The sequence below is a fragment of the Ictidomys tridecemlineatus genome, unplaced genomic scaffold, assembly GCF_052094955.1.
Source record: "Ictidomys tridecemlineatus isolate mIctTri1 unplaced genomic scaffold, mIctTri1.hap1 Scaffold_3496, whole genome shotgun sequence".
NCBI classification, from domain to species: Eukaryota; Metazoa; Chordata; class Mammalia; order Rodentia; family Sciuridae; genus Ictidomys; species Ictidomys tridecemlineatus.
This window is the reverse complement of record NW_027522415.1, coordinates 1-72,089: the sequence shown is the minus strand read 5'-3', so window position 1 is coordinate 72,089 and position 72,089 is coordinate 1. Positions and strand designations below refer to the sequence as shown.

The 72,089-nt window shown below is 38.9% G+C and overlaps 1 protein-coding gene across 1 annotated transcript; it reads left to right on the top strand.

Annotated features, from left to right (window-relative positions):
* Positions 1-53,548: 53,548 nt before the first annotated feature.
* LOC144373290 (cerebellin-4-like) lies at positions 53,549-58,703 on the top strand. Its single transcript, XM_078036383.1, has 3 exons — positions 53,549-53,868; positions 56,846-56,962; positions 58,506-58,703. The coding sequence occupies exons 1-3, from the start codon at positions 53,578-53,580 to the stop codon at positions 58,701-58,703; spliced, it is 606 nt and encodes a 201-aa protein (XP_077892509.1). The 5' UTR covers positions 53,549-53,577.
* Positions 58,704-72,089: the final 13,386 nt, after the last annotated feature.

Sequence of the window (72,089 nt, the reverse complement as noted above, 5' to 3'; positions counted from 1 at the left end):
GTTGTATTAATACAAAAATGACTATGGAGCTATATTCCTTATAATAGTCAAGTTGCATAAGGCATAAATCAAGTAATACCTGTTGACCTCCACAGGCTGCAAAGCTAATTGAGGAGGAGGTTTCATGACTGCATTCTGAATTTAACTGTTGTTTCCTTTATGTGTCATTATTAAGCCAGTATTGAAATCTTCCTCTGGTAAAGAATGACCATGAAATATTAAAAATTACCAAAATTCCAGTAGTAAAGAATATATACATCATAAAATAATCCCCAACTCAAAACAAAATTGATTCTAAGTAATGAGTAGTAATGTTGAGTTTAGTATATACTTTATCTCAAGTCCAGCCATTCTGAAAAAAATGAAAATGTTTCTTGAAGTGCAAATTGCCACTTTTGGGATCATTAGTTCCTTACACATTCAACATATTCCTTTAATGGAAAAGGAAGAAAAATGGAGGAACAGAGAAAAAGAATTCCTTGATGTAAATTTATCAGCAATTTGGAAATTTACTTAGGACATATATTAACAACTTTATAAAATGCACATATTTACTTGTCTGAGCATAGAATCTGCTAGACAATTTTAGTTTCCAGAGTGTTTTTTTCCCTGTAATGACTCTTATTTTATATCATTAGTTGTAAGAAGCTGTGACAGGAAGCACTAAAATTAGTGAAAAAGCTGACAGAAGTTCAAGTCTATGAATTAGAAACCTGCTAAGAAAATGTATTTTTTTTCGTCACACACAACAGAGAGTATTTATGTGATAAACTCTTGAAATTTAATTGAAAATGAACTTGTATAGATATATACTAATAATACAGAGTACTGGCTGCATAATTGCTCTGATATTGCTTCTAAGTGCCCCATAAAACTTCAATTATTCTTCTGTTAATCTATATGGGCTGGGACAAAAAAGTAATTGTAGAGTGAGAAGGAGAGTGTGAATAATATTTAAAAACCAGGGTTGAGATGAGAAACTGGCAGTGAGCAGTGCAAATATTACTGCTGTTAAAGGAGGGAATTTGTTTGGATTCCAATTGACTGTATTTGGTCACCTACCCACGTAAGAAATAAGCAAATGTTGTAAAAAAAAAATGAATTCTACGATCAGTTTTGTCCTGAGAAGTAGCTAAATTGTGTCACTGTATATGTTTGTGTCCCCTGTCCTATAGAAGTAGTTATAATATATAGAATCAAAACCAGAAAATATATGTATGACAATTTAGCTAGGCTGTATGAGTCATGATTTCTGTTTTACAACCTTTGTTGTACTTTTGGGGGCATGGTGGCCAGTTTCTTATCTTCCACTGAGAAGAAGAAAGTAACAACCAAGAAGTTGGGGGAGAAATATTTGAGGGCTTTTAATTTCAAAGGATCATTGTTACAGAAAGAGTCCAACATTTAATATTACTTTGGTCTAAGTTTGAGAATTGCAACTTAGTAACATTCACTATTCCACTATAATCCCTACCACTTCCCATAATGAGCACAGTTTCATGATATTGAAGTATTCCTCTAGGATTATTTAAATAATCTGAAGACCTCCCAGTTAAATTTTAAGATAAAGGGGATTGTTTGCCCAGTCAAATGAACAGGGAATGATCATTATAAATAGTTCCTAGACAGTTGCTTGCCATAGGATTGGTACACATGTCATCTTCTTCAGAAGAATCCAACATAAAAAGAAAAGAAAAAAAAAAGAAGAGGAAGATTTAAGGACAGTGATATTGGGTGAACTGAAAAGTATCTTTGATATTTAGCAGAAGGATTAGATCCTTCTATAGTACTAAATAGTTCTTGTTTTGACTTTTGGAATTTGTGCCTTAGAGTAAAATCCAATAATTACTTAATAGATATTTTAAATGAATGGATGAAAGGATACTGTTGGGATCAGAGTAAACTTGGCGAATGGGGAGTTTATCTACATGTGCTAGGGTACACCCCAAAAAGGAGCAGTCAGGACAAAATATAGACAGGACTTCAATGTTCTTCTCAAACTGCACAGAAACTTTTAACATGGGGTGATAGCACAACTGGCATGACAGCTTGAATATAACTCATGCTCAATGTTAACTGAACAATAAGATACCTACCCTGATCCAGAGAAACCAGGCTTAAATATATTAGCATAGTCATCCCTGATGATCTGTAAGATCGTGATTCCCATAGCAGAGTCCTTTCACAAGAGATCACAGGTAATCCTCCAGCTAGTAGTCTTTGACTGAAAGCATAGTAAAAATTATAAGCTCATTCAACTGTGAACTTGAAGTCATGGACCTCCACAATCATATAGGGTAAACATCTAACTGGCTAAGAGGGCATACATATAAACCGTAACCAATCATGGGCTTATGCGACCTAAAGAGGTCCTCCCAGAGAATGAGTTTATTGAACTCATTCAATTAATACACTTATGCAAAATTGAGACAAAGACAATACTCATCAATATAGATTATGTAAATGAGCACAATATTTCATTTGTAAAAATATAAATAAAACCCCTTATAAAATATTTTCAGTCATATTTCAGCTGTCCAAAACAATGGTTTTCCAATGAGGTGAACAGGATTTATTACAGGAATTCAAAGTTGGTTTACCATTGCAAAATCAATTAATGTAGTTCTAGGAGGGGAAATTATAGAAGAAAAGAAAAAATTAAAAAAATTGACTCTGAAAAGGAAGAAATGAAAAAAAAATTATACTAATAAATAACATGACCTTATACATAGAAAATCATAAATAACCTAAGGAAAAAATATTAGAACAACATATGCATTTAGCAAGTTTACAGGCTACAATATCTATACATGTCAGTTTCAAATATCAACTTCATTTATATATATTAACATCGAACTAGGAACCACACAAAAATAAAATTAAGGAAACAATTCCCTTTAAAATAGCATACATTTAGAAACAAATTAAATGAAAATTGTCAAATTTTTGTACAGGACATTTTCGAAATAAATTAAACATTTTTTTCTAATTAAAAAGAAATAAGTCCATATTTAGGTGTCTTAATATTATTAGTCTATCAATACCCAATACTCCAAAAATTAATTTATATATTCAATCTAATTATATATCTATATAGAAACATATGCATAAGTAATTAGAGCAGGATTATTCATAACAACCAAAGTGTGAAAGTGAGTATATTATGATCGTATATTGGAATATTAAAAAGCTGTAAAAAGAAATGAAGTACTGATACATGTCACAGCTTGAGTGAATCTTGAAAATATTAAATGAAAGAAGTCATTTACAAAATTATATATCATATTATTTTAAATGTTTAAGATGATCATAAAAGGTAATTTTCTAATCATGAAAATGTTGCATTGGGCTAACTGTTCAGATTGGGGAAAAACAAGAAGTGACAGCTAATTGGTAGAAATATCCTTTGGAAAACTATTGAAAATATATAAAATTAGATTGTGCTGATGATTATAATGCTCTAAAATATACAATTAGTCATTTTAAGTAGATGAATTGTATGGTCTATGTACTATATTTAAATAAAGATGATTAATAAATACATAGCTAGCTAAGTAAAGAAAAAGGTCAATATAAATATTTGTTCACAATCTCCCTGGCTTCATATCACCTGGTATGGTGACTTTAGAAATATCAGTACAAAGCTATGCATGCAAACATTCTCATTTCTTGTTCTGATGTGTGTCAAAATTTGATATACTTTTTTTTCCTGATGTGTACTAAGTTTAGGAATCATTTACCTAGGAAAATGTTAGGAAAATATAAAAGGAATACAAAAAAAATATTTTGAGTAATATTAACCTTAAAACACAAGTCTTTTCCTCTTTAGTTTGGTCTAGTTAGAATACTGATACTATTTTTGCTTGCTATTAGGCTGTACATAGGACATATCTCCCAAAAGCTCACTTATTATACAATGTAAAAAACTTTAAAGATGAAATAATTGAGTTATGAGAGTGTTAGCCTAATCAGTGCATTAACCCACTTAAATGGATTAACTGGATAGTAATCCAGTAGGCAGGTAGGGTGTGGCTGGAGTAGATAGGTCATTGGGGTCATGACTTTGGGGTTTATATTTTGCCCAAGAACTCTCTCCCTTTTCTTAGTCACCATGTTCTGAGCTGCTTTCCTCTGCTGTGATGTTCTACCCACCTCAGGACTGATGGAGCTGACCATCTATAGACTGGGAACTCTGAAACCATGAGCATTAAATACATTTTTCCTTTTTTATGTTGCTTTTGTTAGGTCTTTCAATTATAGTGGTGAAAAAAACTGGCTTGCTTATCAAAAGTCTTGAAATATTTTGCATAGAGAAATATAAAAAATAAGGAGTAAATCCTTTCCTCTATGTAATGAAATTATACTATTACCATCACTCAGACATGAAGTAGCAAATGTGCATATTGATTATTTTAATACTATTAAAATAACTTGATTATTTTGTTTTTGTAAAATTTCTTCTTAATCATACTACAAAGTTTCAGACATTCAATAATATTCACTGTATAGGATCCATTAAGCCTGTTCAAAATTAGACAGTTTAGCATTTCAACATTTACTTTTGTTTTTGCAATTTCAATGCTACTTACTACCATTATCACTTTAATTCCAAAAAAAAGATGTATTAGAAATTTTGGATTTAAAATTGCTTGCCAGACTTTCGGTTTTAAAAAGCTACCACTGTCCATAGATGCACTTGCTTTATTTCCATAAAAAATTATCCCATTTGAAACATTCACCATTAGTATCAACTTATCACCAGCCTATAATAAATTTCATTCCTGTCCCATTTACTTAATGCACTAAAATTATATTTACAAGCAATTTATGCAAAATGACTTGTACAGGTGGTATCTAACCAAAAATATGACTTCCATTATGTAAGTTGGAATGCCTAATTAAGATCAAAGGTCAAAATATCCATAATGATGTAGCCAGAAGAAATGTGTTCCAGGACACCTTGGGAAATCTAGCAATGCTGTTATGCACTAATGCCTAATAAATGAAAATGAATTTTACTGTCCACATTAGATCTTGGAAGTTGTTCCTCTTTGCTTACATCTGATTGCCATAAAATTATATGACTTTAATAGTATTTACAAAGTATAAAGCAATAGTTGTATTTTATCAATTAACTACAATTAACTGAGATATAAATCATTAGATTACAAGAGTAGATGACCAAAGTTCTTAAATGCATACTGCTTTAAGACTTGAAAATTATAAAATATGATAATTGATGACATAAAACATTTAAAAGCATAGTTTTTAAGTTTAGTGCATTACTTGACAAAAATTCTTAAATCTCTGATTTTTGGATTAATATGTTAAAGTGGAAAGATTCATGCAAGTGTGATAACAATGATTTAGTGAACAGAACAAATGACTATATCTACATTCAATGTGAATTCTTTTTCAAATCTACCATCTTTCATTAACTGTAATGAATTAAAACATTTAGAGTGGTTATTTAGAACTTCAATTGATATTTATGAAGTTCCTTCTGACCACTGTAATTTATATGATCTGTCAATGTAAAAATGAATTATATTGATTTACAAAAAACAGAAAATATTATGTAATGCTTTATACCTCGGGGTCAGTATTTAGATAAACACAATGTTACTGAGTAAAACTAATGTTAAATGAGGAAGATCAGTTGCTTTGTTATGCTGATCTGAAATGCTAGATCAATTTACTCTAAAATTTTCCCTAAAAACTTAAAAAATAATATCTTTTATTAACTTCCAAATATTTTTAGAAAAGAAATGAAATGATCAACTAACAAAGTATCTCAGATAGTTTGAATTTATTACTCAATTATTCATTTGAACTATTTAAATAAAGATTAACCTGGGTAAAACTCTTGTCAAAAGATTAATTCACTAATTATTTAACTGGTCTATCTCTCACTCCACTAGTCACTCGTTCTTTAAGTGCAGGCCATGGATCTAATTCATTTTTCATTCTTAAAAGGAATCTAAAGTAGACTGTTAAATATGTGTTTAAAAATGAATGAGTGAATGAATGGATGGCACTGAAGAACATTACTATACACTTAATAATTTAGCTAATTTAAATTTCATCACAAGTTCACAAAATATTAGCTCTCTTTCTTATCATTATTAAAAGCACCAAGACAATTAAATTAATGCTATTATTTCTCCAATACATTGAACTTAGCAACTTGAGATTATTGCATATTATCTTACATTCAAAGAATACTTTATAAGATGGCAATTATAACAAGGATCTCCCAATGATACATAACAAGATATGTTAGACCTTTTAGTTCAAATGACTTAGGATTAATCCATACCTATTAATAGACTAATTTTATTAAAACTAGCTTCTTTGAGAGCTAAATACACTCATGTGCCAAATAATGGTGTTTTTGTCAGCAACAAATTGTATGAACAATGTTGGTCCTGAAGATTATAATGAAGCTGAGAAAGTCCCAACACCTAAGGATGTTGTAGAGATCCCAATGTCATAGTGCAATGTATCCTGAGGTATTTGTGACTATGTTTGTTTAACAAACCTACTGCTCTGCCAGTTGTACAAAACAACACATACAATCATTTACAGCGTGTGATAATTGGTAATGATGAAAATGATCATTAATGGCTTATGAATTTTCTATATTATGCATTTTATCACTATTTTAGAGGGTATTCCTTCCACTTATCAAGAATGTGTGCTGTAAAACAGTATATTGCATTACACTGTGAGCAGTCTCAAACATCTTATGTTTATGGTTTCTCTTGATTGCATAATCTTCTCTCATGTTTGATTTAATTTAAAGTTGTTTGTTCATCATAATCCTAGAAATAATGGGCTATACTATATATATATATATATATATATATATATATATACACACACACACATTATGTATGTGTGTATATATAGTTGTGTATATATAGTGTGTATATCATATGCATATGTATAGATGTAAATATATATCTGTCTATGTTTGTGTGTGTATCTATGTGTGTGTGTGTGTGCATGTGTGATGTGTGTGTGTGTGTGTGTGTGTGTATACCATATAGCCTAGAGATATAGCAGGCTATACTAACTAGGTTTTATAGGACATTATATGGTTTTTGCAACAACAAAATTGTCTATAGACATCTATCAGAATGCATCCCTGTCATTAAGCAATAATGATTATATACTTCATGGTAATCAAAACTATTTTTCTTCATCTCATGCACAAGTGAAAGGCATTTATGTAAACATTTTATGAGTTCTAATAGAAAAGGGTAAACTACTGCACATATGTCCCACATGTCACTTTAGTCAAATGTAACCAAATGTGTTGCATGTGATTATGTGGGCTCTGCTTCTCCTTCCAAGTTAATATATGAGGTGTAGCATTCATTTTCATTCAAAAATTAACATTATTTTATCACAGCATCTAAAAATTAAAGAAAAATATTTTAAGTTTGAAAATCAAGAAATGTAGCCAGGGTTCATTAGTCTGTGAAATATACAACCTTAGTAGGAATCTATACATAAAACTTCATTTAAAATATTTGAATTTTAAAATCCTTATACATCTTTAACTGTGCACATTCCCAATACCAATGTGTAGTCAATTTTATATCAGTGTGTTCTGTAAAAGGAATAAATTTTGCTTTTTATTGAAATGAAATCGTGCTGATGTGGATAGGCCTGGCAGAGCATGACTGTGATAATGCTGTTTTGCATTTGTGGCAGAGTTTGCCAAGACTGATTCTGTCATTGGCAGCAATCTCAATATAATGTTTACTAATAGCCCTGAAGAGAAGCAGAATTTCCATAGCAACAAATGAACAATAATAGAGAGATTAATCGCCTCTACATTACTTGTATACAGTTTGCTGTAAATCAATGTTTTTTAGTTTGATAATTGTAAGTCCAGAAAGATTGTACATTATGAGTGGATTTGCATAAACACTTAAGATGAAGGATGCCTCTGTTGAAATGGGGAGATCGTTGCAATACAGGCAGGACTGTAGAACAAAATGACCACAGCTCAAAAACTGTGATGTAGAGTTTTTCAATTGTGGCATTGGTCATTTTTGCATTGCTCCTTAGGAGGGTCTTTTACTTGCAGCATTATACATGCATACATGCATACATACCACACAGAAAGAATGACTCTAGAATTTTAGTCAGATATCCCTCTTAGGCTGATCACTACACAAAACCATTATCTGATCTTTGGAACCTGCAGTTTTGTCTATGTAGAAGCTCCTTGAGACCTATGTACAATGCACAGATTTTTTTCCCCTAAACATCTACATTCATGTAAAGCAATATGATTATAGAATAGATTTGACTATCACCGAGTATATCTCATTTTAGGATTTGGTAATTTTACAAAAGAAGAGTTCTTATTCTTCACAACTTTGTATTTAGTTAGTTCTTAGAAGCATAAAATATGTTTCATACAGGCAGGAAGACTTGAGTTTATTTAGTAAACTCTAACGATACAAAAAAAAATTAAAAGCAAAATTAACTTTTGTTTTGTTCGATAAGAAACCTCTTGATTATTCTGTAATTTCATTAGATAGAACAAGAAGTTTCATAAGGATGAATATCTGTTATATCAGAAGAAAATAATAATTTCATTTACATCTATGAAAATCACATTTAAATGTTTTAAAATTGGAGCTCATCCACAGGTTCCCTTATATTTTATTTCTTTAAATAGGTAGGCAAAATGCATGATATGATAAAAGGTGTTAAAATTATTATATTTTCATTGAGGGGCATAATACACACTAGCTCTGTCAAATCCCTCATTTTTTATATCAAATTGATCTGTTTAGTGCTTATTTTTTATTATAATAATTATTAAGAAGGAATAAAATTAGATACTATATAAAAAGTAAAACAAATAAAAACAATTCTCCTACAACTCCTCAGTAGTAAGAATATAATTGAACTAGAAGATTTTCATTTGTGATGGATATAATTAGTATATGGGGAATACATCCAATTTGGGCAATAAATATCACTATATGATTTGTTAAGACCACAGTTCAGAATGATTGTAAAGGAAATAATCCCACCATGGCCGCTGGGGAGTATGTGGTTACCATCTTTGGAATGAACCCAGTAAATAAGAATTTGTTTCTAATGAGCAAATCAACTGATTTTTCTAATAGTCACTTCCCTGTAACTATGGATTGACTGACAAATGTAGATCTGTTCCTTCATTATTAACCCACAGTTCTTCTCAAAGGTTCATAGGTTATATTAAATAGGTTAAACTTAATTTGTTTTTTTTTGTTTTATTTTGTTTTGGTATGAGGGATTCAACCCGGTGGTGTGTAACAACTTAACCACAACCCTAGCCCGTTTTAGACTTTTTTATTTTGGGACAATGCCTTGCTAAGTTATGGTGTCACTAAGTTACTGAGCTGACTTTGAACTTGCCTCCTTCTGCCTCAGCCTCTCCAGTTGCTGGAATTACAGGTGAGTGCCACCAAGCCTGGCTGTCATTAAATTCTTGCAGCTCAAGATATCAAATCATACTAATATAAAGAATAACAAATTTAAATTTGAATGACTATTCTGTATGGATATATTATATATATAAATTCTACATTGATGTATTCATTCCAAAACTTTATTTAATAAACAAATTCCTAAAAATGTTTTATTGAATTTTATTAATAAGATATTTTTAAATCAACTCTAGAATTTAAATTTTATAAATGGATGCACTGATAGGTGATTACTTTCCAATAACAATAGCACCTAAGATGCTCCATTACTAGCCTCTGACCAAACTTATTGATCTTCTAGTTTAAGCATTTCTATAACTTTGGCCATTATAACTAGGATATCTACTTTATTGACATACAATTTTCATGTGATTCTTTTTTAATCTTTTTATTTCTGCAAGATGACTTGCAATGTTCCCACTATATTCTTTATTTGGTCATTAAACTTTTAATTTTTTTAAGTTGGGAGTAATAAATTTCAAAATATTTTTCTTTGGAATTCTTTAGTATTACCAAAATTTTAATACATTGTAAATTTATAAAATTATCATATACACAATGTATAAACATGAAAATTTACAAAAATGGTTATAGACTAATGATTTACTACATAAATTGTAGTATTCTGTTCTTTTAACTCTTTTAGATTAGAGATTTTAGAGAATTTCACAATGTTCTCCAAAATATAAAACCATACATTTTAATGATTACAAACTAATATCTCTTGTCAGTATAAAAGAGTAGACATGTTCACTCAATTAGTATTAAATTTGTTTTTAATTTCAATACTATTAAATAGAAAAATTTGTCTTTCTGTAAATCATATATCTGTGAACTTATGATTGCTTCAGATTGTGTTTTATATGTGAACTTAATAATTTGAGGTCATTTTAACAGGTTGCTTGATCATATTCTAAACAATTTGTAAAATCTAATTTTTCCACTACCAGTTTATGAGAGGATTTCCTGAATATTCCTTAGTAACGTGTTTGGTATCTAGAAATTCAACTTCTTGTTGAATTTGTTTCTTCCAATTTTTTGAATTTATTTACTTCCTCTAAGAATGTGTGCGTGTGTGTGTGTGTGTGTGTGCGCGCGCACGCACATGAAGTTTTTAGGATTTTTCCATGTATTAAATAATGTGATCATTGAATGTGCTAAGTTTTCCAATTTGGAATTCTATTTGTTTCTGTACAGGGTTGAATAGACATTTAAAGCGAGTACATTCCTGTCTTGATTCTTTCTGTAGGGGAATTTTATTTGTTTTATTATTCATTATTGTGTGGATTTTGCATAGATGCCCATGATCAGGCTAAGAGTTTCCTTCTATTTCTAATTCATTGCGGTTTAATTGGGAAGTATGCTGGACTTGTTTTAAAAAAATCTGCATCTACTGTGATGATTACTTATCTTAAAATTTTATCTTTCATTCTTTGAATGTGATAGAACACAATGAATTTGTATACCAAACAACATTTATATTACTGGGATAAATTCCACTTGGATATAGTATATAATTAATTAATTATGTTACAGAATTTGATTTGCTGACATTTCATTGAGCATTATTCAATCTACCTACATGGAATGTTGGTCTATAATTTTCTTTCCTTTTGATTTTTTTCTCTGATTGCTATCAAATAATGGCCTCATAGTATGAGATATGAAGTGGTGTCTTATTTTCTTTAAAAGATAATATTTAATCATAGATGGTGTTATTCTTTAAAAATAGGATAGAATTCAGCAGTAATGGCATCTAGACCTGTGTGTTAAATTTTTGCAAGTCTTATTGTCATGATGTAAGTCAGTTTGGTAGTTCATATATTTCTATGACTTTGTACATTACAATCAGGTTATCTACTTAATTGACACACAGATTTTTATGTGATTCTTTTCTAATCATTTTAATTTATACAAAATGAGTTTCAATGTATCCACCATATTCTTGATTTACTCATTAGAGTTTTAACTGTTTTTTTTTTTCCCATCAATCTGTCTCAGGCTTTGTCAACGTTGATCTTATTAAAAAGTCAACTTTTGGCTTCATAGTTGCTCCTTAATGTTTTTTATTTAATTTAGGTTCACTCTCATTTTATCCATTTATTCTTTCATTCTGCTTGCTTTGAGTTAAATTTATTTTACTTTTACTATATTCTTAAGCAGAGCATCAGGTCATTGTTTTTCAAATCCTTCTAGTGTTTTAATCTCGATACTTGTAGCTATATAGTGCCTACCTTAAAAACCTCCAATTCCTGATTTCACTGCATCTTATATATTTAGGTAAGTCTTATTTTAATTTTCATTAACTTCAAAATACTTTCTGTTTTTTCTTGTAATCTTTTTTGACCAAATGGTTGGCCAGTAGTATATTATTATATAATTAAAACATATTAGATAATTTCCAAAAATTTACTGAGGCTTATCTTCTAGAATAACATGTGGTGTATCCTGCAGAATAGTCTTTGGGTTGAGTGGACTGTCTAATATATTTCTGTTAGATCTATTTGGTTGATAATGTTCTGGTATTCTATTTTCAGGGATATTTCATGTCTAATCATGCTACCCATTTTTGAAATTGGAATTATGAATTATCCAGCTATTGATATTAAACTATTTCTCCTTTCAGTTCTGATAGTTTTTTATTTATATATTTGGGGATTCTGTTATAGGTATGTATTGGTGGATTGAACCTTTTATTATTTCATAAACCTCTGGTCTCTTGTAATAGTTTTTGTCTTAAAATATGTTCCTTGTGACATTATCAATAGTCACTCCATACATGTTTTGGTCACATATGGAATATCAGTTTCCATTCTTTGTATCTATTTATATCCTTGGATTGAGAATTAATATTTTCAAGACAGAATATGATAAGGTTGTGTTGTGTGTGTGTGTGTGTGTTTTAATTTTGTACTGCAAATCTTTGCCTTATATTTGGAGAGTTTAGTCCATTATATTTATTATAATTAACTGATAAAGACTGACTTTTGCCATTTGGCTTCCTCTCTCACCACCGCCCCCCCCACCAGAAAAAGAAGAGTATTGAAAGATTGGAATGTGCAGTGTTGACTAATAGAAATAGATTACTGGCAATGTTTATAACCATCCTTACGTATCTATTTTACAGTACTCACATTTTAACTCAGGGCCTCATGAACTCCAGACTAGCACACTACCAGTTAGCTATATAGACCCAGCCTTCCTTATAATCATCTTTAAATTGTGCTTCATTTCTTAAAATTGGAGTCAGGATTTTAAAATTTGCATATAAATCTGTTAGGTACATGTTTGAAGCTTTACATGCCTACTACTATTCATTTCCTGTAGTTATCATAAAATGTTCATTTTCTTATCAAAATCCAAAACAATATTAACCTTTATTGAAAGATAAGCATGAGATAGACACATAAGAAGTTTTTGCCTGTTATATTCTCCAGGAGCCCTGTGTACCAACATTCAAGTAAAGAGAGTGAAATACATTTTCAATTCATCGTATAAACCTACAGGATAACTTACGTTTCTAATTGTAGGATGTGTAGATTAAGATACAACAAAGAGACTGATTACTCAGTTACTTGATGTAAGGGAATTGTTAATAATAAATGTGTGGTAATCATTGTTAATCCATGAGGTGCTGGGTAATTCTGAGGGCAAAACTCTACAGGAATAGAATAGCTCAAAATATTTCACCATCAATATGAAAACTGTAGCTAAACTTTTCAGAACCATGAAATGAATTGGTTTTAATAAAATCATTTAAAAGTTAGGTAGGTTCAAGGAATCTCAGTAATATATTTTTTCTTTAGTATAACATCTATAGAAATGCTAAATGCTTTAAATCACTTGAATTAAATACTTTAAAGTCAGAAATATCAAATTCATGAATGAAGATAAAACGGTGTATGTATAATTTCCACATTTTCAATTTTAAACTCAATTGAATTCCTCTCTGAACTCAAGCTGGATTTTAGTATTTTTATTTTCTATTGATAACTAGTCAGCTATTGAGAAAAAAATCATTTTAGAAAATAGTTGTTTGTGAATTTCTATCCTTGAATATATTTCAACATATAGCAATCCAGTGTGAGGGAATCTCCATCAACTTAGTTTATAGAATTTGCTGTTTTACATTTACATAGAAAACCAGAAATAAAGTCTTACCTCCACAAACTAGAATTCTATGAATCTATTCAGTTCCAGCAGATGGGATTTGAAATGTTTCAACCAAATAACTACTTTAGCCATTTAGTACTCAAAAAACTTCTGCAGCCATTAGGCGTTCTCCCCCACCGGCTGTTGGAACCATTTCTCTAGAGAGACTAATGAAAGCATGCAGGGAGGAGGAGTAGGGGGGTCCTAGGGAAAAGAATCTATAAACAAAGAAATTCAGGCAGGAAGAATTTAGATCTGGAAAGGGGAGGGCCAGGAGAAAGAAGGCTTGGGAGGCAGTATTGATACAGCTCAGCTTTTCCTAAAAGCAAGTGAACCTAAAAAGCAGACAGCTTTCTTGCTTATCATTTTAAGCTATTTTCGATGCTAAAAAGACAGAGTTTTACTACATTTTAAATGTTTACTTTGATGGGCTTCTACTTTGTTACGTATTTTTTTTGGGGGGGGGATAGTTTTGGGGGGCCATGTTGTATTGGCTACATATCTAAGAAGATGTGTTTTAAACACATTATAATAGCAATTTTCTGATGCATTGACAACTTCCGTTTAATAACTCTCAATAGATTATGACATTTATAACACACATAGTAAGGCTGAAAAATACCTATGAGATGTGATGGTATAAGATATACAACCAATCAAGCAAAAAAATTGATCACTGTTTACCCAATTTTATAAACATATTATCTAGCCACTATTGATAAAGCTACACCTGGTCTTATGCAAAAAGCCCAGAAAAGATTGATGATGCATTATGTATTGTTGAAGATCTACAGCATTTCTCCCAAATTATTATTATTAAAAATTTATTATTATTCTAAATTAATGGAATTTTTCAATAAATGTGATTATACCTAAAATGTATTTCATTTTATCAAATTTGTTTTATTCGTACTTTCATTTTTCTTACTAGAGTAGTTGTTTTGTGAAAAATTAAAACCAGAATATATTTTTACCAGAAAATGCATAGTAAATAAAATGATTAAAAAAAGAGAAAACCACAGTAGGAAATCGTGAATATCTGGAAGGCAAAGTACTTCTTGAAGGTTTATTTATTTCCATTCTATGAGCTCCAGAGACAGCTTCCAGGCTGGGGTTGAATTGCTCTATCACCAGAAAGCACATACTTGAGCAAGGATGATCACATTTCACAGTGTGACATAATTTGTCCATTTTTATTGCAGTTAACTTCTTTTTCTTACATTAATATTTTATTAAAAGTAAATCTTTAATGAATATTTTAAGAAACTTTAGGAAATGTCCTGAGTACCATATTTACTAGATACAAAGTATCTAAATATCAGGTAGTAAGTATCAATTCATAGAAGATAATTTTTCTTTAGGTAGATACATTTTAGCAAATGGTGTTATTTGTAAAGAAAAAGTTATTGATATTATATTTCTAATAATATGAGTTTATGTTAAAAAGAAACATGATTAAAATTTTTAAAAATATGCAATAAAATTTGAAAACAAATCTAATTCCAGTTATCAGTTTGAGATACATTTTGCTTATACTTTCTGATATCTAAATTACCTGTTTTTCTTCTATTAATTTAATTTGAATTTCTTCATGATAAAAAATAATTCATGTCTAAAAATAATAAATACCCATATACTTCCCTCTCACTTAACAAATGAAATATCTATAAACTTTGAAAACTTCTATGCATTCCCTTCAGATGTCATCTTTCAACATGCTTCAAGATGACTAAGTAACTTGTTTTTTGTTACTCATTATTCAATTTTCCATGGAAACTCATATACTTGGATCTAAATTTAAAGACATCATTTTAGATTTTGCCTTTTAAAGATCACATATTATAAATAAAACTGTATTGTATGCATTATTTATAACTTGCTTTGTTCAATATTATTTCTCAGCATAACTCATTCTGAGGTGAACTTATGTAGTTCACTTATTAATCTTCAGTTATACAAAATATTTGATCATACCAATACCAATCATTAATGTCTATTCTATTATAGATTAAAGTTTTTTTCTATTGCTTTGTTTTATTTTTATTCATTTTCATGATGTTTCTGTACATACACATACCTTCTGATACACGTTTTCAGCTTTTCTTTGAAACATGTTTTTAAAAAGAATGTTTATTTTTGTTTTCTTATAAATTCAAAGAATGTTTTATGCATTCTCATATAAATCCTTTATAGACTACCTATGTTACACATATCTTTTCTAGATATGTTAAATTACACTTTGTTTATGGTGATAAGTTTTGAATATGAGAAATTCTTAATTTCAGTGTATTTAATAATGTCTGTATATTCACCTATGGTTACTGCCATTGGATATGCTTAAAGAAACACTTACCTGGCCCCAAATTATATACATATATGCTTCCTTCTCATTTTAAAATTATCTTTTAAATTTAAGTTATGAACCCATTTGGAGTTGATTTTTGCACATGTGGTCAGAGAAAAGTCTATTTATTATTTTTTCATTTGACGACATTATGTTTTAAGCACCATTTGCGGGTTTAATTGTTTCACCTCAGCGACTGACTCACAGTGCAATCTCTGTTGTATAGCTGGTTTCTATAGATATATGAACTTTTTCTGTTGTATTGCACTGGTGTCTTTTCTATTACTCCAATGAAAACTCAAAGGTAATTACTGTATCTTTCTCAAAATTCTCAGGAAGAGTGAAACAGGTGGTATAGCGATGCCAGATTTATTTGTTTGTTTGTTTGAGAGAGAGAGAGAGAGAGAGAGAGAGAGAGAGAGAGAGAGAGAATTTTTTTTTTTAAGCTTTCGGCGGACACAACACCTTTGTTTGTATGTGGTGCTGAGGATTGAACCCAGGCTACATGCATGCGAGGCGAGCGCGCTACCACTTGAGCCACATCCCCAGCCCCATGATACCATATTTTAAACTATACTACAGAGCAATAGTAACAAAAACAGCATGGTACTGGTACCAAAACAGGAGGGTAGACCAATGGTATAGAATAGAGGAAACAGAGACCAATCCACAAAATTACAACTACCTTATATTAGACAAAGGTGCTAAAAGCATGCAATGGAGAAAGAATAGCATCTTCAACAAATGGTACTGGGAGAACTGGAAAACCATATGCAACAAAATGAAATTGAATCCCTTTTTCTCACCATGCACAAAAGTTAACTCAAAATGGATCAAGGATCTAGGAATCAAACCAGAGACTCTGCATCTAACAGAAGAAAAAGTTGACCCTAATCTCCATCTCCTGGGGTTGGGCTCCAAATTCCTTAATAGGACACCTATCACAGAAGAGTTAAAATCAAGAATCAACAAATGGGATGTATTCAAATTAAAAAAGTTCTTTCTCAGCAAGAGAAACAATAAGAGAGGTAAATAGGGATCCTCATCCTGGGAACAAATTTTTACCCCTCACACTTCAGATAGAGCTCTAATTTCTAGAGTATACAAAGAACTAAAAAAATTAAACAAAATAAATAAATAAATAATCCAATCAACAAATGGGCCAAGGACCTGAACAGACACTTCTCAGAGGAGGATATACAATCAATCAACAAATACACGAGAAAATGCTCACAATCTCTAGCAATCAGAGAAGTGCTGGTGAGGATGTGGGGAAAAAGGTACACTTGTACATTGTTGGTGAAACTGCAAATTGGTGCAGCCAATTTGGAAAACAGTATATAGAAAGCTGGGAATGAAACTACCATTTGACCCAGCTATTCCCCTTTCAGAATATACCCAAAAGATCTAAAAAGAGCATACTACAGGGACACAGCCACATCAATATTCATAGCAGCACAACTCACAATAGCTAGACTGTGGAACCAAACTAGATGCCCTTCAATAGATGAATGGATAAAAAAATGTGGCATTTATACACAATGGAATATTACTCAGCACTAAAAATAACAAAATCATGGCATTTTCAGGGAAATGGATGGCATTAGAGCAGATTATGCTAAGTGAAGTTAGCATTAAAAACAAATGCTAATGTCCCTAAAAAACAAATGCTGAATGTTTTCTCTGATATAAGGGGGGTGACTCAAAATAGAATAGGGAGGAAGAGCATGAGAGGAAGATTACTACTAAATAGGGAAGAGAGGTGGGAGGGAATGGGAAGGAGAAGGGGAATTGCACCGAAGATGGAAGGAGACTCTCATCAATTACACAAAATACATGTATGATGATGTGAGGGGGAGAAAAAAAAAGAGAGAGAAATGTGTCACAGTAGATTGGGCAGAGAGAAGTGATGGGAGGGGAATTGAGGGGAGGAGGGGATAGGAAGGGCAGCAGAATACAATAGACACTAGTATTACTGTATGTATATAAGTGGCCGTATAAACAATGTGATCCTGCAACCTGTACATGTGGAAAAAATGAGAATTCATACCCCATTTGAATCAAATGTATGATATGTAAAGATCATTGTATTGACATGAGCAAATAATAAAAAAAATTAAAATGGTAAATATTTCTACCATCTTCTTCAGGAACTTCTTGTCTATTTGCTCCTGAGTATCTTATTCTTCTGTCAAGTTATTTTCAAAATGCTGATAGAAATTTTTATTGCACTTTATTTAAATATAGATAAAAATTAGGAAAATGTACACTAACAATAGTTAGCATAATTACTATATTTAATACATAATAAGTACTTTTAATGTCTTTCGTATAATTTTTGCGTACAAGTGTTTTGAATAGTGTTACATTTTAATTGCAGATATTACTTATTGCCATTAAAGTATTCTTTAAGTATATATTCTTTATTAACAGAAACACAACTAACACTTAAAGAGTAATACTTACCAGTATAAATGTTTTGGTATATTTTTAATATTTTTATATAGATAATATTATCTGAAAATAATGGTTGTTTTAAATGTATTTTCTAGTGAGGACATTTTTCTGATATTATCATGACATTCACAAAGCAGGTGTGATACTGGAATTTTTTTTCTTAATTTATAAGGAATATATCTTTTACAGCTTGTGAAATTCAATTTTGTTAAGTTGTTAATACCTTTATCATGATTTGATGTTGGATTTTATTAAAAACTCTTTTTTTATATGATGACATTTTTTTTAGTTTTCCAGATTAGAATCAAATTTATTGTTTTCTAATAATACAAATGGTATTGTGTTTTCTTATATATTGCCAAAATTTACTAATATTTTGCTTAGAATAATGTTTCTGAACATTTTCTTTACTTTAAATCAGAAATGAAAGTTAAACAAATATTTAAAATTGGCAAATCCTTAAATAGGCACTTTACAAAAGAAAGTAATTACCGCCACCAAGAAAATGTAAATTAAAACCCTATGAGAAATCCTCTGAAATGAAAATGAGGACAAGTACTCCATTCACAATATCCTCAAAAAAAATAAAATACTTGGGAATCAACCTAACAAAAGAGGTGAAAGATTTATACAATGAAAACTACAGAACCCTAAAGAGAGATATAGAAGATCTTAGAAGATGGAAAAATATACCCTGTTCATAGATAGGCAAAACTAACATCATCAAAATGGCGATATTACCAAAAGTTCTCTATAGGTTCAATGCAATGCCAATCAAAATCCCAACGGCATTTCTTGTAGAGATAGAGAAAACAATCATAAAATTCATATGGAAAAATAAAAGACCCAGAATAGCAAAAACAATGCTAAGCAGGAAGTGTGAATCAGGTGGTATAGCGATACCAGACTTCAAAGTATACTACAGAGCAATAGTAACAAAAACAGCATGGTACTGGTACCAAAACAGGCGGGTGGACCAATGGTACAGAATAGAGGACACAGAAACCAATCCACAAAACTACAACTACCTTATATTTGATAAAGGGGCTAAAAGCATGCAATGGAGGAAGGATAGCATCTTCAACAAATGGTGCTGGGAAAACTGGAAATCCATTTGCATCAAAATGAAACTGAATCCCTTTCTCTTGCCATGCACAAAAGTTAACTCAAAATGGATCAAGGAGCTTGATATCAAATCAGAGACACAGCGTCTGATAGAAGAAAAAGTTGGCTATGATCTACATACATTGGGGTCAGGCTCCAAATTCCTCAATAGGACACCCATAGCACAAGAGTTAATAACTAGAATCAACAAATGGAACTTGCTCAAACTAAAAAGTTTTTTTCTCAGAAAAAGAAACAATAAGAGAGATAAACAGGGAGCCTACATCCTGGGAACAAATCTTTACTCCTCACACTTCAGATACAGCCCTAATATCCAGAGTATACAAAGAACTCAAAAAATTAGACAATAAGATAACAAATAACCCAATCAACAAATGGGCTAAGGACCTGAACAGACACTTCTCAGAGGAGGACATACAATCAATTAACAAGTACATGAAAAAATGCTCACCATCGCTAGCAGTCAGAGAAATGCAAATCAAAACCACCCTAAAATACTATCTCACTCCAGTAAGATTGGCAGCCAGTATGAAGCCAAACAACAACAAGTGCTGGTGAGGATGTGGGGCAAAGGGCACACTTGTTCATTGTTGGTGGAACTGCAAATTGGTGCAGCCAATTTGGAAAGCAGTATGGAGATTTCTTGGAAAGCTGGGAATGGAACCACCATTTGACCCAGCTATTCCCCTTCTTGGTCTATTCCCTAAAGACCTAATAACAGCATGCTACAGGGGCACTGCTACATCGATGTTCATAGCAGCACAATTCACGATAGCAAGATTGTGGAACCAACCTAGATGCCCTTCAATAGATGAATGGATAAAAAAAATGTGGAATTTATACACAATGGAGTATTACTCTGCATTAAAAAATGACAAAATCATAGAATTTGGAGGGAAATGGATGGCATTAGAGCAGATTATGCTAAGTGAAGCTAGCCAATCCCTAAAAAACAAATGTCAAATGTCTTCTTTGATATAAGGGGAATAACTAAGGACAGAGTAGGGACAAAGAGCATGAGAAGAAGATTAACATTAAACAGGGATGAGAGGTGGGAGGGAAAGGGAGAGAGAAGGGAAATCACATGGAAATGGAAGGAGACACTCAGGGTTACACAAAATTACATACAAGAGGAATTGAGGGGAAAGGGAAAAATAATACAAGTGGGAGAAATGAATTACAGTAGAGGGGGTAGAGAGAGAAAAGAGGAGGGGAAGGGAGGGGGGATAGTAGAGGATAGTAAAGGTAGCAGAATACAACAGACACTAGAATGGCAATATGTAAATCAATGGAAGTGTAACTGATGTGATTCTGCAATCTGTATACGGGGTAAAAATGGGAGTTCCTAACCCACTTGAATCAAACTGTGAAATATGATATATCAAGAACTATGTAATGTTTTAAACAACCAACAATAAAAAAAGCAAAAAAAAAATAAAACAATTAAAACAAAACCCTATGAGATAACTCTGATTAGATCATAGAAGGTTTAAAAATCTAAAGAGACTCCAAATGCTGGTGATACATGTTGTCAGATTTTGTGGCAAATGTTGTTCTCATATACTGATGATGTGGAAAAATTTTGGTTACTTTTACTATGTAACATTCAAAGACAATCTATCAGTACCAAATATATGTGTTGCATTACCCAGCATTTTCATTCCTAAGCATGAATCTCACAAAAAAAGACAAAGAAAAAAAGAAAGAAAGAGATGCATGGGTATCATATACACATACAAACATGCTCATTGATTATTATTCACAGGAAATAGAAGCAAGAAACACAAAAACATTTTGCATTTATAAACAGTAGCATGGGTAAATAAATTATAATCTGTTCACTTATTAGAATGTCATGCAGCCCTTAGAATTAATGAGCTACTTCTACATGAGGGACATTGATAAAACTCACAACCGTTAAGATTGAACTGTATCATTTTGGAGCTCATCCTAAAGCCCCACACATCACTGGGATTCATTCAGAGGCCAATAACTACTTTGGAAATAAAACCAAAGCCTCTTTGTTTGTATCAGTGTGTCCAGGTAAATCTTTATAGGTTTATTAGAAAGCAGAAAAGATTAGAAATATTGGAGAAACATTTTTGGACTCTGTTATTGATACTACATTAGACATGGCAGAATATTTAAAACCATACAATATTGTGAAGAAACACTGATTTTTATTTTGTCAGCAATAGGAAAATCCTTGGACAACAAAATTAAGGAGATATCTGATGGCAATATGTTTCTACCATGCACAATACTCACTTTTGTAATGTGTGGGATGAGCTCCAGGTTTTCTTGCAGAGGATTCTAATCCCACATTTCCTGATCAATCTATTCTTTGTACTATTTTCTCACTATTCTTTGCAAAATTTGTAGGATATAGAGGTCAATTTGCATGCTTCAAATAAATTCATTTATATTGAAGCTTAAATATGAAAAGATTTCAGAGTTTATATTTGCATTTTAATAGAAACACCATCCTTTCATAAAACATATTAAACACAATGGCAGCATTTTTTGTATCAGATAGAAAAAGAGGATAAAAATTAGAGCACTTAGCTAAGACATTCTCGGTGTTTCTTGTATCTTTCAACATGGAAATTTGACTTTAAAGACTCTGTGTATAACGCTGTTTTCATTTAAATCACACATAGAACATTTTAAAAATTGAAAAGTTAAATTGATACATTGTCTAATGTGGCACCCTTTATAAGTCCCATAATATAAGGTAAGCTCTTTATGGCTAGTCAGAATAAAGTTAATTGTACCATAGAAATAACTTAATGATATCTTAAGGAACATGAACAGAGTAATGAGGTTTAAGTTGCTTAATTCAAAACCAGAGTAGAGTTTGAGCACAGATAACTTACATTATAGTGTCTTTCATGAATCATATAATAAGTGTAGATTAAAATAGCTATATTTTAAGTTTAATAAACTCTAAGAATTTTTATATATCTTAGACTCTGTCACATTGAAATGCATGGTCAACTTAATAGGGAGTTAAATACATCTTGTTAAATTCATTTTCTATCACTAATGATATAGAAATAGATAAAACTATTCATGGACTTATGCACAATTCCCCACCACCTCATGTGTTTATGTATTTTAACTTTTACTTGCCTTACCTCATGCTTTTGACCATTGTTCTCTGAATAAAAATTTGAAATAGAAGCTTGCTAACATGTAACTTGCTCATTGTGAAGGAACAAAATTTCATGAGATCAATTAAATGAGAATATGCACTTTTATTTTTCATTGATGTTGTTACTGAAATTTTTTGTTATTCCTTGATGATATTTTTCTTGTTGTCACCTTTAATTTTATCTGCTTTATTTCATTTTTAAATTGAGCTTTAGGTAGTAGCTTTTACAGATGTTTCAATACATATATTCATTACTATTATTAATCACAATGAGGATTGGGTGGCAAATTGTGGAGAGGTACATTAACTGAGGTTTTCAAAATATATACACCAGGATTTGGTAAGACACTTACTTGGGGATATAGGGTAGGAACTGGAAGGAGTGGGAGAGACTTAGATGTAATATGTTTCTGTCATTTGTGAAGAACAAAAATAAAGAAAAGGGGGAAAAGCAAAGAAGTGAAGAAGATGTTTTTAGTACAATGTAATTTGAAGAAAGTTTTAACCAAGTCCTTGAGACAGACGTGATCATCAGAAAATTACCAGTCCTCCTGGAAACCAGTTTGGTTTAGGATCCTGCCATAGACCATTGTTGACTGGGAAAGGCTCATCAGAAGCTTGGCCTCCAGAGGAAGGTGGTGTTGAGTTTCCCAGTGTAGCATCTGAGGATGCCAGTTAATTTATGACTGATAATCAGAAAGTCGAAGATCTGATGGATATATTTTTATGGTCAGAACAGGAGCCCTTAGGGACAAATAAAGGTGACCAAAGGCTGATTTTAAATTTCACTGATATTATACAGTTTTACTTAGTTCTCTATAGACATTTCTTCTATTGAATATTCTCTGTATGGTAGATATAGATTGAAAAATTATTAAGAACTCAGGAACAGTAGTTTGTGTTTATCCATTTTATTTTATTACATTTTTTATTTGTTATTCCTCTTTTTTTATTGTTGGTCGTTCAAAACATTACATAGTTCTTAATATATCATATTTCACAGTTTGATTCAGGTGGGTTATGAACTCCCAATTTTACCCCGTATACAGATTGCTGTATCACATCGGTTACCCTTCCATTGATTTACATATTGCCATTCTAGTGTCTGATGTATTCTTCTGTCTATCCTATTCTCCACTATCCCCCCTCCCCTCCCCTCTCCTCCCCCATTCTCTCTCTACCCCCTGTACTGTAAATCATTTCTTCCACTTGTATTATCTTGTCTTACCCCTCCTTTCCTCTTATATGTAATTTTGTATAACCCTGAGGATCACCTTCCATTTCCATGTGATTTCCCTTCTCACTCCCTTTCCCTCCCACCTCTCATCCCTTTTTAATGTTAATCTTCTTCTCAAGCTCTTTGTCCCTAACCTGTCCTTGGTTACTCCCCTTATATCAAAGGAGTCATTTGGCATTTGTTTTTTAGGGATTGGCTAGCTTCACTTAGCATAATCTGCTCTAATGCCATCCATTTCCCTCCAAATTCTATGATTTTGTCATTTTTTAATGCAGAGTAATACTCCATTGTGTATAAATTCCACATTTTTTTTATCCATTCATCTATTGAAGGGCATCTAGGTTGGTTCCACAATCTTGCTATCGTGAATTGTGCTGCTATGAACATTGATGTAGCAGTGTCCCTGTAGCATGCTCTTATTAGGTCTTTAGGGAATAGACCAAGAAGGGGAATAACTGGGTCAAATGGTGGTTCCATTCCCAGCTTTCTAAGAAATCTCCATACTGCTTTCCAAATTGGCTGCACCAATTTGCAGTCCCACCAACAATGAACACATGTGCCCTTTTCCCCGCATCCTCTCCAGCACTTGTTGTTGTTGGAATTCATGATGGCTGCCAATCTTACTGGAGTGAGATGGTATTTTAGGGTGGTTTTGATTTGCATTTCTCTGACTGCTAGCGATGGTGAGCATTTTTTCATGTACCTATTGATTGATTGTATGTCCTCCTCTGAGAAGTTTCTGTTAAGGTCCTTGGCCCATTTATTGATTGGGTTATTTGTTATCTTATTGTCTAATTTTTTGAGTTCTTTGTATACTCTGGATATTAGGGCTCTATCTGAAGTTTATGGAGTAAAGATTTGTTCCCAGGATGTAGGCTCCCTGTTTATCTCTCTTATTGTTTCTTTTTCTGAGAAAAAACTTTTTAGTTTGAGTAAGTCCCATTTGTTGATTCTAGTTGTTAACTCTTGAGCTCTGTATGGTAGATATAGATTGAAAAATTAAGAACTCAGGAACAGTAGTTTGTGTTTATCCACTTTAAATTCATAATCTAAACCAGTTCTGTTCAAGATAAGCCTCTGGAGTTGACAGAGCTATTTGAAATTTAGGATCCCTACATAACAAGGAAGTAGGAAGTGTGCTCTCTCAATTTCATCTCCAACATAAACGACTCAAAATAGTCACGTATCTCACATAATTGAAACTCTTTAGAATGACTGCTGGAAGGACAATAGGATGTTCTTCATAAAATTTATTCTTATACTGCTGAGAGCCATAGCCAAGTAGGAATCATGTAAGGCATTTTTGGTTGAAAGGTGATGCCAGCAAGCCATTGAGATGATATGATTATGTTAAAATCTGCATTCAAATGGATATTAGACCCCTGTTGTCCACCTTGGCCTGCTACTTTGGAGCTCTAGTGGGACTCCCGGAGAGTTCCCACTGGTTGGGGAAGTGCGATACAAGAGATTTCTGGAGGAGGGATTTGTTTGTTGGTGTAGTGTGGCCCGGGGAGAACACTGTGTGTGTGGTTCTGCATATTTCCCGGGAGAGTGCATGGCATTTGCGGGAGTTTCAGGAATAAAGTTTGTTCCTGCTTGAGTGGCTTGTGATTTTGTGCCCAGCCAGACTGCAGCATTATACATTTCTTCTTCTAGAAAATTCCTCAATTTTATACACCTTTCTTCAAGTTGGTACCTAAACAAATAAAAACCAAACTGAACAAACAACAAAAAACTCAATTATTATATTGTTGTTCATTTCTACACTTTAACATTGTCAAAAAGTGAGAAGGTGGAAATAACTTTCCCATATATCTTCAGAATTATTTTATGCTTCTTAGAGCACATTTCCACTTGTTTGAAACCTATTTTTATATTAATAAATATTCTATGACAAAAATTATGAAACCGCTGTATCAGTCTCTCTTTGTTGCTCGAATAATTTACCACATATGTAGTAGTTTAAAACAAAATAAACATATTACAGTTTTTGGAGGCTAGAGTCCAAAGCTCACTGGACTGTCATCTAGTCCAGGGAAGGGCTGAATTTCTACTTGAGGTTGTAAATTGTCCCACTCTCTCATCTTTTCCAGTTTCTAGAAGCTTCCCATATCCTTTGGCTTGTGGTTTCTTCAATGTTTAAAACTAGCAATGGGTGGTTGAGTCTTGCTCAAGCTGACCTGACTCTCCTGTCCCCCTCTTTTATTAATAAAGACTATTGCTATTATATTAAGCCAACCTAGATAACCCAGAAGAATTTATCACAAAGCTATTAATTTAATCACATAATCTTATTATGTAAAAAAAAATTTTTCCAAATTCTGAGATTAGGTTTTGGACATCCTTAGGGTTAGAGTCAACTTGGTTGCATTACTCCACCTCCCATACCTTCTCAAAAACAGAAAGAAATGCATACATTTTCTCCTAATCACTGTATCTTGGATATGTTGTTTTGTGTTTGTGCTTTTTTTTTTCCATTTAGTTAAAAAGCTTACTATCATTCCTGAAGAGCTGTTTTTTTGTAATTGTATTTTGAACTTTTGAATTCTTTTTTAGAACTTTGTTATTCAGTTTTCAAATGTTTGGAAAATTGATTAATATCTCTACTTTCTTTCTTTATGAAAATATTCTGAGAAACAATTGGTCATGATAAATAATTTTAAAGTATATTATAGACATCTTGATGCTGCTTTTTGAATACCACTTTTTTTTTTACTGTTCTGGTTAGCTTTTATTGTTTTTTTTTTAATTTTTTATTTTTTTATTGGTTGTTCACAACATTACAAAGCTCTTGACATATCATATTTCATACATTAGATTGAAGTGGGTTATGAACTCCCAATTTTACCCCAAATGCAGATCGCAGAATCACGTCGGTTATACATCCACAATTTTACATAATGCCCAATTAGTAATTGTTGTATTCTGCTAACTTTCCTATCCCCTTCTATCCCCCCTCCCCTCCCCTCCCCTCCCTTCTTCTATCTCTACCCCATCTACTGTAATTCATTACTTTCCTTGTTTATTTTTCCATTCCCCTCACAACCTCTTATATGTAATTTTGTATAGCAATGAGGGTCTCCCTTCATTTCCATGCAATTTCCCTTTTCTCTCCCTTTCCCTCCCATCTCATGACTCTGTTAAATGTTAGTCTTTTCTTCCTGCTCTTCCTCCTTGCTCTGTTCATAGTTGCTCTCATTATATCAAAGAAGACATTTGATATTTGTTTTTTAGGGATTGAATACCACTTTCTAACAAAAGTTTTCTTAATCAAAACTTTTATTATTTTCTAGTCCTTCCTTTTTGGAGTCTTTAACACTTTCTTTGTATTACTTATTTTCAATGTTTCTGGTTTTCAACGATGTAATTATAATATATCTTGATGTATTGTTATTATCATCATCAATATCTTCTTATATTTCTTGGATCTGTGAGTTTGTAGACTATATCACAGCTAGAGAAACTTCAGGTACGGTTTTGTTCTCTCTTGCTCTTTTTAGGTTTTAATTACACATATGCTAAGACTACTTTAGAACTTTTTTCTTCTCTGAGCCTCAGTTTAAAGAGCTTCTCTCTTTACGAATTTAAATTAGTTCATGTTTTCTACTATCATGTGTATATTGATGTTAATTTGAGTAATTTTCCCCTTTTAGGCATTATGTTTTCAGCTCTATATCTTCACATTAATCTCTTTTTCATATCTTCAGTTTCCCTTCCCATTGTTTTCATATTTTTCTTATAATAATTTATCATTTTTGTATCATATTGTAACTGTATAATCATTTTTGCCAATGGGTTTAATAGAGAGAAAAATCATCTTTCATTGCTGGAGCTATATCTAATTGATTATAATCTTTGCATAAGTTTCATTGCTCTACTTTTCAGTTGATAAGATCCACAAAAGTACTGTCATTTCCTCCAAGGTGTTCATGACCCTAGTCCTAGCATCTGCGAGTGTGTTAATCTACATGGTAAAGGTGACTTTGTGTTTTGCCTCAAAATCTGTATTTCTTTCTTTATCTCAGTAAAATTGCAAAATTCCGCACTGAATCATTTTTCCCTTTCAGGAAAGTTTTTTCAGATAGAAAACCAGAGCCATTTTAAGAATTGTCTCATGTGATTTCTTGCTCTAAGTGATCAGACTTTTGTTCTACATGATATCTAATATATGAAAATAGTTGTTTCATAAATTTTCACACTTATTTTTCAATTTTGTTTTTGCTTACATCTTTTTTTTTCAGTAAGAGAATAGTTAAACAATTAAAGCTAAAAATTGCAATTCTATCTGCATTTTGGGGACAAACTCAGTGTTAGGATGAAGGGTTAGAAAAGTCATATGAATGTGACATAAAGATATATACTTAAACACACATCAATACATAACACAGTCACCCACACTAAAATCTTAAGACATTTCAAGTAACTTTTTATGATCCATGCATCTTCTAGAGATAATACCCCAGGATGTGCATATGTAATCTTTGACCATCTGAGGATTCTTTGTAAGGTCAACAAGAAATTTATCACTTGGGAGGAAAAAAATAATGTGAAAAACAGCTATTCGCATAATGGACTGTTAAGAACATTGGTTATAAATTTAGTGAAAAATATACTCTCTTGATGCAGTGAAAACATAGCTCTCTATTTTTATGTAGACACACATACACATTTACCTCCTTAATCAATTCAATGGAGCAAATATTTAGTTAGCAAACCCCATTTCTAAAGCAAGAAGGTGATTCAGTGAGAACTGCAATTTAATATGATTAATCACACAGAAGTGTGTGCCTGGTAGTGCAGATGGGAGAATCTGCAGCCAAATAGACCAATTAGGACACTACTGCCATCATCCAGGTTTATGTTTTATAACAACTTGAAATACCATAAAAGTAATTCATCCCAAAGAAAAAAAAAAGGTTGAGGCTCTTCATTATCAGGTTATTTTTTTTTCAACATTTAAACAGTTACTGATATCTGTTGATGTCATCAGCAAAAACCTTATGATATTGAAAAGATATTCAAATTAATGGACTTCTTTTGTGGGGTTAGTGTACCAAGAATTGAACTCAGGGGCATTCAGCCACTGAGTCATATCCCCAGTCTTATTTTGTCTCCACTGAGTTGCTTAGCTCCTCGCTTTTGCTGAGGCTGACTTTGAACTCTCAATCCTCCTGCCTCAGCCCCCAAGATACTGGGATTACAGTTGTACACCAGTGCACCTGACAAATTAATGGATTTTTAAAGTAAGTCATTTATGCTTCAAAGGGAAGAGAAAGGAACAAAGACAAAACTTTTCCCCAATAAAGTTTTGTAAGAAAATCTATTAGGAAACCATTGGTATCTAACTGTCTAATCATAATTAAAGACTAAGAGTGGCATAGCAGTAATGAGATGAAAGTAGATTATAGTGCAACACCCCATAATAGGACACTGCCTCCTTGTAGTAAGCATCCTGGAAAACATTTCATTTAATTTACTTAGAATTGAAGAAGAATGGAAATGTTTAATAAATGTTAAATAAGATTCATGATAGCTTGGTTGCACCTTCAAAACAGTATCAAAATCTGGTCTTAATATTATGTACATCCTCAACTACAAAGAAGAAACTCTGTGATCCAAATAGAGATTCTAAAAATACATGAACCAAGTATCTTTAGTACATGAGAAGCTCTGTGAAAAATCGGTGCAATAGATTCTGTGTTAGAGTAAGAAAAGAACTCATTATTGCACTGTGTATACATGCTGCAAAATCTTAGGCAAATCTATCAACCCTCTTTGCTTTATTACTAAATTCCTCCTTAATTTTTTTCTATTCAGTTGGAAAAAAATAGAAAGGAAACTCTTTTAACTCCAAATTTATGGTTTTAATTTTATGTAGTGTTTTAAGATAAAGTTTTCTCCATTTCTCCTGAGTACCTCCTAAAAAGAGGCATTTAGCACAACACCCCATGAAACTTATTCTTTTCTATTAACTACTATTAACTACATTTATGGGTATCTTGCTACATACAATGTCCATTTTCAGTTTTCAACTTCAAAATCTTTTTTGATTTGTATTTTTATTCTGCTTCTTCTCTTGGCCGCACTCTTTCTTTGGGGACGTCAGCATGACTAAGCCTGTCACCTTAGTCAAGCATTTCTTCAGGTGGCATCTTCTCAATTCTTCTACCCTAAGCATTAATTGTGTGTGTGTGTGGGGGGGGCTAACAACATACCCCAAATTTATCATTTTATATGTAAATTTCTATAACATTTAGTACTTTTACATTGTTGTAGAACCACCGCCACAATTCCCAGAAAAAAAATCATTTTTCACACTGAAATTCTGTATCCTTTAAACACTACTGCCATTCTTCCTTCTTTCCCAACCAGCCAATTAGCATACTAGTTTATTTCTCTAAGAATTTAACTAATCTGGGTATATCATATGAAGGATCACAGAGTTTCTTCACAATATTTGTGTTTTGGTGACTGGCTTATTTCATTGAGTAATGACTCAAGTTTTGTTCATGCTCTATCCTGTGTAAGAATCCTCTTCCTCCTAAGGGCTCAGTGATATTCTATGGTGTACATTTACAATATTTTTGTTCATCCATTCATCCACTGATAAAAGCCTGGTTGCTTCCATTTTATGGCTATCATGAATAATGTGTGTGAACATGATGATAAACTTTTTTTGAGTCTCTGATTTCTCCTTTTATGCATATATACCAAGAAATGAAATTGCTAGATTATATGTTGATTCCATTTATTCTCATACAATTTCCCAAAGTGGCTATAAAACTCTACATCTTGAACAGCAATGCACAAGAATTCCAGTGTCTCATGTTCACATCACTCATTGCTCTCTGTTTCTTAATAATATCATTATTGTTATTTTATTAAAATCCATCTGATTATATAAAGTAAGCTCCATGTAGAAGGAACATTAATTCCCTGTTTCAATGATGTATCTAACATTCCTGAAACATTACCTGACATGCTATAGGTAGTTAATAAATAATTTTTGAAACTATAGTAATGTAAGGATGGATAATATGTGTTTTATTTATAAATGTGTTCACTTTGTATAAATTAGTAAAGATAATATTATAGAGGAAATCAAAACATGCATTCAGGATACAATGAAACACAGTGGATTATACATAAATATTTATCAAGTTTCCATCTGAAACCTCCATAACATGAGAACAACTAAAAATAATATTAATAATAATAATAAAAACATTGATGCTAGGAAAAAACAAAGGTGAAAGAACTAGACAAATTTTTTTTACTGTATGCAGACGGATATGTGTTACATATCAAAAGTCACAAAAAATAAAACACAATTTGTTAATGGCAGGAAGACAGAAATCAGCTGATGATTCTTAAAGGAAAGCAAGAAATGTTAAGAATGAAGGCACTGAGTATCTAACAAATTAGGGGTGAGAAAAGGGGTTGAAAACAAGAATTTTTAAATAGGCTTTAGGTCTTCTTACAGTTTTTCTCCAAAAGGACTATAGTACCAAAGAACCCAGGATAAATACTGAACACAGAGAAATGAAGTGAATAACTAAACACTGAATGATAAGAGCAGCGATTCTCTTCTCTCACCAGGTACAAAAGTATTAATTTTCCAATCTTTAAGAGGTTTGAGAAGTCCTCTTTAGGAAATTGACTACTCTAAGGAAAAACACCTTTATAAACTGATATTTCATATTACCACCAACTAATTATGGTAGCCATGTAGTTTGGACAGGTATGACTCTGATCAGATTTCCAACATACCTACTTAAATATGACCTTCTGGAATGGGTTTTATCAGATATTGCAGCAAAAACTCTCAGGAAGACAGAAAAATAAACAAATAAAAAATAAGAAATGAAAGTAAAAGATAGTGGAAGAAGACTTATTAACATATATAATATTAACATTATTATTACTGGAAGAATGAAGTAAATCAGAAGAAAAATATCATAGAAGAAAAAATTCTAAATTTGTAGACTAAGAGAATTTAGAAGCTAGCCAGATAAATTGGTAAAAATATACCTAATCCAATATAAATGATCAAGAAATTCTATTAAAGGGGATGGAAAATTCTCCCAATGATATCTATGGAGAAAATTAAAATAGTTCTCAGGAAAGAAAATGGAAATCTAACTCAAGTCATCTTTTGAATCTAAAATAATTTTAGAAAATAATACCTTCAAATTATTGGGGAACATTTTCTCTATTTTTTTTCTTTTGTGGTGCTGGGGATTGAATCCAAGGCCTCATGCATGTGAGCAAGCACTCTACCCACTGAGCTATATGCCCAGCCCTATCTTTCTTATCTTGAATGCTATAATTATCTAAATCAGAATGAAGATAAAGAAAGAGGAAAGGCTTATTCAAAAACATGTATGTATTCCATTCACAGTCCTTTGGGAAGTTACTAAATAATGTGCTCCATGTAAGCAAGGAAAAATGGAAACACAAGAATTTCACACCAGTAGTCACAATAAAGGGATGCCCATGATGATGGTGATGGAGAGGCACAAGTTACTACCATGGTATAGCTTAACATTCAGTCTTGGTAGATGAAAGAGAATGATAGGCTCCAAAGAAGATGTCACTTAGAACACACAACATGAAACTGATAAATGATATGAAGAGGGTCGATATTATGAGAATATATAACTGCTCTGGGAAAAAATTGTGAGAATAAACAGATAAATTATCCATATAAAACTCAAAACTGTGTGAAAAGCAACAGTGGAGAATTAATTACACACAGACACACACACACAAAAAAAAAACTTAAAAAGTAAATGAGAAAGAAATCAAATCGTAGTACAGTGTTACATTGTATTGTTTAACTGTGAGTCACATACAATCACAAAAACTATAGACTATTGATATAATGAAATATAAAGAGGATGAAGGTATATGAGACTAAATATGTATCTCCCACCATGGTAAATAAATAGGAAAATATGTTAAAAAACAAACATCCTGTATATGCATATTATTAGAAACTTTAAAATACATTTACATTAAAATATTAGGAAATTGGGAGGGGCTGGGGTTGTGGCTCAACATTAGAGTGCTTGACTAGAATATGCAAGGTGTTGGGTTCGATCCTCAGCACCACATAAAAATAAACAAATAAAATGAAGGTATTGTGTCCAACTACAACTAAATAGAAATATTTTTTAAAAATTAAGAAATTGGGATTGGCTTATGCTAAATGAAATAAGCCAATCCCAAAAAACTAAAGGCCAAATGTTTTCTCTGATTAGTGGATTCTGGTATATGATGGGGGTGGGGAATAGGAAGAATGGAGGAACTGTGAATTTGGCAAAGGGGAGCATGGAGAAGGGTTATTGGGGTAGAAAAAATGGTGGAATGACATGGACATAATTACAGTGGCTACATGAATTGATAACAGGTCCAGTTATAGAAAATTAAATGATATAAATAAATTTTCTATATTTTATTCTTATAAGTCTAAAGTTACCATGCAACTTAGTTCAAATGTATCCAGAACTTGAACTAATCAATCACCCTTACCCAACTTATTCCTGCCAATGACTATGCTATCAATGTTAGGAGTTGTTGTTTGACTTTTCTGTGATGTGATATGATTGGCTGTGTGATGTTGTGTTGCATACAGTATCCCCCAAAATTTATTAATTTTCACTGAACTAAGGGTGGAGACTCACTCTTTGGAACCACTGCATCTGAAATGGTTGTGAGTCCAGGCTTGAGCTTACAATAAACACTCTTGTGTGATTGCATCAGATTCAACTCCTGGAGGTCTATTGGGGTCCCATGAATCTGACATTACAGGAGTTGATTAGGCTCAGGCCTAAGGTCATTCTCACACAACCCCTTTCACCTTGACAGCTCTACTGCAGATAAACAGAAGCCATAACACATAACTCCTGCCTACATAAACTTGATCTTTTGAGTCCAGTGTCATTTCAAGTTCTGGGTTTAAAAAGACATATTCATTTTCCTTGATGTTTTCAATAAAGCAGACAGAATTCTTAGAAATAGCTTGGAAGGATAACAATGTTATACTGCAAAACTTCATGAACTTTCATATTGCTTGCTGTATGTGACTGACCAGTATGTGAAAGGCCTTGGGGATATGTGAAAAATATATTATGAATATAATAGAAAGAACTCTTGAGATTTTTTTCTTACTGTACACACATCCTGAGGCCTTTTTATTTTCTCATGTTACATTTAAACTGAAGTAAAGCTAAAAGGGCCTTTTAAATTAACAACGAATGTACTGTGCTAACCTTTGAACTATCTTCCTACCATTTCTTTGAAATTACATACAACCATTAGATAGAAAATCCTATAGACACACAGAAATGTGTAGATGTGAGAGGCATAAATCCAGTTGGGTTAGTTCACAGAAAAGAAAGTTATTTTAAAGTAGTAGAGGCACTTAGAGAAACCAGTTTTCAGGGAGAACTTCTGTCTGTCTAAGTCTCTTGTTTCTTTCTCTCACTTGAGATACATGGCTCCACCTTCCACCGTGTGTCTCTTAATTCTCTCTCTGCAGACTTCTTGTCTGTACAGTGGATGCCGCGCTGTGTCACCCCTCTCCCTCTTTAAGGATGGAGGCATTCTTTCTCCAGCTCCTGGGAGTGTTGGAGGTCAAAGGTTCCCAGTCGAGTAGTTCTCTGGAAATTTCCTTTGACTAAAGAGAGCCTCCTTGCCCAGGCAGTGGCCTGCACCCAAGGACTGGTCAAGAGTAAAGGCTGGACCACATTTTATCAAGGTGGGAAACTAAGTGGACATCACAACTTCAGAGCATCCAGCATTGAGCAGGATCAATAGCAAGAAAAGCTCTGCAGAGGTCCAGACAGCAGGGCAGCTTGTCCTGATGCCAGGGCTACATGGCCTTCCAGTTCATGTGGCATTGAAACTATCAGGTGGGGAAAGATGCAGATTTGCGTTTGTGGCACAGTCTAGTAGGAAAATAATAGTGTGGAGTCCTCTACTGCTGGAGCGCAGCCAAGCCATTTGCAGGAGAGAATTACTTGCTATATTAAAATCAGCTCCTGGAAGTCTATTGGCCCTGGTGGACATGGATCCCTAACCACTGGACATCAGGTGACCAGATGGCTAGGACTACCAAAATGATCTAAGATCTATCATACCTAATAGTAGTGCATACAGTAAGATGTCCGTGGCCAGGAAGGAACAAGGCCAGGGGCACAAGTAAGCTCTGTTGGTGGGTGGTCCAGCCTCCGTGCCATTTTCCAGGGTTCATGCCTTGCTTACCTATTGATTCACAGGATGCCACATGAAGGCTCTCTTGCAACCTGCTGATGAAGGATGGAGGGGAACAGAATTGTTTCATGGGAGCACTGATTGGGCCTGTGGGAGCAAGCTGCTGCCCCCTCCGGGATGCCCCAGAAAGTAGAAGAGCAGGCTTGCGATGGCAGAGCTGTGCACGGCCACCCAGTTGTCCACTTTGTGTAGAGATGTTCCCTTCTGGTAGAGTAAGGACAGTGGGGCTTTGAGGATTGGCTTGGGTGGTTGATTGGGAATCTTAAAGGAGAGAGGTTGAAAGGATGGGATCAAATGGTTTGGGGAAGTAGCTCAGAGGTGACTTCATGGGAGTAGAGGTGAATTGTGAAGATCTTTGTGCTGTATACCAAGGGCCCCAGAGAGCAGCCATGGGAGAAGAAGTACTGAACAGCCAAGGAGAAGGAAGAGGTCCGCTAGTTGAGGTCATCCAGGTCTTCCAGCACCTGGTGCTGGCCTGAAAACTGCATGGGACATGGCTGAGATGGTGGGGTGGGAAGATACACGAAGCTCTTCAGTCCCCAAAGCTGCCCTCACTGTGCCCCCTCTGGATGTCTAATCTGACAGTTGCAGGGAGTGGACGGACCCTGAGCAGGCAGTGATCCCCAGGAGTCTAGCCAGCCACTGGATGTAAGTGGATGACCCAGTCTCTTTTCATAGGGAAAGCACAGCGTTTTGTCTTGACCTGTGTCACGGAGCCTTGGCCAGCACCATCATCAGCAGCGCTACAGTGCTGTGTCCCTCAGCAGAGCCGCTGGCCTAGCACCATGTTAGATCACTTCACAGTGGGGAAGGCGTGGCCAGGGTTCCCAGTCCTATCATGTTGTGCAACCCCCCACCCACAGCCAACCTGTCAGAGCCACGCAGTGGCCTTCATGGCTGACACTCTGAGCCCTTTATTTGTGATGAGTACCTCATTTCATCCTCATGCCACACCTCAGGGTAGGTACTATTGTTATCCTCATTTTACAGAAGGAGAAACTAAGTGCAAAGAGGTTGAGAACATAAGCAGTTTTCCTCCATTTTCAGTGCATCTGGCCACGGTGCTGAGTTGTCATGTTGAAACTTGTCAGTATCAACATTTGCCCAAGACAAAGGGGAGGCAAGGTCTCCACGTGGCTTGGGCACTGTGGGAAGGACAGATCTTAAATACGAAGGTGACTGCATTTCTCTAAACTCATAATATTAACAATAAACAATAACCTAGCACTGCATACAGGACTCTTCCAAAGTTTAAGTTGGATTGAAACTATCAGAGCTCAGTGCAAAACTTCAATGTCAAGTTTTTATACAATCTTCTTGACAACTGGGCCAGGAGGTCCCTTCTGCACTTTCTGTGGTTTACTTTGTTCTGATGGGAGAGTTCGTGCTGAGAAACCACAGAAGTTGTTACCAAAAGCAATAAGAAGTAAAAGATAATTATGCATTTCTACTAAATCTCTGTGATCCATATTTTATTAGTTGCTAGATTGCATAAATCAGTACCAGAGTGATTACGAGGAGGTCTCTCATATTTTGAGGCCTCGACTTTTAACTTGTCAGTTAGTCTGGGAAAGCTGTCAATGGTCATCTCAGTATGAATTGTAAATATGGATTGTATAGATTTTAAGTGTCTTAATGAAGTGGCAGAACTGTGCTCTGATAAAATTTCATGCCATATTTGATCTTCTGATCATAAAATACTTTAAATTTCTTTAAATGTGTTAGGGAAAGTTATTGTGGGGGGAAAATGGTCTCAAGAAATGTCTAAAACTTTCCACCTAACTTCACATTTCTGTCATTCTCTATTAAGAGGTGAAATTTACGGAATGCTTAAGTTTGACAGGACCCCATACAGGTTACTGATGAAGAAGCAGAGCCTCAGAGATGTGGTGAGTTTCCCAAGTCTCAGTCACAGAGCCTCATTCGTTCACTGATTCATTTGCTCATTCACAAACATTATTTTACTCTACACATCAGGCACTTGCACTGTGTCTTAGGGATCAATATTCAACAAAACAGACGTGACCCCTGAATTAACCGGAATAGCTGATTAGTGCAGGAAAGTGAAGATGTAAACAAACAATCAAAACATAGGGGATTCATGGGATAAGGTCTGATTTAAAAGTATAGGGCTAACATATATGTGGACATGAAATTCCAGGACAAAGAAAGGCACTTGAGCTGAATTCTAGAGCTCAATGTCCAATGTGGAGCCTCTAGTCACATGTGGCTATTAAAATGTATTAAAGTGAAATAAAACTTGGAATTCAGTTCCTCAGTTACACTGGCTGCATTTCCACCTGCATTCCACCTGTGGCCACCAGCTGTTGTATGAGCTGAGGCTGGTCTAGAATATGCCCATCACCACAGAAGGTTCTAGGGGACAGTGGTACTCCAGAAGAATAGAGGTGAGGCAAGCGATGGTTCTTCTGAGATGAGGGACTGTTTCATGTGAAGTTCTGCAGTGACAAGGAGTGTGGTCCCCTCAGGAACCCCAGGGAAGGACAGAAGGGCTGTGGAGAGGCAGTCAGGGGCCTGACCTGTAGGGCCTGTGGAGGAGGGGTGGGGGGCTTCCCTCAAAGAGCAGAAGGAGCTGCTGTCTGCACTGGGGAGAGGCATGGGAGCTTTGGGTTTTCCTTTGTGGACCATGAAAGGAATGTTTGGCAGAAGGCAAGAATGGAGAGTATGCTGTGGCATCTCAGAGTTGCCAAATAAATAAAAATCAAGCACTGACTAAATGCTTGAATGAATGGGAGCTCTAAAGAGAATTACATGGCAGCTAACCAATCACATCACGTTGTGTCAATCAACATTATCACCTTGTTATTATTTGTTCACTGTTTATTATGTGTCTGCCATAATGAAAATGTGGAACACCTTGTCCCTTGTAGAGTTGGGGCTTGGCTACTTTATGAACAAGAACAACCAGTTATTAAAAAGTGAGTTGGGTTATTTTTTCTGATGGCAGAAGTCTCAATTCTCCTTTGGGGTACTCTTTTTTTATATCTTAAAAATAGTGGACTGTATTGTCTTATTGCAAAGATGAAGAATAAGCTCTGAGCTATTTTTTGGAATGAAGGTTTTATGGACCTTTGGACCTCAGTTCCATAGGTATTGCAACTTGTAGGCTTGTGAGGTGTTTGAGCAACATGCATGAGATATAGGGGCATCCTCAGAGGACATTGATTGATAATTTTCTTATTTGACTCCTTTTCTTGTGGTTAAAGATAATTGAAAGATTTCCCATGAAATTGTATGTCCTTGACCAAGACTGGGTGGCAGATGAGGATGAAAGGCCTCCTACATAAAGTTCACATGAGGGAGGAGGAAGTTTGAAATTGTGACCTTGCCCAACCCCTAGCCTGAGCACCATTAGACAGCAGGGGTTTTTGGGGGACAGTGTGTGGATGATTCTAAAACTCTTTTTGATCCCATGTGTTGGAGAAAACAGCTCTATGTGTTCAAACAGAAAGGACAGAACACAGGTGACACCACCGTGAAGATCAACCACAGTGGCCAAAGCAGCAGGAAATAGGCCAGTGTGTCATGAAGAAGCAGAGGCTCTTGGGTGGCAGGTGCCATGGGCTGGGGCTTTGGTTCTTCAGACTGTACAGCTGAGGACACTCCCTGCACAAATATCTTGCTCACTGGATGCACACCTGGAACTGGATGAAGCTTCCTGGGATTCCTGCACACCTCATGGATGGACCTCCAAGGGAGAGAGGGAGAAGACTTGGCTTCTTTTGAATCTAGGCTTGTGGGAATTTGATATTAAATAATACATAGCCTCGGGACTAGAGGTAGTAGAGGCATGTGTAAAGCATGCTGCAATTTATGAAATCATTTGTACATCATTTATACAACCCGCACAACCATGCAATGAAACCAGAGTGAGAGATTAGAATTCCATTCTCGGTGTGTGAACACGGTGCTTCTCCCATGATGGGCAGGAGATACAGATGTGAATAAAATGGCTGCAGGGAATTTGTGGGCTAGCCAGAAAGTTGCAGTGTCAACCTGACCCAGAGTCAAAAAGTGCTGAGTGCACGGTCAGGGTGCACACAGTTCTCTCCCCATCTTTGGAGGAGGAGAGAGAATCAAAGAAATCAGCAAGTGAAGCCCAGCCTAATGAGGCTCCTCTAGGCCAACATTCAGGTCTCAAAAGCACGTTTTGAGAACTCGGTGACTACTGAGCCCAGTTAGCTACTCTATCCCTGGGTTTGGTCCAGAACCCCTTGTTGAAATCTCCTCTCCCAATAGACCAGATCCACTCCCCATGGCCACATGACTCCTGTTCCCGAATCAGCATTGTGCTTCAGGATCCTCCTGCTATGACCTTAACTTCCCTTGTCAAGGTCATGTTGCCCTTCTCACCCTGGCAGGGTTCTTCAAGCTGCCTTGGGTCTCATCTCTCCTGACACAGAGCTGGCATCTGTCACTCTCAGGTCTAAAGCCAATCTCCCAAAAAAAACTCCTCCTACCTGCTCATTCCCCTGCCCCTCCTTGCAGGCAGAGGCCTGTAAATGTTTAACTTAGGACTCAAAAGACTTTTACATTATGGCTCAGGACATTTGCTGTAATGCATATTTATACTCATGCAATATGCTGTAGCATACAACAAGCCAAAGAACCAAATGATTCTCCCTTATGGGATTTACAGTCTGAGTGACAAGTTCCTGTAGGTATTAATTAAGTCATCCATTCATTCAACAACAACAACAAAAATTGAATTCCTACTATATACTAGATGCTGTGCAGGGAATGGAAATCATAATTCTGAGCAAGATAGATATGATCACAGATCACATGGAGTTTACAAACTATCAGGAAAGACAAGACACTGATTAGGGTAACTGTGACAACTATCAAGAAGTCAGACCCGATGGTCTGAGAGGTGAGGGCCTCCCAGGGTGGGAGACAGTGATGGACCTTCGGTGGAAGTGGTCACGGGGGAAAGTGAAGGGCCATGTTTAGCGTCCGTGGCTGGAAGGAGCCAGGGGTGCGCTGAGGTGTGGAGGTGGGAGACAGACAGCAGAGGACAGGCAGGACTATGGGTTGGACGGGGCATGGGTAGCTGATGAGACATGTGCATCAGGAGCATGGTGTGGTTAGATTTGAGATATAAACTCAGCTGGTCCTGCAAGGAGAGTGAAGGAGACAGCGGCCACCTTCAGGGGGAGCAGACAGAAAACGCTTTGCTTCTCCCAGGGACAATGTTGGTAGCAAGACCAGAAGCTAGAGTGGCAGTGGAGGCATCAGAATTCTGGAGAGTTCTATGGGGTCACCGAGGAAGATGCCTGCCTCCCGCTCCCAGATAAGGCAAGTAGGTCCATGTTGTTTCTGCAGAACTTTCATCTTAGAATTAGGAACCGACTTGCAGAAATATTATACCAAGGCTTTATTTATTCAGAAAGTTATACTTTCAGAACTTTTCTGACCAAAGAGAAATAAAAGAACGGGGACTTGAAGCACTTAAGAGGAAGGGGATGTTCAAGGTCATGAAGCAAGTATTGAAAACCCAGGAAAGAGAATTGGGAGAGGAGACTAAAGAGCAAGAACGCTTTGTAACACTCTTCTCTTTGGCGTTTCACCTATCAAACATGACCCCCCACCCTGGGACAGCAGAGGAATGACTCCTGTAGACCCTCTTTGTGAAGATGCTTCCAACCATTTCTTTTTGGAAAATGCTGCCTCATGGAAGTGCACAGCCAAGGACGAGCCCGTGTTGGCTCTTCCAGGATGTGCTGCACACGTAAACCTCACACACGTGCAGATCCAATGGTTTGTTAGAATTGAGAATAACCTCTGTGTGTGTTTGTGTTTCCTGTTCGATGTGACAGTGTTTCCATAGCAATGCAAACTTGGGTGTTGGAGAGGATGTTTTGATGGGGCTTTGGTAAGTCACAGACAACCATTAATTGCATATGAGTCTGGCTTCTTTGGCACTGAGTTTCATAAAGGAATCTCTGGAGAGACTGGATTGGTAATTTGGGGGATGAAATCTTTAGGTCTCGTATACATCTGTAATGGGAACACACCCTGCCCCTCTCAATCCTTGTGGCTTAGCTTTGTCTCTGTGCCTGTCCAGCCTAGAGGACAGAAGCACTGGAGCTGCAGGCAGTAAGGATCTGCTCTGCTCCTTCAGTCGACAACTGAATACAGGAAGGGCTGTGCTGGGCTTGCTGTTCTTTGCAATGCACCATTTTAGTGTTTTTTTTTGTTAAGGGCATTTGTTACCAGCCCACTTGGCCTAAAGTCCCCACTTAGTTGCGGGAAAGGTCACTTTGAACCTTCAGAGTTTTTTTAATGTCACTGTGTGGGGTCAGGTTGACTTCTTTATTACTACTTTCTGGTAAGCTTACTCAAGGCATGCTCTTGATTAGAGCTGAGGATATTAAGAGAGTAGGCAAATGTTCATCTTACTGATCAACCTTACCAAATGCAAAAACTCACTTGCTCCCATATTCTCTCATTGTTTTCTGTTCAAAGCAAAGACCCCCTATTACTCCAGATGTTTTTGTTGCAATGGGAAGAAATACAACTTGAAGCATTCCAAGTGTAAACAGGCTGTTTGGGCTTCATTTGGCAAAGTTCAGAGGCTTCATGTAGGAGTGGGCAAAGACATTTTAGGAAGTTTCATCTAATCTGTTTCTTAGCTATCTTTTTTTATAGCTATATTGCTGATAAGGAAAATCACCACCCACTGGCTTCAACTTATGCTGTCCCTAGTGTCTGACCCTAAAGGTGATGATAGAGTTTGTTCCTTTTTTTACCTCCAAATATAAAAACATGATCAAACAAGTCAGACTGGTTTTTCTTGGGTGGCCTGCTCATCTCTGGGTCAACCACGATGGCTAAGAGGATGAGGCATTGTTATTGGCTAGGCCAGGCTCCCAAGCCCATTCCTGGAACCAGGAGGAGAGTGTTATGACTAGCATTGTCCCTGTCAATCATTAGACTCAAGTGGACTGAGAAAAGCTTTCCACTGGAAAGACATGTCCTTTCAAGAAAAACAGAATGTTCACTGTGCTGAATAGTCTCAACTAGATCCTAGGAGTTCTCCTACATTTTCAGAATGAGAAGATACCTACACCAGCTGAACAGTAAAATTGCCAAGGAAGCTTAGGGCTGATGTCCTCAGTATGTGATGCAGGGTATCTGGACTTAGAGTATTTGTAATGCCCCCTTGCTCATCCTGAGAAGAAGTCTACTTTGGGAAGCACAAGTGGGCATAGTTCTAGGAGAATGTGAAATAAATAGTAAATTGGGCTAAGTGTCCTTTCATAATTCTATATTTATTTGCACTCCAATTCTTCAGAAATCATAGTCTTTAGTAGATATTGTCTGATTCTCCCTATGTTGATGGAGAGACAGGAGAGAAGGAGAATTGAGGAAGAAACCAGAATGCAGTCTTAATAAGTGTACACAGAAGGGCGAGGGAAGGATGGGTAGTGGGGATGTGCATGATCTTCCACTTTAGGTGCTGAAAATGTCTTGAACCCTTTTTTCCCAGTCTCCTCCACAGCTGTAGCTTAGCAGAAGGTCCTACCTATGAGATGCACCATCCTAAGACTGGGTTTGTGACACTAAACAACAAGGCCTGTGGTTGATTGGAGTAATAAAACCAGGTGATGACGCCATCTTCTGAGATGGATGGTGCCACCTGAGGCTGGAGATCTCGTGTTGCCACAGTCTTGGCTGGGCACAAGAATCACGAGCCACCACAGCTTTGTAGATTCAAACAGCAATTCTTTATTCCCAAACTCACACCAGCCTCCACACACGCTCCGGGGAAATCCCAAATCTACCCGCACAATTCACCTACTCCACGAGGCTTATTTCCAAATCCCATTTGAATCTCACGAGAACTCAACGGGAACAAGCAGCAGGAACACCCTAATCCCAGCAGCAATAATCTTCAACCTCCAAATTCCCTAAAACCCATATTGTCTTAAACCAGGAACACCCTAAACTTGTCTAAAACTGGGAACACCTAAAGCTCAAGGAGCGGGAAACTTCCTCAAACCTGATCAGCTCTAACCCCGGATCCGCCCTGGTCTTTGAGCAAGGTCACCTTACTAAAGCATACATTCAATGTCCCATCGAATGTCCTCTAAGCAACATGGGGTACGCTGGCAAGGAAATTTTGATGCATCATTCCTGCTTGGCAATGGCCCTCAGCATCGTGTGATTCCAAACATTTTGATGAGCTAAATGGGTTTGACCAGAAGGGTATGGGCAGCAATGGTGATTTGCTATTCACATATGTTACTTTTCATTCAGACCTTCTTGGTCCCCTACAATTTTCTAGTAAAACTATTAGGTAACTGAGTCATGGTAAAACGTACAGCTCATATGGGATATAGGAAAGTTACTAAAAATAAGTTCAAGTCTCCAAGGGAGTGTAAAAGGGCAGTCACGTTCTGGGTAGCCCCCACAAATTTTTGAACTAGTTACTAACATCTGATAGTGGGGCTTTCACCAAAATATCTAAATTAATCTTTCTACAGAAAAGTCAACTATCTGATATTATGAGGTTCACATTGTATAAGGTTTAGCAGTAGCTGCCTGCAGGAGGTGAGGTGCAGATTCTCCATCTGTTCAGTTATTTTCTCTTGGTTTTACCCCTTTATGATCCCTTATTGGCCTCACTATGCATTTGGATTCTTATTTCCAAGTACTAAAAGCTGACTCTGACAAAACTCAACAAAAAAGAAAGTCTAATATGGTATATTGTTTGTCATTCAGTAGGCTCTTGGCCAGCTGAAATAGCTCAATGCCAACTTGTGGTTCACAGAATCTCTTCAAGGGTTGAGGAGCTGGGTTTAGGTGATGCAGTGAGGAATGACACTCAGCTCATGCCATCACCGTGGGACCACTCCTACAGGAGGGTTTGGCCACCTTCACTAAAAGGAGTTCTGTGAAGTCCTGGATCCCTCTGAGACTTCTAATCTAATCTCCGAGGTGGGCGTGCCAGATTTGCAGAGCTTGGATCATGTGCTTGCCCCCTAACTCAAGGGAAGCTGGCACATGAGTATCTGGACTGGAAGCTTTGCTGGTAGGAGACAGCTCTGCTTTATAAGGAGGAAGAATCCCCAGTCATAAGAAGGGGTTGTGACATTGGACAACCAAAAGTACAATAAGCACGCCACAGGCCTGAAGGCATTTGAGTCTGCTAACCTCACATGGTCCTAATTAAATATTGGCTGAATGGCACAGAGGACAAGGATCTTTAGGAGAAAATAACAGGAATGAGGGTAGAAAAGAAAAAGCAAATTAGAAGAAAAATGAGAGATAATGAAAGAGCCAAAGAGGCTAAAATAAAAAATGACTCATGCCTTAAAATGATTTCACTGTAAAGCCTCGTCCATCTATTTCCTCAATCATTTTTTCTTTTTTCCCCTCTATTTTTACTTATGAGGACTTTACAAAACTCATGCAAAGCCCTATGAAATTCATTTTTTTGTGGGCAGGAAATATTGGACGTAGACCAGAAGTGGTTCAACTCAATCTACAAAACACCAGCTGCCTAAGTGATGAGTTGGTCCATCCAAGATGAGTTATTTAGCCAACAGACAGATGGCCAAGAAAGCCAAGTTAGTTGGTATATTGTTTGTCATTCAGTAGGCTCCTGGCCAGCTGAAATAGCTCAAAGCCAATTGATGCAGAAGCCGTAGCCCACTATCTTGGATTTGCTTCTAAAACCTACAGCTACCCAATTAGCAATAAAAAAACAAAGCAGGGCAGGTTTTGCTTCACTGAGCCCATAGCCTAGTGAAGAAGAGCTGCTCTCATAACCCCAGTGGTAAATAAGAGAGGGGCTGAGCAGGTAGCTTGGCCAAAACTGAGATACTCATCACACAGCACGAAGAATGTGAGAACCAGGAAAAGCTGTGGAAATGCGGGTCCTGGGAAGAAAAGGGATACTCACTGTAATTTTTTCTCTCCAAAACATGTTAAATTTCCAAGTAAATTGTTCATCATCAATAATTAGTAAGAATTAGAGAAAACATAAGTTAATTTTTGAAACTATCTGGTGTTATAATTTGGAAATATACTCTGAAACTGTAGCCAAAGTTAGAATTTGGGCCACAGCACTTTATTCATTACTTCAACAAACATTTACTCTATGTGCCAAGAACCGTTCTTGGGAATCATTTATGGAGAGCAAAAATCAGCCCATTTCTCCCTCATGGACCTTATGATGCCATTAGATTATAGTTAAGTCAAATAAGAGGACAAACGAATGTGGCATTGCCTCTCTGGCAAGTAGAATGGCGAAAGGCATCTGAAGTTATGCGAAGATCATCTGGCCGTCTCTCTACACATTCAATATTTTACATGTTTTAATATATACGTGTGTATGTGTATTACATATATTTATGCTTCATATTGGTTTATGATCAAAATTTCTTATGATTAAAATTTCTTTGTTCAAAGCTTGTCTCCTTCCTGTGCCAAAAGTTTTAGTTCTAGCATGCCCAGCACTGATGTTAATAATTTCAAGAATACACTCAGGTTCTCAGGTTTGGTGTCATCAATTGACAAACAAATAAATTAAAAATACATAAATAAAAAATGTGCACATTCTAGAAGCCCTTTGCATTTTGTTTGCACTTTTCTTGTGAGATCTAAAGTAAAGGTTTTGGGGCATAAATATGGGTGTCCTGAGGGTCAGGTTCATCCCTGTTGCCCACCAGCTGAGTACTGTATGCCACAGCTTTGCAGACACTTTATGTCCTCTTCTACAAAAGATCTGCCTCTCTTTCAAGTGATGGCAATTAAGTGGGAGAAGTCATAAGCAAGGAGGTTTCCCCAAACAAAACAACAAAAACAAAACAAAACCAGCAGCAGAGTGTCATCATCTTCAAGGTTAGACCTGGAAGTGAGTGCACAAGAGAAAAGTTGCCTAGAATTGAACTCACCCTTGAAAGTCCTTCAGAAATTGTCCCCATAATGGCTGCCACGCTGGCTCTCAGGGAGCCCACTAGAGCCAGTTTTTCTTCAGAGTAAAAACAGATTGCTGGTTCTTCAGCTGAATGCCAAATCAAGTGGTTGGCTTCCTTTTCATGGCCATGTTGTAGAGAAAAGCTTCTCTCTGAACACGAGACTTGCACACAGTGGTGCACCATAATTATTACTGAGAGGCTTTCTGTGGCAGGCTCACAGCATACAGGAGCTCACTGAATGCAACGGTGAGGACAGTTACCTGTTGGATAGAAGCCGTTTCCCTTCCTTTCCCCTAAACACATATTGTTAAAGTCAGGAGAATTAATCTCCTGTGACTCTCCAGCTGCCAGATCAGTGGTGGACTACCAGATTCTATGATGCCTGTGTCTGGTGCTAGGTGCCCCTGTGGATTTAACCACTGCCATATTTTCTCCCATGCCTGCCTGATTTTCTGGATTTTCTGGATCCATCTGTTGCTGTGATGAGTGTTTCTGCTCTTGACTATGTATAATTTCTACCTGGAGAATCCATCTACTTTTCTCAATGCTTCTTTCAGATGAGACCCACTGATTAAGAGAGTAGGGAAGAAAGAAAAAGACAATTAAACCTTTTATCCATCCCTGCAGGGAGTTCACAAATCCGCTTGATGCCTTAGCTTCATTCAGCAGCTTCAGCTATGCAGAATTACAGGCATTCATGCGCTGGGCTTAGGTTTTTGTCTGGGTGTCTAAGCTTTGATTCTCTCTCGCACTTGGGCACACTTCATTCTCCCCCATTATTGTGTCTGGGAGATTAAGTTGTGGCCATTGTTTGCCAAAGGTTAATAGGCCTTGATCCTGGGTACTGTGCTCTGATGCTCACTTTTAGTTATTAGTGGATTCCACAAATTAATGATAGTAATTTCTGCATCAAATTGGCACCTTCTGTGTGCAGGGCACTGTGTTTAGTGCTCTGCTTACAGTTCCACATTCAATGCTCTTGGCAAGCCAGATGATTATGTTTTTTTTTTTTGATTGTTGTTTTCTTGACTGAAGGAGTGTTTGTAACTTGCACCATGGTCACAGGCTAGTAGGAAGAAGAGCTGGCCCTAAGTACTCTGTCCTCAACTCTGGGCTAATCAGCCTGATTTCATATGGCAGATGAATTTCACAGAGATAGCCACAAAGTCAAACTTCTGACTCATCCAGTGCTGGTTAATAAAACAGATCTCCAGTTCATGGCCAGAACATCATCTCAGAGCACCCTGAACAGTAATTAGCTTCCCAGATCTCACAAGTAGGAGCTGTTGGTCTGGACCCCACATTCAGTCCCTCCTGTCTCTGCAGTGGAAACTAAGGGTGGCCAGGCTTGTATCACATACAGGTGCTGAGCTAAGGCTTGCCTGGGTGCCAACGGGTTACATAACAGCTGAAATGAATCTGAAATATAACCAGACATTTCAGTACTATTCCCAAGTTTTACCATTTCAATGTCTTTTTTTTGTAATTGTATAATATGAAGCTTTATATGTGTGAGCATCTTCCTAAACACTGACTGAATAATCTTATATTGATGAGTTGGATCAATATGACCAAAGAAGGGGAATTTCTGTTCATCCAGCACCACTCCTGAGAAAGAATGCTCTCCAAACTTTATGGAATTTGAATTATGGAGAAAAATGCTAATGTAATAGACTGCTACTGGATGATTTTTCAGGAAACCCTTTCCTTTATTTGTAAAAGTATTTTAAATGTGCATCACAATGTGATGAATGGTCGCTGTGGCCATCCAAATAATAAACATCTGAAGTGAAATTAATGTTTCCTTGTATTCCATTCCTCTAAATTTGACAATTTGCTGCCTAGCTTTTCATATTCCTCCTCTTTTATTGGAATATAAACATTTGTACAGGTTTTCAGGGAATTAAGATGTAATCCCATAATACAGATCAGTCTCTATCTTATTTTTCCCCCCTCCTCCACATATTATGAGTGCCATGGATGAAGAACTTGTTCTCTCCCCAACCTGCCCCAGTTTCCTATATCCCTTGCTCTGGGAAATTAAATACATGATGTCCATCTGTTTCTCCAGTCTGTATGGTTGATTCATGTGGAGCATCTGGACCCTGATGGGGCAACAAGCCTTTTCTTTAGAATTCTAGGACATCTTCTGGGTGAATGGGTCTGTGTGTGTGAAATTTTGGAATGTTAGCTGCTGTTTTTCATCATGTGGGCCTCAAAGAAGGGAGAATGCAGAGAGCAAAAGCATAATGCAGATGCATCCTGGAAAGGGCAGGGTGAGGGAGGGAGAGAGAGGAAGAGAGATGAGTAAGACAGTAATCTGGGTGATCCCCAAAGTTTCCTTATCATCCCCAGGTTCAGCTCTGCCCTTCCCTTGGATTCTGTCGAAGGAGACCCTTCCAACAAATTCTCTTTATGTTTCAATTTGCTTCCATTCTTAATAACAAAGGATAGACTATACCTTTCACACTCCCCCAAATTTCTGGCAGAATTTACTTTTCCTGTCATATACATATATCATAGTGGTTTATATTATATTGTTACATTTAATGTATTTTCCTTATGAGAAACAAGAGCAATAGTAAGCTACTTTATTCACTCAACATTTATTATTTATTCTTTCTCTTACTCTCTGCTAAATTCTATGTTGATAATCCACAGTTAATAGTCTCTGGAAAAATACAACAAAAAATAGAACCTGGAAAGCACAACAAAAAATCATCAACTTTTTTTTTAAGTGATGTATGATGACTAGGGTAAGCACAGTGTATTATGGGAAGGGCAAAAGGCAGTTGCTACTGGATCTATGTGCAACTTTGATCAAGAAATCTTTCTGCTCCTTGAGGTCTCAGCCATGGAGCCTGTTGGTAAATGTAATGAGGGGAAGAAACGATGTAGAGGAACTGTCTCCAACAATTTTTAAATTCTAGAAACAACTAAAAAGATTTTAAATCATCATTTAATTTCCCCCACAGTGCCATCTTTATAAAAGTCCGCAATTTGTCTCTGAAAGGAGCCCTGAAGTTTTCTTCAATAGCTGGTCACTTCCCAGTGCTCCCATGTAGGTTTTCCTCCTTAAGAGACTTTTCCTCCTTAAGCCGCTCATTCTCCCTCAAAGAAGAGCATTTGCTTGGGGAGAGCTGTCCCTGTAGGAAGGAAGGGTGATTTGAAGAGGTGAAGACTCAAAGCCCTTTGCTGGCCCTGGTGTGAGCCTCACTGCTTGCTCTCCAGTCCCCACCATTTCCCGCCACCAACTGTCCATGCCACTAACCTGCACTGTCTCTCCACGGGGTGAGGTGGAGTCTTCTTTCATTCATATCCAAGCCAGGCCTTGAGCTGAATAACCGTGTGTCTGTCTTTGCTTTTTGAGATGTTTTCTTCAGGAGAAAATTGCTCATGGACGCTGACTGCCTTGGCCTTGCTGGAAACTTGGCTTCTCTGAGGATTGCTGGATAGCAGTTCACTGATGCTAGAGGAGCTCACCCCCGCAAGATCAGTTCAGATTCTCATTTACTTTGAGACTGAGCCCAACAGCGGCGAGGTGAAATGCATTCTTGTCTTACCTCTAAGGCCTAGCAAAAAGAAAAAAAAATCCTTGGACATCAAATACAATCTGTGAACCTCAGAAAGGGAGACATTTGGGTCACAGGGTTTCTCTAATAGCACATTTTTAACTGGAAAAATGGGGGGGGCAGATTTTTGCTATGGTTGGAGAGAATCTTGGACTTGATCCTTTTTTCCTTTCTTCCAAGGAAGCTGGAGCAGGAGCAGTGGGTCAGGAGCAGGTGATGACTTCTTTCCCAAAGCGTTCAGGGTTGGATTTCCTCATTCTTCTTTCAGGACATGCACGGACTTTGGTGGTAGGGTTTCAGGAATGCTGCTCCAGGGAGGATGCTGGATGATAAGGAGCAGGAAGGTTACTAAAAGTAGTTGAAGTGAAAGGGGTTTATTGAAAGGATAGAAAAGGATCTAAGGAGATCTGAGGTTAGAAGAAAGATGGCTGGATTTCTTGTGAGTAGGAGTTCAGGGCTAGAAGCCAAGGATAATTCATGTCCTTGATCCTTTATCTCTCCAAAGTGCTCAGTGTCCAATCTGGGTGTTGGCCTTGTGGTGTGATCAGTCTTCCCTTTTATTTCAGCACACTTCTCTGCTTGGGCTTCCAGGTGACTCCTCAGTGGCAGTCTCCCAGTTTGGGAGACCACAGATATGGCTTCCTTAGCACCCACTGTCTCCTAGAAGCAACTGGGCATCTCATTCAGATGCCAGAGAGAGAACATCTGGCAGCCCCAACTCATCCAAGTCAGGCCACGAAGGTCATGGGAGTCTGGTACAAATGAATCAGCAGCCCTGGAACCCAGAGGCTGTCCCTGTTCAGTCAACTGAAAGGAGAAAGAAACAGGACTCCATTATTCACAGTATCAGAGAGCTTCTCCTAGCGGAAGACCACAGATGATACCATGTTCCTCATCTTGAGATCACCTTGAATAGCAGAACACCCTCCAGTAGAGGAAAGAAGACTTTCTTCCCAAATGGCCAGGAGGGTTTGAATTTAAATCTTACTGAGATTCACTTAAAGTAGCTTATTCAACAAGATGAATGACAAATAAATTACATTTCATTTGAAGGTATTCAGTCATTCCTTTCTCAATTATTGAGGCCTTAATATGATCACGGTTAGCTTTAGGGGCTACAAATGAAAACTTTCAGTAAGGGAAAGAGGAGAAAAGAAGAAATTTATAAAAAAATCTGAGTTCTTGGAGAAAGGAAATGCCTAGAGGAGAAAAGGATGCAGAGAGAATATATTGTGGTTGATGGAAAAGACAGCTTATTGCATATTTAACAATCCTATAGTCAACAGAGCGTTTTCTTAAACTCCTCCCAGCTGGACATCAAACAGCCCAAGGCTTGGCTTAGTAACTAAATATCTGTCTTGAATAGGGAAGGCAGAGTGCTTGCCCCTACAGGAGGAAAAAGAGGAACCAAATTTGATTCAGCACCTGCTCTCAAGACAGCATCAAATGAAAAGACAATTTCAGATGTCATCCAGGAAGCCTGTGGTGAAATCTGAAAGGGAGTTTCAAAGTGCAGAGAGGAGTCAGGTGGGAAGCTGTGAAAGTCTAGGGTGGGCATCAGTGATGGGCAGATGATGGCCATCTTCAAAAGGCACCAACCAGTTTACCTGTTTGGTTCCAACTTAGATTGGTGACATTTAGCATTGTAACAAATAGCATGGTAACTGCCACTCAAAACTGACACTGTCCCACTGGAACAGAATCTGGAGGCCCTGTGGTGCCAGGCATCAAATCAATAGTTGCAAGATTCTAGGGAGATGGGAACCAGGGGATGACCAGCTTGCAGGAGTATCTTCAATTTTAACAAGTGGAATGGTGGCATAGTGCTTATGACCCAAACCTGGCCTCAGAAAGGACCTTAATAGGGTAGAAGACTGGAGATCCAGATCTGGCTTCTGTTTGGATGGGCCTGAATGCCATGATAAGGAGAATGTTTACTAGGAACTTAGTGGAGAGTGATCCACCCCAGGGACAATGACTCAACACATATCTCTTCAACTGATAAGTGGTCAATACATTTCAAGAAGCTCCACCTGGCTGATGTTGTGGATGAGGATGCTGTTTTGACTTGGTGCCTTCCCTCTGGCATATGGAAGTCAGGGAATTTGGTACCGAGAGCCATGTCCCCAAAGCTCATAGACCTGGAAAGTGGAAGAGACTCTTAGTGCAGTTACACCCTCTCAAAGACAGTGACTTGGTCAAGTTCACATTGTCCATCACAGAGACAAGCTTCTACTTCTTCTTGGTGGCTGCGGAAGAGGAAGATAACGCTTGCCAATCAGAGGCCAAGATGGCAGTGGGGTGGCATAGGGAGAAGGGAGGCACATCAAGACCGGAGAAAGTTGCTGTGTTTATTTTCTTCGATTTTTTAAAAGAGGTACAGTTTCTGAAGACTTATTCTGGCTGAGTTGCCTCCCTTTCACTTTTTCTGGCCTTGCTAGGGCTGAATTAGCGGTGCAAGTGGAAAGGCGCGCGCCCCTGCGGCTTCAGAGGCGCATCTTCCCTGAGCAGAAGGAAGGAATCTGGCACCTCCTCCTAGCCGCCCCCAAGGGCCGCGGTCTGTCCCCAGGCTTCCCTAAGTTCACCAGGCCCGAGGGCTCTATAGGACGGAATTCCGGCTAGGCACGGTGAGGGCACGGGTGGGTCCCTGTGTTCCAGGCAGCGGGCCCGTGAATCCGCGGCGCAGCCCATCTATCTCCGCAACCCTGCTGGCGGCGCCGCGCTCGGTTCGGAGGGTGCTTAGAGACGCAGTGCCACGCTGGGGAGGGCGACCTGGCGCCGAGCTGGGGAAGCGCGGGGCTGTGGGCGCCTCTCTCTGGGCACACACATTCAGCGCCGCGCGATCTTGGGGGGTAGGTGGCCTCAGACCTTGTCAACCAGCAGTGTTGTGAGTCCCGCTTGCTACCGGGTACGTTAAACGTCAGGCAGGAGCTGCTTAGCTGGGGTCGCTGGGGTCACCGGACGCCTTCTGCTCCTTTACCCCGGAGCCGGCGGGTCGAGCTTTAAGCCAACCCCAGCTGGACGCTGTGCTCCTATAAATAGCTCGTGGGTGCCCACTTCGCCCTCTCCCGGATGCGTGAGGAGAGAAAGTTGTGCACAGGGACTGGGGAAGAGAGACCCCGCCAGCCCAGCTGCCCTGCACCTTGGAACTGATCCCAGGAAATTGTGCTTTCAGTGCGGTCTCGCCGCTGCCTACCTATGTCGGAGTGACTCCAGGCTTCGGGGAATTTTTGACCAAAGGAAAGCGAGAATGGCCAGCATCCTGGCTGCGAACACAGGCTCACGTTCTTCTCAGCCCAGGAAACACCTCCAGCCTCTGTAATTCGCCCCTGCGCAAGCTAGACTCACACAGGACCTACACTGCACCGCTTGGCCCCCACCGCTCTTGCGGCTTCTCTGAGTCCTCACGGTCTTTCCTGCTCCGGGGTTCATCTGGGGGTGCTTGGGTTGGAGCTAAAATTTATTTATTTATTTTTCTATTGAGGTGTGATTGTGAGAGCTTGGAGACTTTTAGATGTGGAAGAAGAATAAGGGTGGGTGCAGGGGCCCCAGGCAGGGCTGATTCTTGGGCTGAGGAGGGTAGATAGGGATTCTGCATGAGCTCCTTAAAGGACAAAGGTAACAACAGAGCCAGCGAGAGAGCTCGAGGGGAGACTTTGACTTCAGCCCACAGAATTGGTGGAAGTGTGCGCGCCGCCGCCTTCGTTCCTGCAGCGCTGTCCATCTAGCCACTGGCATCTTTCGGAGCTCCAGGATCCCAGGGTTGGAGGCGACGCCGGCAAGCAGAAGCCCCAGCTGGCTGCCGCTGCCATGGGCTCCGTGCGCCAGGGGCTGTCCGTGGTGCCGGCCGTTCTGCTGGCCCTCACGCTGCCAGGGCTGCCCGTCTGGGCGCAGAACGACACCGAGCCCATCGTCCTGGAGGGCAAGTGTCTGGTAGTGTGCGACTCGAACCCAGCCATGGACTCCAAGGGCTCCTCTTCTTCCCCTCTGGGGATATCTGTCCGGGCGGCCAAATCCAAGGTGGCCTTTTCAGCCATGCGGAGCACCAACCACGAGCCATCAGAGATGAGCAACAAAACGTGCATCATTTACTTCGATCAGGTTAGACCCCAAGGGATTCGGGGCACCCGGAGTCGGGTGGGCGGTTGAGTGGGTAATCTCAAGGAATCTCAGATAGGGGCTGCCTGGTGGGGCTAAGCTCCTTTGATTGGGATGTGCGGATTCATTTAGACACCCGCCTTCCCAAATATGTCGGAGCCTGAAACTTCTGATGTGACACCCCTGGCCCACCCCTGGCCCTCATTCCTTCTTGGTCTCTAACTGAGGCTGCAGCACGGTGGGGGAGAGGCTTGGGAGCGCAGAGGCCGGCCCCTAGAGCACAGGACAAGTTTAACAGCAACAGGTCAGCGGGATCCTGGGGAATCTGGTCCCTGGAAACGGGGATCTCCTGGGCAGAGCTTCGCCCCTTGGCTCTGGCTGACTCCGCTGCTTGTGTGGCACAAGCTGTTCTGTGATGCCCTCGCGGACTTCGGATAAATGTTTGACTTGTTTCTCCAGGTGGAGAAGCTTCTCCCCCAAGAGAGATCCGGGTCTCCACACCCTGAGTAGAGATCTGGCAGGTGGCCGCAGAGGATGGCTGGGGTGGGGATTGGGGGTTCAGATCTCACTTCTCAGTTGAGAGGCTGAGGTCCTCTTTCACGATCTGGGCGCAGCTGTGGCTGCTTAGAGTAGGCTACACGCCCTTCCTGCGGACCAGAGAAAAGTTGCTCAGGAAGGAGGAAAAGGAATGGGGAATCCACAAGGATCCCCCAGGGAAGCGCTGGGGAGATGGTTCCCGCTTCCTGGGCTTCAGTCCTTTCAGCGAACTGCAAATCACTGGGCAAAGACAGACAGTGAGGTGCAAGGCAGGGGATGGAGGCGAGACTCCTGAACGCTGGGTCTTCTGTTTTGTTTTGCCGCTTGGTGCTCTGCGGTTTGGCAGTGATGAGAAACCCCAGGATATCAGCTTAGCTGGAGCAAAGCGTCCTAAGGAAGAAAACTGACTCCAGAGTTTTCATTTTAACCCGAAGGGTACCCAGACTCTCTTAAAATTCCAAAGTCACACTTCAGTCGTATGCAAAGCACTGTGTGCTGGAGCACAGGTTAAACAGTGCTGTAGGATGTGCCAGGAAAGGATGAGGTGACATTTGTGGTCCCTACTCAATTTTCCTAAGTGATGCCTTCTCCATCTGGTCAAAGACAGAGTATGTCTCTCTGGGGAATTACTATGGAATAGCCATAATTTGTAACTAATTAAGTAGCCCTTTGGGCGTTTTGGTGCTGTATTTTCCAGTGTGATGGAAATAAAGTGGAGCACCATTGCTGGTTTGAATTTTGATGCATTAATTAAATGTTGGAATACTGTGAGCATCCTGCTACCCTCTGAATGGAGTGTGCTTTTCAATTACCTTCCTGTCAATTAGAAGAGGAGAAGGGTTTGCTCTTCTGTGCAGGGAGCCACACATCTTGGAGACAACAAGACTCATTTAGTTATAAATTTGATGTGCCTGGATAGTCCAATTACCATGTAGAGTCAACACCCTGCTTTACGTGTAGTCAACACTAATCTGCTATTTCCATTATTGCTAATGAATTATACTACTTATATCTGAGCCAGGAAGTTCCTCCTAAGCACCTGAAATTATTTTAAATGTGCTTGAAAAAAAATTCTTTGTGCAGCCTCTGTTGGGGATTATTGCACAGCAGGTGACTTGTTGAAAGATCATCCATCATCAGGTCAGAGAAAAGAAATTTGATGCTTACTGGGAAGAGGGTGGAATCTCAATAAAATCACACACCTACATGTATGTTAAGGCAGGCGTTGAGCCTGGTACACCTGCCTGACTGTCATGGCACTGTTGCTCAGAGCCAGTAGTGCATTTTTAGGAAATTATGCAAGAGGCATGAAAATGTATTAATTTTGACAAGAAAGCAGCCTTTAAAAGACATTGTAGCATATTGCCACTGATACTTAGAGAATGTATCTTTATAGGGATTTCTGATTTTTTTTGAATGCCACTTACAGATTGTGTCTTGGAGAGATGTGAAGAAGCCCTTGTTATTTTACTGCCCCCCTTCTCGTAGGAAGCGACTGACCTATGTGGCATTGCAAACCTAGCTTATGAGGTCACTTATGGAAATTCAGAGTTAATGCTCTAACCAGAAGAACCATGCTGAACATCCTGGGCTACAAAGCCCACTGCTGCCCTCTTCAAAACAGAGCCTTGTTCCACTTTTCATTTTTCATTTTTTTGGGGGGACATTAAATAAAGAGCAGATGATTGATAGGAGGATAAGGTGTGACACTGAGAGGAACACAGAAAGGCCACCTATCCCACTGTGCCTCATTCACTCTCTATTCTTTGGCACCCGAGAAGGGCTGACTCATTGCCAAAATATTACAATTCAGGTTTAGATGGCACATGAAAAAATAAAATGGCCATGGATCTTAGGAGAGCTCCGGTAGAGGCTCAGGGAAGGGCCAGGCATTCATATTACTTTATGCACCAACCGTTCAGTGTCAAGGATTATGTCACACAGAGGAGGGGTACCCATGGCTCTGTGTGAGATGTCCAGGGATGACTGCGGAGAGACCACAGATGTCGATTGGCTGGCTTGGAAACCTCATTTCTGGATATTGCAAAGACTTGTGGATGGTGGGAATGTATCTCCATAGCAGATGCCCTTTATCTGATTCTCAGAGCAAAATTAATACTTTAAGCCCTCATATGTTTCTCAGATGTTTCCAGAACCATTGAACCCTGCTAGAAATTGAGGCACAAATACAAAACATTTACTTTATTTTTTTTTTCTGTACTGTTTAAAAGAAAGAGGAGCCTTCCAATACACAAGTGTGTGGTCCAAGTCTCTTAAGAGGAAAGATGTTTTATGCTCTGTGGTTACTGAAGTTAGTTTTTGAGGAAAGAGGAGGGAGGGAAGGAAGGAAAGATAAAAGGCAGGAAGGGAGGAAGGAAATATATTTTCCTTATAGAAAAAAGTATTATAATAATTTACTGTTATTTATTATTTTTGTTTATAGATCCTAGTTAATGTGGGTAATTTTTTCACATTGGAGTCTGTCTTTGTAGCGCCAAGGAAAGGAATTTACAGTTTCAGTTTTCAAGTAATTAAAGTCTACCAGAGCCAAACAATCCAGGTATGTGTTCTGACCCATTCTCTCTGTCTCCCTAAACAACTGTGTTTATCTCTAGAGGGTTATGTTTTTAAGTATTTATTCAAAGATGTGTTTTCATCATTAAAATAAACAGCCATATTTATAGTTTGTTTTTTAAAACACTTCATTTCCAATTTTCTTCTTTATATACAATGCCTATTGAGGCATGTAACAAAAAGCACGTAGAAAAGCAAAGCTATTACCTAACTGATATCCAAACATTTAAAAAATATGGTTTGGTAAAAATTTAGTGACACAAATCTCTTTAAGATCTTGATTTCATTTGGTGCATGTAAAAATTATTTGAACTTGTAATGAAAAAATTTATAAAACCAGCAGAGCTTTGCAAGTTCATTTTAAGTAAATAAAACAAATTTGTTCTCGTTTAAAAAATTATGAGATATAGTTAACTATCCACATAAACTTGTGGAAGACAGCAATTAGGTATTCTTTTTAAATGAAATGTTGCATTTACACTTTAGTTTACCCTCTTACTTTGGTGGTAGTGAATTCTTATCAGTTGCGGGTACATGATTGGAAGTAGGCCTGTGTTGTTCTAGATAATGGGCTTGCCCTCCCACTCAAAAACAGCAATGGAGCTATTTTCCTGTGATATTGAAATATGCTAATGACAAATAACAAGAACACATTTTAATGGAATTCTAGGGTAACATTTTATCTTATGCTTGATAGTTATTTAATCTATTATGACCATGGGAATGGTAGATTACACTCCATCTACTTATCCTGCCTAGAGAATGGCTAACTTGGTCAGTCTTGGATTTAATTCATTTCATATTACTTCTAAACTAAAAAGGAGTGACTCTCTAGTAAGCAAATTTACTTTCATGGGAAAACTTTTTCCAAGCTCCAATATTTAGAAATCTATGTAATGTTTGACACACAATCAAAATCACAGTATGGGGGAAAAAAGTTAATACAAGTCTGAATCCATTCTTTTGCTAATTATCCATCATTAAGCTTTCTTTTAGTGGCAGTGGTGATTATTTTTAGCCCACTTTTCTTATGAGGGAAAATAGAAGAAGAAAACACTCACAGGCACATTCATGTGCACGCACTCTGTTATTTCAAATGATTTTCAGAGCTGTGTAGGTTGTAGTTGGTGGAAACCTGCAAAGGAATTAGTAGACTCTGGCTGCGTCTGGTCTATCAGGTCCAAGAGCACTGGAGGGCTCCAAGCCCCGCCCTCTTCATCCCAGAGGGTCTGTGGAGGATAAGGACAGGAGTAACCTTAGTGGGCATGCTGAGAAGCCCATGTTCACAGGACTTCCACAAGGTTGCTCTCTGGGTGGTATTGTGTGTGTGTGTGTGTGTGTGTGTGTAGGAATGTAAGGAAATTTCTGTGGGAGAAATAAAAAAATCAACTCAGTAGATACATAATCTGACCCCACAGTCGACTAATTTGAAAGAGGGGGGATATGTTTCCTGGATACTTCACAGTGGGTCATCTCATCCCCTCTTAACTTTAAAGAGAGCTCCGTATTGATTTTGTTTTTCCTTGTAGGTGAACTTGATGTTAAATGGAAAACCAGTAATATCTGCATTTGCTGGGGACAAAGATGTGACTCGCGAAGCTGCCACAAATGGAGTCCTACTCTACCTGGACAAAGAGGCCAAGGTTTACCTAAAACTGGAGAAAGGTAACTTGGTTGGAGGCTGGCAGTATTCCACGTTCTCCAGCTTCCTGGTGTTCTCCCTATAGAATCTGACTTCTCCGTTTATCCAGGTGAGGGGCAGCCCACTCCTGAGTTATTGGAAGATCATTTTTCATCCCTGGATTCATGTCTTTTATTGGTTTCTCATGGGTGAATATAGATTCTCTTTAAGGATTCTAGACCTGTCCGAACCAACACAAAATTTCAGATTATTTTCATGTGTGTGTATGTTTGAATATATTTGGATTGGGACTCAAAGCAGATCATGCTTATCTATGCTCACCTGTAACAGTCAAAAGCTATCTCAAGGTTTGTTCTGAATTTAAATATTTCCTGGAATTACTGAATTCGTTGCAGATGTGAATTTTTATTTATTTATTTTTAAAGACTGGCAACCGGGTCTAGGAATTAGAGCACTCTAAAAGTTCTGGCTTCAGTCAATGGTTCATGTGATGCTGCCAAAGAACTGTACTCTGTGTGGATATATTGATTATGCTTTTTTTTATTTCTTTGGAATTCGTCTGTTCTGTTTTCTTAAAGAAACTGGGAATGGGTTTTAGTGACTGGTTTTGTGTTTTTTCCACAAAGAAGGTAATAGATGGCTTGCCTGGAAACTTACCTTGGCTATGGGATCACCTGTATGGTTTCCTTCAATGAGAAAAGAGAGAAAAGAAAAAAGAAAAGAAAGAGAAAAGAATGCTTCATAATTGTATTTTAATTATATATGTGAAAGAGTCATATTTTCCAAATTATATTTTCTAATAGGAAAAATAGATCATAAATCTGACAAGGAAAAAGTTGCTTACGCAAATTCTAAGTGCTCGGTCCCCAAACCTTGGTAAAACAGCTCTCCTCTGTGGGAAATCTTATTCTTTATTGCTCAACTTTAATTAACATGATTGATAATAACTACTTTATTAAAAACCTAAGGGATTTTTTTTTCCTTAGACATGATGGCTTTATTAACTGGAGATGGGATGCCCTTGTTTTTAATCACACCTATTTTTCAAACCTTCTGTCATGTTTGAAGTATCATCTGGTTTTGCCTTAACTCCTTAAATTGTATATATTTATCTGTTTAGCTGATTGTAAATCCAAATATCCCATATCTAAATTTAGTGCAATATTTTATTTTGTCTTTTGGATAGGCCATATGAATTCATAAAATTATTTATGTCTGTTATAGAATAAAGGTTAATATATGTTAGTTGAATTGTTTTGTCCTTTCAGATTTGAAAATATGCACTTCTATATGATTCATTTCCTTCCCTCCCTCTTTTACTCCCTCCCTTTTTTCCTTCTTTCCTCTTGATTCTTTTCTCCTGGAGTTTAAGAAAACAGAATTTTCAGGTAATGTCCTCCAATTTGATATTGGAAATCTTTACTGGGTTTAATCTGTTCAAAGCCAAGTGTTGCAAGCTTGCCAAGAGAATCAATGAACTCAGTAAACTCTTCTTTCAGAAGGACTTACTGTTAGGAAGTTAGGTGGGAAAGATGCCCTAGAATATTGCAGGGTCACTCACCGTGTGAAGAACAGTGGCGAGGATGAGGACCAGTGTCTTCAAGGTGAAGACTTTGGGGAACAATTCTGCCCTACTCTCAACCAGAGACTCCTTTGAGGTGGAACTGTGGCCACACAGGTCTCCTGTGGAGACTTGGCTCAGTTTCCAGGTTTGTAGTCAATGAAAGCAAAGGGGGAGGGAGAGTTCTGTAGCCGGTGACAGTGAGGACTGGTCCAAAGAGACACGAGGAGGCACACCTGGTGTGATTGTGACTTATCTCCAAGTCAAAGTAGCCGTTTGTCTCCAGGAAGCTGCTCCCCCCTCCTCAGGAAATTGTCTGGAGAGTGGCGATGGGGCCTCCATCCCGGGTATCCTCAGAGAGCTGACAGTCAACAATTTTGATTTTTAATATGAAAACGCCCAGTGACACGCAGAGAGGCAGGAGAGGGGGCTTTCCCCTAAGTGGGAGTGGTGTCCTCTGGCCATGCACCTGCTCTGACGTGGGTCTCTCTACTCAGTTTGTGCCTGTACTTCACAACAGGGCTGGCCGTGCTGGAGGGTGTTTGGTAGTGGCCATTGTATTGACTAAATGATTCAGGAGTATAGGAAGCACCTAGGGGTACCTATGAAGGGACCTAGAGAGACGATGACCAAGGAGAGCAACGTGGCAATGCCTTCCATAGACGAGCCCCCGGGCATCTTTTGGTCTTGTTCTTATTTCTCTTAGTACTTATGAACATAGAATAACTTTGGCAAAGGGCTCAGCTTTAACTCCTACTTCCATTGTACATATTTTGGAAGACAACATCCATTTGAACCTTCAAGAGAAAGTCCATTTGTAAAGGCACCGGGGCCCCATCTGCGCCACGCGGGAGGTGCCTGCAATCGTGGGTTCCCAGTGGAGAGATGAGGTCTGAGCAAGGTGCTGTCTGAAGCCAGCTTCTAGGAAGGGGAGACCCCCAAACCCACCGGCCAGAAAAGTAAGGCTGATGGGAGATGCTGGCTGGAGGATGTCAAAGGAAGGTTGTGGATTTTGGACCAACACTAGCTGAATTCCTGCAGACTTCATTTGCCTGTGACAGGTGTTTCCATGTGTCTGAGCTTTAAGTTATTTTATGTGTAAATAAGAAATGGTTGTGAGGATTAAATGAGACCCGTGAAGTGCCCGGAACACAGTAGGAGTGCCATCAAGGGCTTACAACCATGACTAAAATTGGAAGCCCTAACTTAGGACTGCAGCAAGTCAGCCCTCAGGAAGATCTTCCGAGTGGCATGAGGAAGGGAGGAGGCTGAGATGGAGCGGGATAGGCTGAGGAGCAGGAGTGGAGACGTCTGAGTTATTTCTTGCAGGAAGGCAGACGCTCACTGCGTATTCTATGACCTGAAAACTGTTTTCAGAAATCGCTAGGTTCACAAAAATGCTAATTGAGCAGAGTATTTGCATTGGCCCTGTCTGCATTCATCAATGCCGGTGCCTTCCCTTCCTAGACGGCTTCTATCTCTTTTGACTCTTCCTTGATCTATTGATCAACAAATGCTAGAGACTGTCTGTAGCCAGCAGTTTCTTCCAGACCAAAACCCACCAAACAAAGCTGAAGGAAACCAAGAGCTTGTACGTAGGATCTTACTGATCCCGATTGGGTCCCAGGTTTGGCTGGACTTTCATTATCTAGTTATCCTCTATTACGTTCCCCCCTCCCCCCGCAATTAAACTTGTTTCCTACTTTTCTTCGGGTTTCTGGCCACCTGGATAACGTCCTGTTTTCTTTTAGGCTCCACTTTTAGCTAGTTACTGCTTTAACTTTTGACATCAACATTTTTGTCTAAGAGTGACAAATTACCCTTACCATGGGTACTGACTGTGAGGTACCTGGTGTACAGAGGTGGTGACACTCCCTTTTCCTGGATGTTTCATGTGGAGTGGTTGAAGGGTAATGGCACTCCCACCTTGCCTCTGATGAGGTGCTGGACATGAGGGATCCACCTTCCCCAGGTAGACCACTTATCCTGTGAATGGCGGTGGCCACTGAGCACGGTGAGGTCCCCAGACTGGTAGACCTAACGACCGTGAGAGGTGTTGAGGGCTTGTGACACCTGCTAGCATTCAGAGCTTGGGAGCTACAGCATTGAACTTGCTCTCCGAATGATCTTCTTTGGAAGAGGGGCGTGGGATTTAAGAAGCTATAACATGGACCTGATTTCAATGTGCATTTCAAACATCTTGCAATCAAATATGGCATTTTTGCTATCCCCGACCTTTCTGATAGAAACTGGCTCCTTTGTGGATTTGACCCTGAAGTTCTCCGTCAGCTTTGCAGACTACCATGCAAGAGTTACCTGGGAATCTTGACAGACGCAGACCCCAGGGTGGAGATCTAGGTGGGACTGGATTCTGTGTTTCCAATGAGCTCCTGGTGATGGCCATGCTACTGCCCTTGACCTCAGAGGATGTGACTCATTAGGGTAAAGAGTGTGTGTGTGTGTCTGTATGTGTGTGTGTGTGTGTGTGTGTGTGTGTGTGTGTGTGCAAGAGAGATCGTATTAGGAAGGATCCATGACACCAGCTGTTGCTGGGTGGCCAGAGTGTGTGTTTAAAGTTCCTGCAAAGGAAGAAGACTTTCTGCATAGTTTTCAGGCCCAATTATTGATATTTATAAAGAGAAAAATTTATTATTATATGTACCGAGCCTGGGAGGCTTTTACTTCCCATGAAGGTGCCTCAAGAACATACATTTTGACTTTCCAAGAACTGGGGCTTCCTGGAACAGGGAGTGGTGGGGGACTCCTAGAGGTCATTGGTCTGGCCATTCCTGGGGAGTCAGAGACACCCACAAACAGCTGCCCTCTGCTCAGGGTTTGGGGTGAGGGAAGCAGGTTCCCCCTCTGCTCCTGCTTTCTCTCCACCTCTCACTGTTTTTCTGTTTTTGTCCTGTTTAAGGTTTGTTGTCAAAGTGTAATCAATAAGAGGAGAAAATGTAGGAAAATGAATGCAGAGTGGCTAGTGATTTCCATATTACTACTTTTTAATCTTCATGACAAGAGGAAAAAATGACTTAAAATGGCCTGTCCACCCAGTAGAATATTTTCATGCTTCTTTTTCCATAAATTTCCAATCAAAAAGGAGAAGGAAAAGCAAGAAGCAGCCAAGGGTCCACTTTGGGATGGAGGGGTGAGGAAGCAGGTGACAGTGATGAAGGCAGGTGAAAACCTGGAAACAGGTATGGAGGGTGTGGAGGGCTGCTCAGCTGCAGGGCTGTGCTCTCCTGGCTGGGATGGAGCACAGGAGAGCCACTGGCTCCACCGACCCAGCAGTGGTAAGGACACATTTGCTCTGCATGCTCAGGTTAGAAAACACCTCCCAGCCCTGAGTTGTGCAGTGAAACCTCTCCATCTCTCTCCTGTGTCTGCAGAGCACCGTCTCCACTGAACCATTAATTACTCCATTTCTCCAAGAATGATGGCCAATCTGGATGATTCCACTCTCGGAATGGAGTTGTGGGGGTTGGATAATTTTCTGTTTTCCTCTGTGAATTGTGAGAGTCTATTTTCTCCCCAGTTTCTTTTCCTCGGCCATTTAAAAATATATAAACAGTCACGAGTGTTCCTTTTAAAATAACCCAGCTCTTACTTTGAGTGCTAGCATTTTTTACTCCACCGTGAAAAACCACCATGATTTTTCCCCACTGAAATGTACAAAGAAAAAGGAAGCAAATTCTAACATGAGAAGAACCCGATCAGAAAAATAGTGTGCAAGGATAAAAGAACAAATTCAACAACAAGACGAGCAAGAAAATGAATGGTAAACTTTGCTGATACCTGACATGACGATTCCGTGGAAAAGAGTGAGATTGATTTGGGTTGGGTTGAAGTGTTTTTCTTCTTTTCCTCCAAGTGTCAATGTCAATTCCTGGCAGGCGAACGGGTACTTCTTCACCTGCAGAGACCTGGCTCCTCTTCATGAAGGGGGCTTTCTGAACCCCTCTGCCTTGGGGAGTGCCCTGCATCCTGCCTCTGCATTTCTTGGCTGGGCTCATGGGAAGGGAAAATGCTCTCCAAAGAGTCTGGTAACTTCTCTCCAGGGAGAGGAAAGCCCCAGGTATCAGTATTTCAGGGAAGCCCCTCCTGCTAGCTCTGCCTTGGAGGGAGCCTCAGAGTAGGCCCCGTGGGAGTGGGGCGGGATTTCCAGATTTATGGGCCACATCAGAGGAGCCTGGAGCCGGTCTTGGGGGAGACAGGACTGTGCCCATTTTTGCTTCTTGTGAGATGATAAGACAATATTATATAAGTACCCATAAAGGGAAATGTGCAGTCCATAAGAGCCATCAAAAAGTCCTGTTTAGCAAGATTTCCCTTTCTCTGATTGAATTGGTTGTTAAAAGTAAAAGATAAACTACCAAGGTCTCCTTCACTACTAGGTGTGGGTGCAGTACCCCGAGTTGTTATTGAACAAGTCAGAAGATCATCTGCGACCTTTGAGAGTTAGAGGTCAATACTCTTGGGGAGAAAAAAAAATGATAGGCCCTCCGTCAGGGTTTGGGTGCATCCATGTTTTACTGAAGAAGCACTCATACACGCATCCTCACCTACGCTTTGCCCCACCCTCTGCAAGCCTCAAGCTTGCTTTTGCATCATCCCAGTCTGTTTCAAAGCTCTTGGCGTATGCCTCTCCGCTTTGTGGGTGGAAGCTTCTGCAATCTGAAAGTAGAGCTGAGTGTTAGCCTTTATGGCGCTCAGTGATCAAGTGTTTCAAAACAACCACCAGCTGCAATGACCTCCTCACTGCTTATATCACAATGTTCTTTCAGAGTCAAATTTTGTGAAAATGATGAATGATACAGGACTTGTATGTACAGTTGGAGGAGTTGTACACTGCACTCTTCTATGGGTGTGCTATTTCTATTATAGACTTCAGAAAATTTTGTATATTTGTTATCACACTTTTCCGCAGAAAGCATCAAATACCATAGATTTCTTATGGCTTCCCTTTATCAGATGGAAGAATTTTTAGCAAAGAGGTGTCTTGCCTAACTTGAATAGAAGTGCTTTGGGGTTTGTGGTACCATGGCAGGAAGGGAAAGATCTGCCTCCTGAATCCTGTCCATCGAGACTGATGTTTGAAGAACGTCTTTGGTTGTGGGAAATGGGGCATCAGGCCTCTAATGGGGTCTGTGTTGTTGATTTGGTACCCAAGCATCAAAGCACATGAGGAGCCCTGACTCTGGAGAGATCCAGATCACAGGAAGTCCCTGTGACATGTGGAGCGGGAAAGCAAGGAGAAGAGTTTCTTCCTGGACATCAACTCTTTCAGCACCCAACTTTCCTAAAAGCTTGGCAGGTTAAATATGGATCTATGAATGTAGGTTTCCAAGGAAAACAACTCCTTAAAAATATGTATAACTCTATTTCTTTGTCTGCGACCCCTATTCCCACCCTCCAGTTTGAATTGGCTGGTAGAAAGTTTCTCCTCAGCTGTTCTTGCTCCCAGTTCCTTCCCCCTCAGATTTGGACAAGGGTCCTGGGGTCTTGGGAACTGTGCCTGGGGGTAGTGCAGTGGCTCATGGAAGTGCATCATGGAAGAAGTCTTGCAGCCTGTTTGCTTTGGGCCCCACATTTCCTCGGAGGAGAGGAGTGAATTGTGAAGCACGTGTTGGCCAGGTAAGGTGGGAGGGCAGGGACGAGGGAGAAGGAGCCCTGTCATGTGTCTTCCACCCCACTGGCATGCTGCCCACTCCCCAAGGGGTGTGATGGGTGCCCTCTGTCCTGGCTATAAGTCACAGGCTTGTGCATGCATGCCCTGCATCCCCGCCCACCTCTGCGCCTTGGGGCCCTACTGCTGTCTTTCTCACCAAGTGCACTTGCTCTTCTTGCCACTTGCATCCTGCGCATTGAACAGAAGCAACAAGGGGCTTGGTCACCGTGCAGAGCCCTGCTCTCAGAAGACCCTGCATGTGAGGCAGCTAAAAGGGCTTCCCTTGAATCCCGGGAGTGTGGCTCAGGAAGAAGAAGACTTGTGTGGGGTCAGAGAGAATAGCTTCCTTTTTCATCTCCCTCAATAGGGTCTGGTCTTCTGCTGCTGGGAGGAAGCTGCAGGGTCAGGCAGGGAGATTCTCCAGGACCATCCAGGGTCCTCACCAGGAGCTGTGCAGCCCTGTGGCTCTGAGGGCTCTCTTGAGCTGCCAGGAGTGAAGGTCACCAGGGCACTCCTTCATGATCTTGACCAAGTCCACTACTTGCCTTGTCTCCCAAGGGGGCTTGGAAGCTCTTCTGCTGTCTTTAAACATCTCCCTGCATAAGAAGCCCTGGGATACTTGGTTCAGATGTTATATTATTTGCTGTTCCCAAGATCTGACTCCATAAGACTAGGGTGGGACTCAGGAAACCAGCGTCCTCCCCAGCCCCACAGGGGGTTCTCATATAAGTTGTTTTTATACTGCCATTTGAGAATTATTATTTAAATAAAAATACCTGCTGGGGCTTTGCAAACCATAAAGTGCCACCCTAATGCGAAGAAGATTGTTCTTAATATTATAATTAGGAATGATTGTCTTTTCATTGCCTGTTGTCTTCCTAATGCAGCTTCTAAATTTGAGCCAAATGGATGAGTCTCCAGGTTGGAGGTTGCTCTTTATATTCTCAACTTAAAAAGCCACATCTGCTTGAAGGGTTTTCATGGTGGCTTATATTTTCCTCCTTGTTTTCTGAATTACTAATTTAATTTATACGTGCTTAAAAATTGCCCTGTAGGGGACAAAATCCAATAGGATCATTCTTACTCTTCTTGCTGAACTCATGAGGGTCTCTGGCTTGTGGGGTACATGGTATGCGGGTGGGAGCATCTGGCCTGTTTTTCACAATTTCTCCAGGTGACACTAATGATGAGCCACGTAGAGACACTTTTCAGATATTGCCATCATTCAGTCCTAAAGAAGAATTTGACTTGGGACTGGGGTGTAGCTCAGTGTTAGAGCACTTCCCTAGCGTGCAGAGGCCCCAATGGATTCCATCCCTATCATCGGAGAAAAGAGAATTGGACTTCAACTGTTCATCTTTTCATTTAAGATGCATTTACAAATCTGTTACAAGTTCCAGAGAAGAAGCATTGAGGTTTGCCATGGTGTCCTCAGCAAAGGCTGCAAGGGATGACAGAGGTGGCCACGCCAGGAAGCACCTGCTCCACTCTGCACACCTGGGAGCCCAGCCAAAGGCCGTTCTCCCCAGCCCGCCTCTCTGATTATGAGTGATGGGCGCAGGGAGGAGGCTTGTTAACAGCTTGCAGTCCTTGGCCTTGGAGATAGGCTGACTGGAGGCCCTGAGAGAGTACCCACCTCCCGGCCTCCTACATACTGAACTTCTTGCTGAATATGTACCAGCCTTAAATTGCTCTGAGCAAAGCCAAGAAAGTCAGTCTGGCTGCCAGTGATTAATGCTGGCAATATACTCAGCAGCCAGCTAATTTTGAGGTTAAGCGTCGCCAGTGCTTCCCCTTGGGGGATCTTCAAGAAACTTCTGGGCAACAGGCAAAGTGAGAGGAAACTCAGTACCCAGACATGCAGCGTCATGCTCTCTCCTGAAGTTTCCCTGTCCCAGCCTCACCATGCAGGTGAGGCTGGGAGCTTGCTGTGTAGGGCTGCAGTCTCATGGTGCCAGGAGAATTCACAAAAGCCTCAAAAACAATCAACCTTTTTTGCCATCTTTTCTCATCGCAGTAGGAAACACGTTTCTGACAGTGGCTTTTGGACAACTCAGAGAAGCAACAGCAATGACTCCAGACTTAATTGTCCCACCTGGAGGTGACTGCCATTCACTTTTGGGCTTGCATATATGTGTGTGTGCACACATGTGTACACGTGTGTTTGAGCACACACACACGTGTGTGTGTGTGTTCCTTGTTAAACAACAAAATTGGAGTCATACTATTCAGCTTTATAACTTTATTATTCTGTTAATATATCATTACTATATTCTCATTGTTTAGTATAACTTTTAATCTTTTTGAAGCAATAAAAGCTCATCAAAATTGTCTTTACAGTACAGAACTGTACTGTGTTCTGTTTTACCTAAACCCTTAGAGGGATGTCCCCTCCTCCCCAAATAGTTCAACATGAATTTCTTACATACATGGTAATTGTCTTACAAGCTGTTCTGTAACCATAAAACCAGGAAATTAACATTGCTGCATTGTTACCATTTAGTCCTTGTGCTCAGCTCCATTCCAGTTCCACCTGTTGTCCCAATAATGTTTTTGACATCAAAAGGTTCTCCATGGAAGGCACCTGTTGAATCTCTCATCATGTCTCTTGTCTCTTCTGACTCCTTTAGCCCAGGACACTTCCTCCATCTTTGTCTGACCCTTGTGACCTTGACTGTTTCAAGAACTGCAGGCCAAGAACCATGTCTCTCATCTTGTCGAATATCTTCTCATCATGGATTCAGATCCTGTGTCCCTGCCAGGGACATAGCAGACTGCTACAGTCTTATGTGCTAGCAGTAGACACATGACTTCATTTAGTCCTGTTACTGGTAATGCTCCCTCTGATCACTAGTCTGAAGTGGTGCCTCTCAGGCCTGTCCACTAGTCTTACTCTTGTCCCAAATGGAATTAGGAGGCATTTGGGGGGAGGATCTTTGTGATTACATAACTGTCCCATTTTCCACCAAACTCTTGTCTGCCTGTCCATTTATAGCTGTATGTGCTTCTCATTTCTGAGTTTATTTTTGGATTAGAATTGATTACTGTCATTATTTATGTAAATGCTCAAATTGTTTCCCCTTTGATCAGAGAAACCACTTTGGTTTGGTTTCACTTGTGAAAACATGCTTTCATCATTCTTGGAGCACCTTTTTGCACTAAAGGATGTTCTAAAATCAGATCATACTTTTTCTTCCCAACAGAGGATAAACAATTTCTCCCAGGTTCTGGTTCATTTTAGTGGATATTGGTACTTAGAAGCCAAGACCCAGGAGCTAGGTATGTTTGCTGCTACTGGTACTGGTACTCCTAAGCACCTCAGAGGGTACCTAGGGAATATAAGTGTGTATAACACACACATATCAATCCACCATCCATCCACCCATCCATGCACCATTCACCCATTCACCCATCTACCCACCTACCCATCTATCCATGCACCCATCCACCCACCCATCTATTCATCCATCCATCCACCCACACATCCACTCATCCACCCATTCATCCATTCACTCATCCATCCACCTATCCATACACCCCTCCACCCCTCCATCTATCCACCCATCCATCTGCCCATCCATCCATCCATCTACCCACCCACCCTTCCATCATCCATCCACTCATCCACCATCCACCCATCAATCCACCATTCATCCACCATCCATCCACCCATCCCCACCTGTCCATCCATCCCCCATCCATCCCCCCACCAATCTACCTACCTACCCACCCATCCACCCATCTATTCATTCATCTATCACCCATCCATACACCCAACCATCCATCCATCCAAACATCCACTCATCCATCCATCCATCCATCCATCCATCCATCCATCCATTCACTTATTCACCCACCCATCCATCCATCCACCCATTCACCCATCCATCCACCCATCCATTCACCATCCACCATCCAACTAGGAATCTGTCCCAATAATCTCCAATTCCAGTTCAACAATACAGGTCTCATTTTCATTTTCTCTTTCCATATTTGTACATTGCTTCTTAAAAATAGAAAAACTACACTCCCATGTTTTTTCATTCAGCTAATGATAAATCCTATATCTAACCAATCTCTTGCTTCAACTGCCACCTGTCCCTTGAGAGGATGGCTCCTTTGCTTCAATGAGTGTCCAGCTTCTCATGCTGGGCCACCCTTACATTCTGTCCAGTGCAATAGTTTTCACCCCACCTGACATCGGGCTGCCTTCTCCATATGACTCTCTCCTCACCACTGGGCTGCAGCCTGTCAAGGTGGGTTTCCTGTCCATGTGGCTGCCTTCCTCAGCCTACATGGGCACCCACGATGCAGTGACCTACTTTTGAATATTGGGTTTCTATTGACTCATTTTTCTTTCATCTATACTTCTTTTTTAAAAAAACATAACCTCTATCATCGAGTGGTTTTCTCTCTTGTCACTGCAAGTCTTACCACAGGAGGGTGGTGGTCAGGATCCTCTAGAGAAACAGAACCTGGAGGAGATGTGCATATCAAGGGGCTGATCTGCTCGTGCCCATTAGAGACCTGGGCAGCTGGTGGTGTATCCGGAAGGCCTGAGAGCCCCCACACCAGGGCAGAAGATCCATGCTGTAGCTCAGCAGTCAGATAGAGAACAAATTCCACCTTCCTCCACCTCTGAGGCCTCTAGGGCTTGGCTGCTGCCACCTATACTGGTGAAGCCATCTGCTCACTCAGCCCACCCATCCAAATGCTCATCTCTTCCACAAACACCCTGGTATGCACATGCAGAACTGAGGCTTAGCCAGCTATCCGGGCATCTGTGGCCCACTCAAGTTCACACATGATGTCAACCCTCACAGGGGCCAAGAATCCACTGAGTAAGACGAGGTGTGCTAAAGCCACTGCCTACACTGACCATGTCTCTTCTTACTGTTGGGGGTCTTGAGAAAGAGGCTGACCCTTCCCGTTGTTGGAGACCTCTTCCTCATGGAGATCATTCATGCTGCCCACTGCTATTTCTGCTGTCCCTCTCAGGCACAGAAGCCAAAACAGTGACAGAGGAAGTGACGGGTGCCACTTCTAGGAAAGGCAGGTGCATTCACCTGTTCCTATCTTTTCCCTCTAGTGACTGTGGAAGAGAAACTGAACTATCCTCAGCAGTGGGGGGACCTGACTGATCCTAAGCGTATCCCCCTGCTGACTTCTGTTCAGCGTGTAGCACGTGCAGGAAGTAAACCCCTGATGTGTTCAGCCCTGAGCCTTGTACTCAGCAGCTGCAGCTGGTGCACACTCTAGCCCACCCTGGTGATGCATGACTCAAACAGAGCAAATATGACATTTTACTTCAGAGTAACACTTGACTTCCACCTGTGAGGAATAGTTTGCAGATGAGAAGGGAAGAATTTAAACTATAGTGTTTGTAGGAGAAGGAAGCCAAGGAGCACTTTTGAACCCATTCCTCATTTTCTTTAGGAACAGAAATCGTTTCAACCAGGCATTGCTATAAACCCCACCAGATCGACAGGAGAGCTCTCTCCCATCCAGGTAGGAGATGGGCTGCATGACCTGCCAAGCCTCTCATTTCTTTTTCTAATTTCTGTGATTATCAGAATGATGAAGTATGGCCAGTTCATTAAAATCCCTCTTTGAAGCTTGACCTGCAGCTCTTCACACGTCTCTGTCTCCTTGCTGTGTCCAAGTGACAAATGCCTAAATCATCATTCACATGATTTGGCTCAGAGGCCAAATAGTCACATCTCTTGCTGCTGCCTTATTTGACGAACCTCTCAGGATTTCAGTCTCATCTTCTCTGGCTTCTTTCATTTATTCACTCATTCCTGAGCCAGACATTTGGTGAATCAGCAGGGGAAGAGATGGATGTGGCAAAGCCCATCCGATGCTGGATCTCCTCTCCTGGAGGACAGGGGAGTGGGGCTGAATGAGAGACAGCTCTGGGGCAGCTCTGATGGCCAGCTGGGAGGTGCTGGTTATCTTTCTTCACATTTCATGCTGCTTCTCCAAATGAGATATTTCTGTACTCAAGCCAGGAGGGTAAATCCACAAATTTCCTTCTCTGTGTGAAGCCTTCTTATCTCATCCCACATATAAAGTCAACTTAGTCAGCCAGGAGGACTGGATCTACACCCTTCCCCTGAGCTCCAGCCTAGGCTGCACTTACAGACAGCTGCCTTTCAATAGGACGATGCTTACCAACTTCAATGAATTCCTGTTAACCTTTGGATTCTGTCATACCGGTCCTAGAGTGGGACTGAGACTCA

Bases quoted from the DNA above. Each gene is read 5' to 3' on its own strand.
- LOC144373290 (XM_078036383.1), top strand. From the start codon at position 53,578: ATGGGCTCCGTGCGCCAGGGGCTGTCCGTGGTGCCGGCCGTTCTGCTG. The intron at 53,869-56,845 runs GTTAGACCCCAA...TTTTGTTTATAG, and splicing joins GCATCATTTACTTCGATCAG to ATCCTAGTTAATGTGGGTAA. The intron at 56,963-58,505 runs GTATGTGTTCTG...TTTTCCTTGTAG, and splicing joins ACCAGAGCCAAACAATCCAG to GTGAACTTGATGTTAAATGG.